We start from the raw sequence: 72,089 nt of genomic DNA, 5'->3' as shown, positions 1-72,089 counted from the left end.
AGAACACCCAGCTTTCTCCTGAAATCTGTCTGGGTTTGAACCCGTCAAGAGCTTCTAAGCATAGCAGCTGCCTGCAGAGCAGGAGTTCCCAAACCATGCTCGCCACAGGACAAGCCAAGCCATTTCCAAGAGGTTGGAGGCCAAGCAACAGCAAATTCTCACTACTGGCAGTGGAGCATAACCAAATCAACGAACCAACCCACCTCAAAGAATTTGATACAGTTCATGCACTGCTAAACTTACCCACAGCACCTCACAGATCTCTGGCTGAATAGGCAAGGAAGAGATGAAACCACAGAAAGAAACAGAGAAAGACTCAAAAGAAGAAATAGTAACATTTCCACATCTTCCCCTCAAAACCATCCTTTCCTCTGAAATGCACAGGTTGTGTTGACCTGGGGTTATCTAGGAGTCATAAAATTGATTAGGAAAGTCTATGCGTGAGCAAAGAAAAATGCTTCATGCTTTAAAAGAAGTATACATTAAAAAAATGGGGGAAAAAAGATCAAAAAATTAGAAAGTGCAAATGTGAAGCAAATTTACATAAGCAAAGCCTAGCCTAAAAATGCCCCCTCATCTTTTTTTTTAAAAAACTGTTTATGTTTCAAGGAGATGAAAGAGAACAAGAATGCAGAATTTGCTGCTAGCAGTCAGGGCCCAATCTCCATTAAATGGTCAGATCTGTCCTAGGGAGGATTTCTTGCTCATGTGAACAATGAGACTGATTGAACTGCTAACATAAAGTGAGGACTACTTGGATGAATAAGTTTGCATAATCAAATCCCAAGTTGTTCACCAGGTCTGTGACCCTGGAAGGGAAAAACATCACTTGATCTTATTATACATTCTGTCTGTTATCTCCAATTAAAAAATCTAAATTAAAACTTTTTAAAAAATGAAATCTAGTCTTATTACCCCGATCCCTGCAATTGCTTGTGTTACTGAAAGAAAACTCGGAAACACACCTCCCACTCCCAAAAAACCATACCACATTAAAACCCCTCCTTGCTCCCCAGCTCCTAGAAGTACCCAGCTGAAACTCTCAGGAGTTTTTGAGGGACAGACGTTTTCAAAGGCAGGAAACTCACAAACTACCCACATCTAAGGAGGACCACCATCCACTACTGTTACCCCAAGGGCAAGCAAGGATACAAGCAGAACACAAACCACCATGACATTACAGGACTCACCTATCTGCTTGTCAGCAAAAGTCACCCAGAACTGCAAGGTCAGCTGTGTCTTATCCACAGGTTTACAGTTGGAGATGTTCACCCAGAAGTTGTGATGCATATTTCGGGGCTGAGGCAGGAGCTCGTCCTCGCGGCGCACTGTCTCCTCTGCTCCCGGAGTCTCCTCCTTTATGTTGATGTAGGCACGGCCCGTCTCACAGGCAATGCCCATGCGGTCCTTGGAGAAGCCGAGGCGGGCAGTTTGCTTGCTGGGCACAATGATGAACCAGGATATGGAAATGTAAGGAGGTAAACCATAATGCCAGTTGGGAGTCTGCAAGTAAACTTTAGCTTTTGGATTTGGACTCACAGTGAATGTGCACTCATCTGCAGTGAAGGCAAAAAAGACAAGAAAACTTAGTTTTGATAATTATCGTCCTTTTCCACATCAGTGTTATCACAATAAACACAGACATACCTGCAGAATTTCCCACAATCAACAATCCACTACCTGGAATACAAAGCTCCTTCTCTCTTCCCGAAATAAACCACATCACTGGTTCAGATAAAGACTGATTCTAGAGTCTAGTCCTAGAGCCACTGCTATAGAATTGAACTCTTAATTTCTGTTTAACCATATGTGCTTTAATAAGCCTATTGAGAGATCTATCACTGTACAACAAAGTAGTATAAACCCCACTACCTTACCTTTAATATGTGGCACAAAAGACATTTTCAGATCCTGAGGGATAGACTCATTGATGAATCCTTTACCAAATGTTTTTAAGGATATGGTGATATTATTCCTCATCTGAATCTTTTCAATAGAGCCACCAGGACAGAATACACCAACATTGAGCTCAGTCTCTGGGGTGGCACTAACAATGCTGTAACTGTAGCTTGTGTTGCACTTCTGCTCTGGGACATGTTGCCGAAGTTTCAAGGTCGGAGATGTAATTTCTACATTAATCAGATCAGTAGCCAAGAGCTTCCAAATAAACTTATGCAGTTGAATTGGCAATCGGGTAATAGCCTTGGGCACTGAAAGGGAATAGACCTTCCTCTGACACCAACGAATATCCATACAGCCTGCAAAAACAAAAACAAAATCCCAAGGGTTGGGTATTTCTTGCAGAGGAAACACCTGGGCACACACAGAGTACTGTCAGGTTTGCATTACAGACCCAGATAAGCATCTACCTAAGAAAATATCCACTCTTAGTAACCTTTACCCAAACGTGTACTGTTTGTACTTAAAGAGCTTTATTTTACAGGTGCAGGACACCAAAGAAACAAACAGATTCCAAGTCCCTCACTCAAGATATACCTGCTGACTGGGACACTGTTGCAGACTAGTCAAGGTACGGATACTTTAAATCTCTTTTCTATCCTTAGTTGAAAGCATTTGGGAAAGTCCTACATCAAGGGGACACACAAGCAGCACAAGATGCACTCCTGATGGCAACCTTGTTCCTGCATTTTCATGGGCAGATTGATGGCTCTCTGGCTCTGTTTCCATAATCTGCAGTGAGAAGATTCTTAGGTGACTTCTACCTCTCCCCTTCTAGGAACAGCCACGCAGTTTCTGTTCTTAAAGGTAGAATGATGTACTGAACAAGGTCACCTCCAGATTCATTGTACCCATCTCCCAGCTGGCCAACACCTCATTTCCAACATCAATCCATTTAAAGCCAAAGTGAGGGAGAAGATGTGGCTGACCCCTGGGGAAAAACATGCAAAAGCACTCCCTAAGAACCAGCATTAAGGCACTTTTGTAATAATAACCTATGCCTTTTTCAGCCGTGATCCTCAGGCGGGACAGGTCCTTGCACAGAAACGAGATCCTGTAGACAGCACCAGAGACTAAAGTCAAGACACGGTCGCAGGTGCGAGGATCCTTGCAGATCAGGCATACGGGTTCAGACACGAGGGGGATCTGGCTAGGCCACCCTTCCAAGTGTATTGTCACAGTCATGTTCTTCTCCTTGCTCAGGTCGACCAAATGGGTGACATCTGCAATAAAAACACCCCAGAGCAATTACAGGCAAGAAGCACAGTGTGAACCAGAACCTCCTTTGCCTCTTCTCACCCCATTATATGAGCAGCTGTTACAGCAAATATTCGGAACATCTGGAAGGAGAAAATAGAAGGAAAGAGAAAAAAATGCAAGTGTAGTTCATAAAGATTGACTATCACGTGGAAAGATAGATTTTTGGATCCACACAACATCCTGGTGCTGTTAATAAGGCACCTCTCTCTGATGTCAAAGAAAGCAAGGTGGTCTAGTGGAAGGTGTCCCTGCCCATGGCAGGGCAGTTTAGAACTGGATGAACTTTAAGGTTCTTTCCAACCCAAACCATTCAATGATTCTACAAAGGAGAGGGGGGGAAAAAGCAGTGTACCTATATACACACATACACACACATACTCTATTACTACTCTTCATTTTCAGGTTTTAGCTTTAGCTACAGAGTCCTACACAAAGTCCTACACAAAAGGTGAATAAAATAGCTTTCTCCTGTGTGGGAAATCAGACACACAAAAAGGCAAGTGGTCAAATGCAATTATCCAAGCCATTGGCACAACCAAGCGCATAACCTAGGACCCCTACCACAAGGTTATCATTTTTCAGAATGTTTTTTCCTGCAGCAGCTAAACACAGGAAGAGTTAGATCAAGAAGTTATTGTGACTGGAAAGAGCTGTATTTTCTTCTTATTTAATGACAAGCACCACAGACAGCTGTGGAATACCCAAATGTTTGGGAAGCTTTGAGAATACGCAGATACCAATGCATTTTTAATAAGAGCAATGTTGCAGTTGGCAACCTGAGGGCTGAATTTGAATCTTTGATGGAACTTACATAACTACAAAATCAATCATGGAATTCTATAAAATCCCTAGAGAAACCACTGTTGTCCCTCAAATCCAAGTGGTTTATTACTTGCATTTCATTCACAGAATGACAACCTGTTTTTAATTTTTTAGGTGATTATCGTCTTGTCTACCGGCCATAAATATATTAAAATTCTCTCTGCTTTCCAAAGTAGAAGGGAGATAAAGCTGATTAACTGAATATAATGTTTTCATTCTGTCTAGCTTCCAAGATGCAACACACAGTAAATGTAAGCAAACACAACTTTGTTAACAACAATTCTGTGAGGATTTGCTGTTCATAAGTGGAGCCAGGCTAGACAGACAAAGAACAAAGAATTGTAACAGTGAGATGCTACAGATCCTTTTTGGATATGTGACTTCAGGGCACAAGCCATTCAAACCTTATTCTCTCTAAAATTACTTAGAAAGCCTCTAAGTAGCTCCTGACACAGTGGCAGTCAAGTGTGGACTTTCCTGCACCTGCTCTCCTGCAGTGAGTGAACCTTGATTATCAACCTCCACCTTGAACTGAGGTCAGAGCTGCGAAGTCAGAGGCTAAATCACTACCTCCATGGCTCATTACCTAGACAGGCCTTTTATTTCTGTTTTTAGAGAAATGCTCAGGTATTACAAGTCATTGTGCTACACCAATCTGAATTTTGGGCTAGAAAACAAACAAACAAACAAACAATTATTTTCTTAGTGTAGAGAAAGAAATCCAAAGAATGAAGAACATCCAAATATGTAGGGGATATTATTACTGGAATACCTTACTGACAACTTTTGTGTTAATGTGACTTCTTCACATTTGTTCAACCTTCTCTAGGAAGTAAAATAAAACTCCAAGGAAGGAAGAAAGGAAGGAAAGATGCATATTGATGCCATTAGTAATATGGAGACAATTTTACATCTCTCGTTTCACCAGTTAATGCCACAGATCTTGCTACCTACCATGACAGTGGGTTTCACCTTGTTAAGTGCAACTGCTCATGTAGGGAGCAGAAAACTGGGCTCACATTTTAAGAATGACCTTTAAAATGTTGAGTCTTATGTCTGAAAGCAAAACTGTTAAAGGCAGCTTTCAATTACATGATTCAGGTGCTGGAAAGGGAAAGGAGTCTCCATTTATAAGTTACAGTGTAAAAAATACAACAGCACTTAATACTCCATTGCAAATTGCAAATTTCAGCATCGCTGCTTGCCTTGCTGTACTGGTGGCCAGTGGTAGGGCAGTAAAACAGGCCTCAGTGTTGCTTGGCAACCTCCTTAAACTCAGAGAGATACCAAAGACAAAAGAGTATTTCTCTCCCTGGTGGTGCTCAGTCCAGATATCTGTAAGCAAAAGCAACAAAAGGAGCAGGCAGGTACTTACTCTCATCAACCTGTGGGAGCTGAACAACGACTTGGAAAAGCAGGCGAAGGATGCCCGGGTTCTGGGCATCCTGATCACAGCCCTGGAGGGACATGTTGAAACTGCCAGCAATATTGGCAGGCTGGCTGTCACTCAGCTTGAACACCTCCGGGTTGCTGGGGGAGCCCGGGATGTAGTACTCCACCCTCTCCTCCTTCCTTTCGCAGTTGGAGAGGCTGTAGTTGTGGAAGAACACGCTTGCTCTCATGTTGGAAGGAATCACAAACTGCCACGTCATGAGCTCATCTTCTGGAAAGCCCAGCGGGTAGTTAGGGGACATCAGAGTGATCGAAGACTCCCCCTTCAAAGTGGATTCAATAATGCACAACCCTAAAACAGGGAGGGAACCACAACATAACAAACAAATTCCAATTACTGAAGACACACTGGCATATCCAGCACTCCAGAAGCAGAGAATTTTCATTTTGACAGTGAGATCACCCACTCCAACTACAGGTTAGGTTATTACAAAACACTCAAGACTAAAACATATACTTGAGCTGATTCTTTTGTCTTCAATTACAGCAAAGGTAAGGAATATATTAATACTGCATTTTCAGTTTAGCAGGTTAGCCTTTCAAGCACATGGACAGACAAGCCTTTATTATCGGGAAAGGCGAGATCCTAATTCCTGTGCCTGGCTTTGCAAGAGCAAACACTCAACCTGATAACTGCTTCTGCTTCACTGGGTTTTGGGAAACAAAAGAGGCAAGCTTTTATAGCAGCATGTAGCTCTCTTTACAAAAACCTCCTAAGTCTAACAAAAGCACACCAGCAAAGAGCCACAAATAGGCACAATAAAACACAAATGTGAACTGTGCAGGCTGTGTAAGACACTTTATCTTGGGATAACTCTCGGCAGTGTAAAGTTGGGTACATAGAGATTATGGTCCCACTCTAGGGCTCCAGTGATGATGCGTAGCTGTGAGGAGTGCCAGGAATTACAAAACACTCATGTTCCAGTAGCTCAAGCCTGGACCAGGTTACTTTTATAACTGATAGCAACAACACTAGAATTCAAGTACAGAGCAAGATTTGTCATGAGATCACAAAGTAACCCACTGATTGCTGTATAATATTCCAGGTGTTTTAGGAAGATAATTACACAACAGTTTATGTTACTGTGCAGGTTGAAACAGATAAATGTATTTAAGCAGCCTCATGTGCCTCCCATGCACTGCTTCCCTTCTCCCACACTCCTCTCTTGAAGAGAGGCATTGGTTTGAGGCTCCAGAAGTTAAAGAAGCTTTTTTCAAAAATAAACAAGACTACACTACACACTGCAACCAGCAAAAAACTCTCTGGCTCATTCTAATTATATTACCTAGTCTCATCTAGCCAAAAACTCACAAAACCAAGAAAGCAGGTATGTTTAAGTTTTAGGAAGTTTAAAGAGATTTAAAATCATTAATGTGCACCAAAACCAGAGACAGAACCGTTTTCATAATTAACAATCAACCAAACTAAGATATTTTGACTACAGAAGAGCACCATCTAACCAAACTAAAAATCATACAACAGTAGTTCCCAGAAAAGATGAAGTGGAAGGGAGTTAGGGACAGCAGCACCAATTCTGGAAGGGTAACTGTGAAGAAAGGTTGAAGTAAATTTTGCTGCAATCTGCAGGAGGCAGTTTCAGTACTCCGTACTCACGTTTTATGGAAGCCCTGTTGGCTATGTTGAAGCCTGAGGTGGTGAGAAGTGAGTGCCACGGGAGGTGCAGGGACATGACAACTCCTCCCAGCAACTTGACACGAGACACGGAGCCATTCCTGCAGAAGGTGCCAATGTTGACTGTGGCCTTATCAATACAGCTGTTGATGTTGTACCTAATGGAGTCTGGGCATGTCTCTCCTGGTTCAATCTGTCTTAGCCATGGGGTAGAAAATTTTAGCTCAAGTCCAGCTTTTGTACTTGCCTTCACATCCCAGATGTAAGTCCTGTTAAGGCGAGGTAGCCCCAGTGGGTAAAGATGAACATCTCCAAAGGGACATGGACCTGACACACAGTCTAAAGGCAGAGAGAGAAGAGCTGTGATACACTCTGGAAAGCATTCCATTAAATGGGGAGTTTGATACTTCCCCTTCCTTGCTATTATCACAACTTTTATGTTGCACTTAAGTTTTCTTCTATGTGCACTGAAAGACACTCCTGTCACATGGTCACAGCTTGTCTCCAAACAGGACTCCCAGCCCATAGAATAGACAGGATAAACCTGCTTTAGTCAGGCTGACTAACAGAAGGGATTCATTGTCTCTAGTATTCCGCCTTGTTTGCTGAAGAATTTAGAAGGTATTTAGTGAATAGGGTAGAGTCTGAATGGGGAAAAAGGAGAAATGCAGTGCCAAGTGAGCTGGAAATCACAGGTCTAGAGAATCCATTTTATCCCATCTCCCCCAGAGAGTTTCTGGCAAATCATTCATCATTAAATTTCTTACTGCTTGCCATGAACTGTATTTTTGTTCCCTTGGTGCCCAGATGAACAACAAGAACTGCCACTGCAGGATTCTGGGGGGAACCCAAAAAACTTTTATCTGAAAAATCCAAACAATTGATTGACACTCAAAATAAATATACTTCAATCCATATCTAGGCTTCAACTCAAAAGCAGAAATATCACAAGTATGTCTTGCAAATATATGAGCTATATATGAGTGAGTGTTACTATCTGCATGAATCATATGAATAAAATTCCAAAACATTAAGAGAATTATCCTTGAACATCACCCCAAAAATAATGAAGATGTTACTAAAGACTGAATACTCAATGAAGTTTGAGATCTAGATGACAAGTAGCACGTGTTCATGCCGTTAAAGAGTACATACTCCAAGGATAACATTCAAAGCAGAAGCTTTAGTTACACTTCTGAGCTTACAGTTTCTTGACTTCAATAATATTCATTAAATATAAAGAAACATGTGCAGGTCTTCGATGTTTCTGTTGTCCTTATAGACACAATCAAGCTGTTCATCAAATACATAATATATTATCATAAGTGTTCAGAGGCTTTTGACAGGAGTAAAAAGATTCTTTGATGGGTTTATAAATTGTGGGAAAACGAAAGGCAGCATGGAACTGATGCAACAAACTGCCATCTAGCTGTTTCCAACACAGCCAAGTCAACACTAATTCTGCCACCTGCAATACAGACTTCTTTAGCTTGCATAGTAGTAGCAGTAATTCAAGGTTTTTTTATCAGTGCTCAGAGATTTCTTCTTACCTAAGATTATGGGAGATACCTTAGTACAGTAGCAGGAAAAAGAGCATGTGGTTTTACTGGAGGAAAATTACCTCTGGGGAAAAATTTAAAAATCTGTATCTTACCAATATTTTTCTGAATTTCCATGATGAAATACTTCTCTGGAGTACTACAGGTGAAGGTAAAAGTCACATTCTCCCCAGACTTTATCTTGAGGTCAGACCTGATGACATTTTTAATGCGAATTCGACAGCTTGGTGAAACACCGGGTCTCAGTTTAATCGTAACTGTGGTGTTGTCCACTTTATGAAGAGAGATCGTAAAGGAAGCTAAGAAAGAAAAAATACGTAGAATAGAGGTGTTTTGTTATTAGCACGTATGAATAACACCGGGCTCTCCACACAGCCCCACAGACGCCACAGTGTCCAAGGGAATATTAGCATCTACATTCTCAGGAGCCCCATGTGTTGTACCAATGGAAAACACCTTCTCTCTTCCAGCACAGACAACATAAAAACACGGTTGCTGCATGTGCCCAGGAGAGGTATACAGGGAATTTGTGCAGAATCAGTTCTGCTCCAGTTTACCCTCACCAGTGTCATTTATTTCACACTTAAAAAGTAGCTCAGCTATTCTTTCAAATTTTTGTTCTCGTGATTTTTCTTTTCAGTCTGTTTTCACACAGCCTGCTTCATTTCTGAAGGCGCCCATCAAGTCATGACTCAATCCAAGAAGTTTATTCAGCAGCCAAAACAAAAAACGAGCTTCAACTTTAAGCACAATGATAACAGGTGAATCTCTGGGTACCACTCAACAATTACTGCAGGGCAGATGAGGTATTCCAGCAATACCAAAAGCACATACCAACAGATATTTTTATGTGCAGTCATGGCCCTCTCTCACCCTCCCTGCCCTTCACAACTCATTCCCTGAAGGTACAGGATGCCTGTGCAGTGCCCCTCACCACCACAGAAGGCATCTGGTGGCCTGAAACAGACTGTGTGTGCTTGGACACCTCCTCTCCATCTCTGACACGACCATCACTGATTCACAGCTTTTGGGAAATACTTCACAGATTTCAACCTATCCTCAAGTACTGCCAGATGCAGGAGCAGCTCTCACAGGAAGTACTGCAGCCACTGAATAAACTGCTAGTTGAATACTCTTTTGTTTTATCAAAAAAAAAAAAAAAAAGAGCTTCATGAAAAAATAGTTTATCAAAAAAATTACTCAAACCTGACTGTCTTCTAAAAATATACACACAATATAAGACACCAGGGAGCACTGACTGGACATCCAACATGACTATTATTAACTTCAGTTGGATGCTTAGCAAATATTGAGCCCAGCCCTAGCCAAAATAAGTCAAGTTTGCAATGAAGTCAACCATACCCCAGCCCCAGGTGAAAATCTGAAGAAGGTCAGTCAGTAAGTTTTCCGCTGCTTGTTTTCACTGTTCTCCCTTCCTTATTTCAGTGTGTGGAAGATAGAATCACAGTGTCTACAGCACTTGTGCTATCAGTGTATACGAAAAAAAATCACACGTATAAAAATTCATAAGAGATCTAGAAATAAAGGTACCCCAAGTTCGGTTCAAAAACATTTCTTCCTTGAGTGGAACATCACACAGGGCTGCAAGACAAAGCTCTGCCCGTATGCCAGGCTGGGAATCCTCTTGCTCATTAACCTCAATGAAGGAAGATTTACACTGGCAAACCCAGCAGAGCAGCGCCCTGAGGGAGCCCGTGAAGCCATTCCAGTTACCAGGCAGCATGTCAGGAAGGTGTAGGAAAGCAGCTGGCTCACACACATCCACAGGATGCCCCAGGCTCTGTCCAACTGCTCAGCATCCCTCAAGCACCAGTCTGGTCCATGTCAGCTGCTGCTGATGCAGGGGTGATAAGGATGCTGGTCAGAGCCCAGACATGCAGGGACTCACCTGGTGGGGTTGTGGGGAGCGGGGCTGAACACACCATGGGAACCTTTGATCAGCAGAGCCCTCTAATGGCACACGAGCACACCAGAGACCCTCAACAAAAAAACCCACCCAGCTCAAAACCTCAGTCATCGCAGCTGCTGAAAGCAGCTTATTGCATTAGTGACTCAATTTCACACAAAAACCATCTGTTCTATCGAAGAGAGGTTCCAAAACCTAATTTTTACAGGAATTTCACGGTTTTGCAGGGCCAGACTTTCACTGCAATGCTTTGCAAAAGCCCTGGGGACTGAGCAGTCGGCATGGTCCGTCCCTGCCACTGGAAACGTTACTGTTCCAGGTTTGCCAACACCAGGCATCAAAAATTCAACTGCTAGGGGAAGTAGGGCAGAATAGAGTACTCAAAGACAGAGCCCATCATGTGTTTATCTGAGTTTTGTTGGACTTGAGCTTTTTTGCAGCCTTTCTAGCTTTTCTACACAATCTTGGGGTCAACAGACTTAGCAAGTCCTTGAAACTGCCTTACCTATTTGCCTCCAGGATCAAAGGTTTTAAATGAAAATCTCAAACACCACAAGGCTTGCCAAATTGCAGCACATATTTTTAAACACAACCCTCTAATACCATTAGTGAGTACCTGGTCACTGAGTAACTTTCCTACAGCTTTTCAGTGCTGGGACAGTTCTCTGACCTGAGAGCCTACACTGAATTCTCCTGCCTCTTCCAATGGCTGGCACACTTTACACCTGGGTTTCTGCCTTAGAAATGCTTTTGCAGTGGCTTTTCCCGAGGAAATAAAAAAGATGATGGTGTAGCCTGGGAGCTGCCTGTACAATGACCTTCAAAACACACAGGGGACAATTGCAGGGGCAATGTCCATGGGGTGGGGAAGAGAGTAAAGCCAAGCAAGCAGTCAGTGCTGCTCTTCCTCATTCTTCAGGAGGAAGCAGTCTCCGGAAGAGAAAGTGAAACAACTACTTCCAACCTAGTCCAGAGTTTTATTTCCCATACTACTGGATTCTTTTTGGGTTCTCTTGGGGTCTTTATTTATAACACTAAGTGCACAAAATACCTTTGACCATGATGGTCATCATTTTGCCGATGTTTAAGTCACCCAGCTATGAAGCGTTAACAGCATAAACCAAATAATTAATAACTATGGACAAAAGAGACTTCTTTCTTGCACATGGTAACTGTCATAGTCATCTTGTAAGTTTACAAATATTACTAAAAAGTCTGTTCCTAACTCTCTGGTCAAACACTTATCACTGTTCCTTTCCCCATCCCTGGGACAGCAGAGCCATATGGCAAACCTGGCAGGACAGGGTCCAGGACCACCAACAGCCAGCACTCCTGCACCACATGCTGGCACATGGCTCTAATTTTTAGTCATGAAGATTAAGTTTAAGCATAGTTTTAAGCACATGACTAGTTTTAAATCAAAACGAATACACACCCTGAGCTGAAACCAAGGAACAGAAATTTTCAACATTTTGAAATAAGCAAAGCATTCCTACAAGGGTCAAAACAAAGTATCATCTTCCCCAACCCTGGAAAGACCCAAATTCTGCTGCCTGGACTTTTTTTCCCTCCTTCCCCCTCCTCCTGCTGCCTTCATGACCATATAATCGTTCTTCACTTGATCCCTCTGCAAGAATATAAGATATTTGTCAGCTCAATATAGTTTTCCAGCATAGATTTGTCCCATTCCTCAGCTTTCCTAAATAGGACCTGCCCAAAATCACAGAAATGTTTTCAATGATCAATACATCATCACAGCAGTAGCCAACAATGATGCAGATCTATACCAAATTAGGCCAGCAAAGTTGCCTGCTAGAAGCCCTCAGGAGAACAGACACCTTTAGCACATAAACAAACAGCTTGCACAGATGAAAATCCACAGAAAATAATTTTGGCCAAGAAATAAGAGCACGGTGCTGTAATGCCAACAGCAGCCAGCTGCTAGGGGTGTGCTAAGCTGCATTAGACTATCAAATCTAATAGGAAAAGCAGAATAATAGAATCATGCAGAAAGTATATCCAGTGATCCCAAAGTTACTAAAAAATAAATGAACAAATGGCTAAAACCCTCCAAACTACAGCCACACATGAGCAGCACGATAGAGAGACTACTTAAAGAGCACCTTTATTGGAGAGCTTTTATGAAGACGAGTGAGTCTACTCATGATTCACACTACTCTGTCTTTGTCTATGACTCGCACTGCATGCCTTTTTATTGGGATTACCAGTAACCGGACACACGTCTTGAAAAGAAGCAATTCCTATGCCTTATTGCTGCCGCACAGGGATGACACACAGGATATCCAAACCAACAAGAGGAAGCATTGCCAAGCTGCATCTCATCTCATTGTCTATACAACAATGATATCGTTCAGTTGGAGGTAAAGCCTCCAGTCCCGAGCTGGTTCACAGCTGATGCAGACAGCTGATCTCACCCTATTCTTTCTTCCTCTAAGCAATTACAGTTTTGCAGCTTCCCTTGGATATTTCATCAATTGCCCTTATCTCAATCTGCACCCTCCCTTCCACAACTGGATTTTTCTACTGCTCATCCTCATTTCAGAACGTGCCTTCATGAGAGTCGTGTCATCACAGCATCCCTCTATCACTAGAGTAATGCCCCTCTCTGCACAAGCACAGCTTTTTCTCAACAGTACGATATTTCCAAACTTCTATGTTACTGCTCAGAGCTCTCCCACTGGGGTTAGAAGCAAACTGCATAGTGTAAAACAAGTTCGATGACTCCAGAGAGTTGAGCCTAAATTTATTCACAGTGTTTGCATCTGACAATCTCATAGTTATTGTAACATGTACATATAAATGCCAAAAGGACATTTTTCCTGTACAAGAGGGGGTGCAATGTAGAAGACAGCTGGCGAGCAGTCAGGGCAGTGGCACCCACAGAGAGTGTGTGTAAGTATGCACAAGCAAAGGACTTGGCAGAACAGCAATTTTTATGGCTAGGTAAAATGCCTTGCTACACAAAGCAGGAGCTAGAACAGAGTCCAACCAGTTTCGGCTTGACAGCTGCATTTTATTGCAGTAATTTACCCATAAAGATCTATGGATTGTTTCACATGACTTGACTGGATGGATTAAAACAATCAAAAAAGCCCCAGACAGACCAAGAAAACAAAACACACAGCAAAATCCCAGATGTTAATTTATCCCAGAATTATGTACACAAACTGTTGGTTTGTTCATTCCGGTTAAATCACGGGCTTGTTCCATGACAGCCACTTTTACCGAAACCCAGTTGGATGGAGCTGACTCAGACCCCATTCATGAGCTGGAGGAGCCGGGCTGCTGTGCAAGACGAGTAGCAGCAGCACTTCCTCCGATTAGGAAATACCTGTATCCAAACCCCTGTTCTGCCCCAGGGGGATCTGAACCCACATAACCAACACACCTCTTCAGAAAACAGGCTCGTTCCCTGCAGTGTATCGTGCCACCAGCTTGGAACAAGGATGGCACAGGGATGCTGTGTGCCTCTTCAGCTGGGCAGGCTCTCCTGCAGGCTCACTGCCTCCTGCAAGCCCTTGCAGGGATGCTGACCTGCAGGTACATTCAGAGCCTGCTGAGGTTATTCCACTACACATAATCTGCTGCAAGAGTCATGGCAAGGGGGTGGGAAGCAAGGGGTACAACACAGTAACTCAGTGTGGTGGTGCATCACCTCCAACACAATTCACTGCACAGTTCACTCAAATTGGCCAAAAACACGTCAAAAAATATTTGAGAGTAAACATCTCCCTGCTTTGCCAACTCAGTTGTTTTGCACCTGTGTTATTAACAACTTCTTTCACAATTTGAGTCCAACTCTCCAGTTCAGCTGCAGCACCCAATTGCCCAAGCATCATTCAATCCTCCAGTCTCACCTGCAATGTAATCCAGGTGACTGCCTTCACATTCTTCAAGCCCTTAGCAAAGTTAGTCAGGGACCCACACACCTGGACTCCTCTCACCTCCTGAACAGTGCAACGAGCAGCAAAAAGGGGATCACAAGCACCATCACAAACTGCAGCCAACCTTTCCTCTTCAGCTGCAAGCTGCTGAAATTCTGTTTGACTTTGTACACCAACCAGGTTTTCTGTTTACATTTAAAAGGTAAACTATTATCTACATTACATGATTATCTCCTCATATTTGGACCTGTCTTCCACCACCACATTTGCCTGGGATATGAGGTCCATATTTTGTGAAAGGATTGCTTTAAGGCAATCACCCAGAAAATTACAGTGATAAAATCTGCAAAGCTTGTAAACTCTTACAAATAGATGCTGCCAATTGCTATTATGCCAGTGGTAAACACACCTTGAGAGGGCACCTGGAGGAGAATACCCATTCCTCAGCCATCACAGTACTGCCCCCTAATCTTCACTGATTGTTTAAACTGATAGCCAGGATGGGGATGCAAAGCAGGCGGGATGTCACACATTTCTCTCCTCATCAGGAAGGGCAGACACTACTGGCATAGTGATGTTACAAGCTATTCCAGCACAATTCACCAGAGAAGATCTGTCAGCACCCCAGGCCAACAAGGCTGCTCACTCAAAAGTTGTTAATTCATTAATTTGTAACAGGAATAAAGTCCCTTCAGATTTAAAACAACTGGGGGAAAAGCCCCGAACAACTATACATTTCTGTACTTCTACCCCTTTCTCTAGAACCTTTTTGAAAGATAATTAAGACACTCATATAACTCGTGTAATAGATTTTTTTTAAAAGAAGCTTTTTTCACCACAAGTGGGAAAAAGTGTTGACTCTGAGCTGCCTTTTCTTAACTATTATTTTACAGATATGAAGTGCTGCTGCTTCTGTAGAGGTGAGATGGAGAGCTCATCAAACACCGTGTATGAGCTGATCACCAGCTTACATACAACATACAGAATGTTCAACACATGGGTCTGCACGGCTTGATGAGAAAATGTCACACTGGCTCGAGGAACACTGACACCACACAGGTCCCAGCAAGAGCCTCCCTTGATCAAAGGGGTGTTTGCTTGCACAGTTTTTATCCCTACCTTGATTTAAGCCAGCAAGAGGACAACATCTCGGAGCATGTCTGAGCAGCTCTTCGGTCTTGGCTCTGGTTAACAAAGGTGTAAAAACACATTTCGCAATCAGGGATCCCTCCCACGCTAAACATCCTGCCGTCTCTCACTTCTGAGAAACTCCAGATCATCCCTTTCCACTCCTCAAAGCTGGCTCTCTCCTTATGCTAATGTCTCACAGCCAGAGACTCAGAAAAGCCAAAGCCAACTCCAAAATGCCAGCATTATTGTACCTCCCAAAATAAGAGTTTGATCCAACATCAAGTAACCACACTCACTTTGTTCCCCAAGAAATCAAAAGGCACAGCTCAAAGCAGGCTGCCTCCTTGCACCCTTGTGGATGGTTGTTAAAAGTTGTCCAATAGAACAGGCAAAGTAGAGACCTTGTCCCCTGTACAGGAGATAGATTAAAAAATCTACACTCACAGGCAGACTAGATATTACTAACATACCTGAAATGCATATCTACTAGACACTATGGCACAATTCTTCAGCTGAAGGTCTTCCAGGAGGCCACATCAATATCATCCACACCAGGCAGGCCCTGCTGCAGGCAGCAAATCCTCACCTCTGTCACCAGCCAATACAGAAACTCAAGATGTTGCTCTAACATAAAAACCAGCAGCCAACAATTTACTAAGCACAGCCCAGCCCACGTCCTTTCCTTCACGCCCTGGTGGCACAAGCAGATGTGAAGCAAGAAGAAACTGTACAGTAACATCTGCAAGAGATTCGAATTTTATGAATCAAGGGATGGTGACCCGGCTCTGTTGGCTGAATCCTACTAAGAGAGCACCAAAAGTCAGCAGCTGCTCTTCAGGAACTGGTTAATGGTTTGGTTCCAACAAGCCAACCCGTGCTGCAGTGGGTGTGTTGTCCTCTCCAGAGCTGAGGCTTGATAGAGACACCTGAGCAGCATCAGTGAGTTGGATGCTGTCCCAGAAACTGGTGGAAGTGCTTTGTGTTAAAGTGACGTCTTTACTCTTTCCCCCAATTGTGCAAAGGTTTATAAATTACAGAAATTACTAAAGGTGCAGATTTAAAAAAATATTTTAACAGAAGCTTACAAGAGTAGCCCAAAAAAGAGCTCATTTAGATCAAAACTGGCATCCAAGGCCATTTTCCCCATATCCTCTAGCCTGACACGCTTTGCTGCAGCTGAGTCTTTCTAGGAGCCCTTCCAAGGACACCAAAACCAGAAAACATCCAAAGGAAGACCTCCAGGGAGCACCCAGAAGAGAGCAGGAGGGCTTGGCTGCTGTAAGAGAACTACTGCTCAGCTCAGCGGCACAGCCCACTGATGGCAGTGGTGAGCAGCCCCTGCTTCCCTCACAGCCCCAGGAACAACCCAGCACCACCACTGATCCCGCCCTGGCCACAACACAAAGGGGTACCACTCCACACACATTCACTGCTCTTCTCTACCATTCATCTCTCACTGCCCAGGACCTGAAAAAGGTCATGTTTTGCCATCAGCAACTACAAAAAGCAAATGAGAATGTGATCAATACAGAGAAACTGGTGAAGAACAAAAAGGAGCTACTCAGCCATGATCTACACTAATCTGCAAACACACCATGCTCCTGTCACCCATAGCTTTAGTTAACACAGGTAAAGCCAAAAGTATCTTGACTTTGCTCTCAGCACAGGATGGCTCCTCATGCTATTTCATATTTGAAATATTTCTGGAATGCACTAAGTGCAGAGCTGTTCAGCCTCTGCCTAAGACTGAGGGGTTGGCAGCTGTGGATCACAAAGCTTTTAATTTAACATATGCCTGTATAAATATCAATTAAGCTGGGTGATAAGGGCTATGTTAATAAACCAAACCCCAGAAACATTTACTTATGTAAATACCGCAGCTGCTATTACGTATTTCAAGAGGTCAGATTATTTTTCAGTAATTTTTCTCCTACTTTTTCTTCTATTCCAACATTATTTATAGATATTTCCTATAAACAATTAACAAGCCTGAGCACAAGTGACCCAAATGATATCTGACATCAGGCAGGGGAAAGGTTTTTCCCTTATTTCATAGAGCAAGCCCTGATTTGTATCTAGAAACTCATTGCAGTATAGCAGGACAACACACAGAATTGTAATAAAAATGAGAGGAGGACAACTTTCTAGCTAACAAAATTTCGTCCATGTCACAGGTCCATGGTGCTACTCTGGACATGAGATTCAGCAGACTCCAATTCTCTCACCTTGTCTCTCCCTTGACTAGTCTTTTGCCTTGAGCCAGTGCCAAAAAGTAATCCTTTTCAGCACGTTTTCCCCTAATTATTGTTTGGCTGATGAGCCACCGCACCAAATGACAACCCCAGGCACAAAAAAGACGCCAGCTACCTAAGGAGCCAGGCTCAGGAGCTGGCTCACCACATCCCATTTCTTCTCTCCTGGGCCACTTTGTAGCCAAAGGGCTGCTATTTGTTCGTGTTTCCAGTTCAGCGTATGAGTAAGCCCAGGACCAAAAGTACAGCTCTTGGAGAAACTTCATTCACACAGCTCCAGAGATCGCAACCTTGCTGAGGATCTCTAGTTGAGGGGGCACTCAAATTGGTGGTCATTTGTGCTGCTGTGGACAATAACGTCAGCTCAGTGTATTAATCCTCAAATATTTTCATGTTCCCACCTCCTCACGCACCCACTCAGGCCTTCACATTACCTCTACATCCCTTCAGACTTATAGATGAACAAAAAATATACACAGACAAGGCTCACCTCTTAAAACCAAGCATCTCAAACACACAAAGTTCTGGAACTGTGGGGGGAAAAAAAATTAAGGGTATTTTCTGGTGGAGAATTTAAGGCAGTAGTACCAGAACTGGGACACACTATAAATAATTTACTATAAACACATTAGTTTCTAGAGAGTAAGAAGTTAGCACTCCAGACTGATAATGGCATGAGGCAAGCAAAAAAAAAAAAGTTTCAACACATATACGTTGTTGTAGTCTTAAAAGGAGAGGTCTCAATCGAATGATTCAGAATGGAAATAATCCAGTTTCCACTGACTTTCAGAGGAGAACAAACAGGGCAGTTATTTATATTCTGTCAGAGCAGCAGAAAGACCCTGCTAACAGCTTAGGGTTTTTTATTTTATTAAATGAAGCAGCTTTACATGTTAAGACTGACGTGTGACTCAAATCAGTCAGTTGCCAAGAAAAAGGTAACTGGAGGGTAGAGCAAGAATCAACATGGCACTATCTCTAAACTCACTTATTATAACAATGACATTTTAAAGACAAAGCCCAGAATGTATATGCAGATTTTATCACATTTATAAGGATACTTTAAACCTGAAACATTTGTTTATGTTTCAAAGACAGCATAAAAGTCTGATTAACTTCATTATTAGTGCCTCAAAGAAACATTTTCAGTTGGAAAACACATTTTCAAAGGTCAGATAAGCAATACTCTGTTCACACTCCCACGTCTGTGCACAGCTATCACACCAAATACTTCTTTCTGTAGTTTTCCAGCTATAAGTTAGAACCAATCTTTCATTTGATAATTTACTTTACGCATTAAGTTGCATCTCAAGAAAACCCACAAGCTCCTCTGAGGACAATGTGACCAGCCACGCTTGACCTACACCTTCCTACAGGAACATCACTGTAATACTGTTCCTGCTGGGAAAGGGTGGAGGGAGAGGGTGGAGGGAGAGAGGAGAAGGAACTTCATCAAGGATGACAAGAGACAGCTTTAGAGACAGGCACACCAAAATTTGTAGCCATCCCACCAGGGCATCACGACTCCCCAAGACGAGGCACATGTACCTCATACAAACCCCATGTGCACACCCAGGCTAAACCCAGCCCTGCTGAAAGGGAGGAAGCTGCAACCAAGGAAAGGGAGGCAGCCAAAACACAGCAACAGCAGAGCCAGTACCAACATCAGCACCAGGGCAACAAGAACTCCTTAAAAATTACAAACTACATAGGAGTGCAGAGGAAAATCTTAACCTGAGCTTTCTTGGGCTTTCGGGACAAACCTTTGCTCAGGGAAATGTTCCAACAGTTTTGGTTGTGCAATAACAACAGCAACTCCCGCTGGAAGGAAGGACACACCAGATCTCACGTGCCAACGAACCCGGGAAGGCACCATTTCCCTCTCCTGTCCCACTCACATCATCACAACCTTCAGCCTGCCAACCCATGCTGCCAGTATGGCTGAGACTGAGCCACCTTTTTTGGGGAACTGGGGGTTCACAAAGAGGAGGAGGCACCACGTTAGAGAGTTTGAGAGGATGACACAGGACCTGGCACGCAGGAGTGGTGGTGCTTGTGCAGGAGACAGACCAGAAGGCAGAAGCATGCAGCTGGAAAGGAAGGGACTGAAGGACGTAGGAAGAGGGGCCACCATCAGTGGCAGCAAACCACTGTGTCTATCAGTGGTGTTTTGTGCAACTTCACTCTTACTAACTTTGCTTTAAAGATCTACTTCAGGATTTACCAAAGGGAAAGGCCAGTGGTTGGTGAGCTCTCTCTCTCCCAAGTTCCTCCAGATTAAGCTAAGATCCTTGGACAGTCTACCTTCTCTGCTTCTAGTGCTGACCCATCTAAGGTTTTAAACTTTTGTTTACTCTGAAAACAAAACACAATTAACCACAGCATAATATCCTTTCTTTTTCCTTTGAAGAGACTTAAAGAGGCAAATTGCTTTTATTCACTCAACTCAGAGGCAATACATTAAATGCAAATATTTTATTTAAAATACTACACAGCTTGAAACTCAAACCTCAGGGCTGCCCAATTTCACAGGAAACATTTAGAGTGCATTGTTTATAATAGTAACGGCCTGAGCCCCACTTCAGTAGAAGTGTAGTTAAAGGTAATAGAAATATTAAAAAGGCACAAATTTCACATCAGACTCTTTAAGTAATTCATAGTCACTGCAAATAACTCACCAGTTATTTTGTACATAAGGACTCATACTTCAAGAGCCTTTAACAGGACTACTGATAGCAGTGAAACAGACTGTTTAGTCTTGAGGATGGGCATTTTTTGCAATCAAGCAGCTTTGGAAATTGAGAAAACACCACACACTGTCCCTGTGTCCATAGCTGGAATTCTTTTGGGGTCGAACTTAGGGTTAGATACAGGGGGATTGCAACAAACATCCAGGGATTTCAAGAGATGCAGAGCTGGTAGTGAGCATTAAACCATCTGACTCAGATGGGTATATAAACCTTTCCATTTCCCTGCATCTACAGTTCACCCATTGCTCTACATAAATAATATTCTCTTTGCTGAAAAGCTCAGGCAACTGCACAATCTCACACAGTACACAGTCCTAGGAGCTTCTGCCCTTTACAGAGAATTCAGCTGCCCCTCTGGCTTCCAGCGAAAAGGACTTTGTAAAGTTACTTGCATATCCAATACCCCACCAAGAGAGCATGTAAAGATCAAATTTATCTTGTTAGCATTTTTAAAGAGAAAGAAAAGAGAGCGTTCGGAGGAGAAGCGCTGAAACTGAAATGTCCCACCGCACAAACATTACGGATGCGATTCTATCCCATCCGCACCACCACCCCTGCCTCTTTTCAATAACTAATAGTCATTAAATCAGCAGCAGGACACGGGGATAAAGGCAGAGTCACCAGTCTCCCGCCTACGGTGCCGCCAACTAAGGCGAGTCCGGGCTCAGCCGCACGCCGGGCGGGTCCCCCCGGCCCGGGCAGCCCCTCGGGCGCGGTGGGGAGGGGATGGGCAACTGAGCCCGGGCTGGGGGTGATGGGGAACCGGGCTGGGGGTGATGGGGAACCGAGCCGGGGGTAGGGGGAACCGAGCCGGGGTAGGGGGGATCCGGCCCATCCCTGTCCCTGTCCCCTACCTTCCCGCGGGACCAGCTGCGCGGAGGCGGCCAGGAGCGCGGCCAGGAGCGCGGCCAGCGCCCGGCCCGCCGCCATCTCCCCGCATGGACCCGGCGCCGAGGCGGGCGCGGGTCCCCTCCGGCGCCGCCGCCGCCGCTTCCTGCTCCACCTCGCACCTGGAGGGACGGGCAGCGCAGGTGAAATCCCTCCTCTTCCTCCTGGCGGCGGGGCTGGCTTGTCCCCGCCCGGGCGCTGCCTCCTGCCCCGGCGCAGCGGGGTGGAGCCGGCTTGGCGGGGCGCCGGAGGTGCGGGTCCTTGTCAGAGAAGTGTGATTCCTGCCCAGGTCCTTGTCAGAGACGTGTTACTCCTGCCCTAAACGCTTTTCCCTGCCCATTCCCGACATCATTAACACTTACCGAAAGGGGTTTGCGTTGTTGGTCACCAAGCTCCCCTCTCCCCCTTGGAGGGTGGCCGGCGTGTTACCGGGTAAAGGGCCCCTTGCCTGCCAAAGCATCTCTGAGCTTCGATGCTTAGAGGGAACTTAAAGCTGGGGACAGACTTTTTGTAGGGCTTGTAGCAATAAGACAAGGGGTAGTGGTTTTAAACCACTAGGGCAGGTTCAGACTAGATATGAGGAAGAAATGTTTTGTGATGAGAGTGGTGAAACGGTGGCGGAGGTTGCCCAGAGAAGTGGTGGGAACATTCACAGACAGGCTGGACAAGGCTCAGAGCAAGCTGATCTATTTGAAGATGTCACTGCTCATGGCAAGGGGTTTGGACTAGATGGCCTTCAAAGGTCCCTTCCAACCCAAACCATTCTGTGTTTGGAAGTGCCACGTTTCAGACAGAAGTAGGTGCCTCCCAACGAACAGCAGTTTGTATCTTGCTTGTTAAATATTTGGGGACTTTTCAAGGGAAAACTCTGAGCAGAAACGATCATGACATAGTCTGGAGTAGATGTTTACCCAGTGACTAAATACCTTACTAATGTCAGACAGCTCATCTTCTAGTAATCCATGCAGTTGCTTTGGAGCATTTGTTTCTTTGGCGCTATCATTACAAAACCCCAATACATTTATACTAGCCCACAGCAGCACCTGGCTGTTATAGGAATGTATGGGAATGTACACAGGAATATTCACGTTCAAAGGAGAAAAGTCCTAATAAGATCATAAATTCGCAGCCTGTTACAGAATTGAGACTGAGCTTTGGAGATGACTCTTTGCCCTTGCTGATTTCAGCTGGCAGTGAGCATACTCAGCTCTCCTGGGAGATCCCTACACCTCTTTTATAAATAAATCTATTTTTCAGTGATCTTTTGCATAGTATGGCTTTTTACTCACCTTAACAAAGAATATGCAATTAAAAGAAAATATATTTAGGGGAAAAAATCAGTCTTTAGAATAGGGTAGTGTTAACAAGAAAGTAATTAAGTGGTTATATGACTGCAGAGAAATGAATGGATAGGAGTTCTATGGTCACATGAGGAGGAATAGAAAGATTCTGAGGGGCTCAAATCAGATCTGATACCACTTCCATAATTTAAGGAAATAGGGGAGGTCTAGAGTTTTTATTTTCTTCTACTGGAGAAATAGGAAGCATTTAGTTTATGTTAATTGTCTTACCAAATTTCACATCTTCATAAAGTTCAGTACTTTTCCACTAAAAGTAATTCTTATCTCCGCTTTGTATTACCTTACAGTTCCTCTTTTTTTTTTTTCCCCCTAAAAATATCTAAACATGGAAAAAGCTTAGACTTCCTAAGAAGTTAGACTTCCTAAAATGGACCTGTGTTTATGTCCATTACAAATCTTAACATTACTCTGTCATTTGTAATTCTGGTGCACAAAACCGGAAATTGCCCACTGTCTGGCTGCTCTTGTGTTGTCCTCAGTCTTCCCAGCAGCTTGCCAGAATTTCCAAACAAGAACATCACCATCTAATCCCTTTGTAAGCTCTATAAACATTTGCTGGCCAGGCTAACATCACATCTGTGAGACAACTAAGTTCAGTTCGCTCTGATTTGGAGCTGATGTGCCGAGAGACAGTCTGTATGACTTTCCTGCTGTGATAAGAGAGTAAGTGCTCCTCCTCCATAGGGTCCAGAGGGCTGCATGTGATGGACTGGCCATATTTGAGAGTCACTTTCTAGTAGATTTGGACATCTACTGTTGCATAAACAGTGTAGATAGTTGGATTAAGATATTTTAAATATACCCATATTAAATATAAATATAAAAATATTGAGATATTTTAAATATAGCCATATACTTGGTATGGGAAAGCATGCAGAAACAACCGCTTCAAATCGAAAAACATTGACTGTCTATACATATAATTTTATGGGGGGAAAATCATCAACACAAAGTGAAGGCATTTTCCATTGGCTTCATTGGGGAAGCACACAGCTTATGTGCTTCCTTACAGTGGCAGCAGTCCTAGTGGCTGTCGCTGATCAGCAACAGTGGAGTCAGCCTCCATCACACATTTTGTCTAGGCATACCAGGATGCTATAGCAGTGTCTCAGGGGCTGGCAGAGTTGGTTAAAGAGTTGTTCCATGCATGTGACAGGTTGACCCTGGCTGAATGCTAGGTACCCAAAGCCACTCCATCAGCTGGGCAGGGGAGAGAAAATAGAGTGAAAGAAAAATCAGACTTGACTTGGGGAAATTAATTTTGTTTATTGCCAATCAAATGAGAGTAGGATTATGAGAAATAGACCCGAATCTTAAAAACACCTTCCCCCATCTCTCCCTCCTTCCCAGGCTCAACTTCATTCCCAGTTTTCTCTACCTTCGTCCCCCCTGAGTGGTACAGGAGGATAGGAAACAGGGGTTCCAGTTCAGCTCATCACGTGTTGTCTCTGCTGCTCCTTCCTCATCATGCTCTTCTCCTGCTCCACCGTGGGGTTCTTCCCAGGCAAGACATTTCCACAAACTTCTCTAACATGAGTCCTGCCCATCGGGTGCAGTTCTTCATGAAGTGCTCCATCATGGGTCCCTTCCAGCTTCTCAGGAACAGACTGTTCCAGTGTGGGTCCCTGCAGAGGCGCAAGTCCTGCCAGCAAACCTACTCCAGCATGGGCTCCTCTCTCCATGAATCCACAGGTCCTGCCAGGAGCCTGTCCCAGCATGGGCTTCCTATGGGGGTTTCCTTCAGCCACATCCCCCTGCTCCAGCATGGGTCCCTCTATGGGCTGCAGGTGGATCTCTGCTCCGCCATGGACCTCCATGGGCTGCAACGGCACAGCTGCCTCACCATAGTCTGCACCAGGGGCTGCAGAGGAAGCTCTGCTCTGGTGCCTGGAGCACCTGCTGCCCCTCCTTCTGCACTGACCTTGGTGTCTGCAGGGCTGTTTCTGTCACATGTTCTCGCTGTTCTCTCTGATGCTGTTCTGCAGGTTATCTTCCTTTTCCCCTTCTTTGCATATGTTGTCCCAGAGGTGCTACTGCTGTCATTGAAGGACTCAGCCTTGGTCAGTGGTGGATCTGTGTTGGGACTGGCTGGCATTGCCTTCTAGCAACTTCTCAGAGAAGCCACTCCTGCTACCAAACCCTTGCCACACAAATCCAACACCTCTACCCCAAAACACCCTGACCCTCCGAGTACAGTTCAAATGGAGGTGCATCATCCTATGTGATGATATCTGAGCATCTAGGAGGTAAGGAAGCATCTTCTGACAGTGAATGCTGTTAAATAGGCACCCTGCTAAAATCAGACTTTTCCCCTCTGCAAAAAGTGAGTACCACAGGTGAAGAACTGTCACTCTAGTGACAAGAGTTTATCTGCTAAACATAAAAGTAATTTAATCTGCTTTGCTATGACCTTAACTGCCTCACCCTTGTTTTGAAGATGAAGAAAGAAGAAAAATTTGAAGAGTAAGAGACTCTTCCTTTCACGTATCTTTTAACCAAACTTTCGTTTGAAGTAGTTACCAGCTTTCACCTCGGTGTACTTTTTTGAGAAGGTGAACACTCTTGTGATCCTGTCAATTTGTCCACATGTCTATTTTGGCTGTTGCAGCTGATGAACAATTCCCTAAGTCTGTCTTTTTATTGAAGACAAATAATTTCTTTTTAATTGTTCCATCCTGGGGTTTTTTCATTGCTTAAAACATTTCTGGGTTTCATCTTTTTGGTTATGCCTATATATTGGCAGTGACAGGAAGGACTTTTAGTCCGAATGTAGGCTAAATGTGAAAGGGTTTGTAAGCAAACCTACCCTCTCAGGCTGGAGGCAAGCAAGAGCAGCGCGTGTCATTTTACACTCTTCTTCCTCCCTGCTCTACGGTCATTTCCTGGAAAAGAACAAGAGTCAGCTGGGTCGGATTTGGGGGCCAGACTTACTGGATCAGCTTGACGTGGTGTGCAAGCCTATGGATTGAAGCTCCCACGGGTTGAAAAATAATTGCTTCTGCAGTCAGTGTGCACCTACACACAATGAAAGCTCCATCAAGAATGTCTAATTTGGCTTTCACCTCTCATTAGCTTAATGCAAAGTGCCCTGGTCCAGCTGGAAACAGTGTTGAAAATCATACAGCTTAATCCTCATTAACATTATTTGCCGCTTTTATGGTATTCTTCTGCAAGGCTTGAAGTGTGTTGTAGCAGCCATTTCACATGGGCCATGTACTGCATTTCACTGGTGAGCTTTGCTGACTGGGTGACCACAGTAATGTCGACACATTTCTGAGGAAAGGTGGGGATTAATCATCATGGACATGTGAATTTAACAAAAGAATACAGGGAAGAGGAAAAAACGGGATACAGTAAGAAAAACCAGGTATGTGCTGGTTAGTCAAAAACATTCCTATCATTTGTTTATGGGAAATACACCTTTCCTTTGAGTATGGAAATCATATCCTTTGCCTCGAAATGCCCTATAAATTATGCATAGCAAGTTGCCAGAAAACACTGAAATGCTATAAAGGGAAGCACATGAATTCTGAACTATACTGATTTTGAGGAGCAAACCTCCCACTTCAGCTTCCTTATCCCCCCATCCAGTGTGTGTAACAGCTAAATAAACACCTCAAAGACTGAGACAGTGTTGTCCCTACCAATTGTTGTCACTAAGAGATTCCACTCCCTACTTTTTTTCACCTAGAAAGAAATCATTAAAGTAATAATCATAAAGGCATGAGGGCATAGACCCTTATGGTCAGCCCAGGGAAAATTCTGATGAGAAAATATCCAATCACTTCACACTGAAAGAGAAACACAGGTGCTCTTTGTCCTAAGGAGACAAGGTTCACTTGAGTAATTTTTAGGATGGTGCTTTCTACTGTGCTCTGACTCTCAGCACCAGAACAAGCTTGGTGAATCCTGAACTGAGGGCTGTGTATTCAGTGCAGATGTCCATGAGGCAGGTGGTAGAAGAGCTAGTGCAGACTCAAAGAGTGCAATCAAGATGCAGTTCATCGTGCTTGAAACACAGCTGCTGTATGAGACAGTATTTGCTTTCACTGGGTAAACCAAAGCAGCTTTCAGCTGGCTGTGCAACACTCATCCAGCTGCCCAAAGAGCATCAGACAAGTACCCATGCTGGTGAGAATTAGGGTGTTCCAGATGAATTTCCAAGTATTTCATCTCCTCTGTTAAGATCAGATCAGGCAGCTGATTTATGACCTTATACCAGGGTTATGCCTAAAGACGTTACTTCACATGGAGAGCTTGAGCCTTGTCACTGTGCCAGCTCTGAGGATGAGCCTTGCTCCACAGAGCTTGGAAATGCATGAGCCAAAGGTGGGAGAAGCACATAGTGTAGAAGAGGATGTGTTAGAGGGAGCACAACCCAGGCTGCTGGTGCCTGTACACACCGGACAGGGGTGAGTGCAGCTACACATCACTGGGGGCTGATTTACTGGGGAAATTGCTGTGTGCTGGCTTCCCACTTCTGCTGCAGTTGAGAACAGCAATGATGCACAGCATCTGCTTTCCTGGGCTGGAAGATCAGCTCAGTATGGCAGGGAAGTGGTAAAAAGTACAGCATCTCCTGCAAGAGCACAGGAAATAATGCATTTTTCAACCCTAGGAAATTTTTGGTGTATTTTTATCGCTATCTGAAGCTTACTGGAATATAATGAATGTGCTACCTCCTGAGGTAGGCATGGAAATGTGTAACAGCCTATTTATTTTTTGAGTTAGTTTTACTTACCATGCTTAATGGAAGTTATCGATTCCCCTTATACTGTAGCTGCATCACCCTAGCAGACTAATTAAGACAGAGCAGGTTAATATTAAGGAAAGATGTGAGAGCTTTTTATGTTTTCTCATCTCTGTTCAAGAGAACCAAAGACATTGTTTCCTCTGCTTCAATCCTAGCAGGAACATCCAGCCGTAGTAATACAGCACATCTGTCACAGCTTTTGTGGGATGCAGCTCCTCTCTGCTGTGCGTGGCAGCTGTGTGGAGAAGAAGGAGTTGAAGTCTCATGACTATCTCAACAAATATGGAAGGAAGGAGGTGGGGTTTTTATTGCCTGCCAGGTGTACAGCTCCACATGGTCTTTTATGTATTTGTGAAAATGTGAGCCATACGAGCATATTTCATTCCCTTGATAACTTCTTACAGCAATTCTTCTGCCAAAGCTATTCTTCTACTGAAGTGGTTCCACAGGCTAAGTCTGCCCCTGCACCCCTGACCAGGTCTGGTGAGTCACTTCTTGGGGGAAGCAAGTGACTCAGGAGGAGCAAGGGAGAGCAGCAAACATAAAGGCCAAGGTGCATTAGAGTCAGGACCCTTCTGATAAATGTAGGTATGTACTTAGATAATTATGTTATCAACATGATCAATGTTGTACTGACACTGGATCTAGTCCACTCCACCTTCTGGAGACAGGATTAAGTCCATGTCTGCAGGATAAAACAGAATTTTTGACAATAAAATATAATTATTTGCATTGCTATCCATATAGGATCAGAGGAAGTTTCCTGAGTTGAAGTGTATTTGGGAGCTACTCTATTACAGTGTTTATCAAGGATATACGCGATGCTAAATAAGCAAGACAACTCTGCATGATCTGTCATAACATATAAATTATTGATCATTCATTTAAAAAAAATGTGTCCAGCTATAATAATGATCCATGGAATATTTTGGATTCAACAAATCAAGTCTATAGACTGAAATTATGCAGCACATAATTTTGGTCAAAAGCTTAATTATTTCCAAGTTATTCATGGTGGTTAGATGAATTGTAGGAAACATAGTGCTTACAGCACTTGAATGCTGATTCTGATTAGTTTTTGAATATGAATGATATTCAGTGATGCTTGAATGCAGGGCTTTGAGCCAAGGCTTGTTACCTGAAAATACACCCACAAAGCACCTCAATAGCTTATAGAATTTTTTCTCTTGCCAAAACATTTAAAATGTTCTTGTTGATATCTCTGAATTGACTTGGCAGGTCTGCACAGGGAGTGCAGAAACATTTGTTACTGCTTATTCAATGTTTTCACGCCACAAAACGAACAGCCCTGGAGCTGACTAGTCGCTCTCCCATCGATTAGTTACCGTGGGGCTTTTTCCTCGTCATAGCCTTGATGTGAAAATGATGAGACAATCAGACTTCTGCAAAGATTGCAACTTGTATGCGCAAGGTCTTATCTTGTCATCTTTTGCCCTTTGCCTGAGACGTCACAAGCGGGGCTGGATGGAGCAGCAGAGTGGAGAGGGATGCAAAAAGCTGCTCCCTGAGCCAGGGGGAGGTGGGGCACAGACTGCGAGCCAGCTCTGCCCCTGGCCAAACTTCTCATGCAGTAAGGCTCACTCATTCACCTAAGAAGACGAGTGGGATTTATCCCCGGGCATGCTTCAATAAACAGATAGCTTGTAATTTTCCCGTGAAACTGGGTGTGAAGAATGTGGTGCTGTTACAGTAGAATGGGAGAAAAAGTGCTCCCCCCCACTAGGTTTTCATATATCCTGGATATAAAGTTACCATTTTCTTCTTGATCACAGTTTAAAGGGGATTTACTCAGGAGGGGAGACAAGCAGGACTTCATGAGGGGCTGCTTTCCCCACTTCTGCTTTGCGCTATGCCAAATGCAGGGGAAGAAAAAAAAACATACCAGCAGGCCAGAGTGGCTGTTTGGCTGGTTTGTATCCATCTGCTCCCAAATGGTGGTCAGGGGTGGTTCAGCAAAAAAAATTTATTGCCTTCCCCCATGAGACACTGTGGCCAGAAAGGAGTAACTTGCTCGCATAGGAAGGGAGTGCTCATCACATATCACACAGACAGGCAAAGGAGACAGCAGAGAGAGCCTCAAGGCTCAGGCATTTCTGAGCTGCTGGGAAGAAACCCAATTTTTTGTCAGGGGGAATTCATATTTCATCATCTTTATCAGTCGCTAAGTGAAACCCTAACAGGCCAGCTTAACAGCAGGAACATTCCTCGTCATGTAAGCTCCGGTTATTTATTGCATACTGTATGGATCTCTGTCACTTGGTATAGACATCTCTGGTACAGATGTTCAAGCTCTGATAACCAAAGTTATAAATATTATGTGTGGTAAATAACTTGTAGAATAGAATACCACTACCAAAGGGCACATACGCCTGTATGTGTACTCAGCAGAGACAGCCTGAGACATGTAAGGGACTCCAAGGGGAAACCAGCCCTTCCCCATGGCTCCCACACTGGCACCTATGAAATAGGTCTCTTCTATATGGGAACTATTAGTGATGTGCCTGAACTATCAGCTATTTTGGTAAAGACATGGTAAAGCTGAAAAGAGCTTGAGACATTGAAGTTTCCTCCTTGAGCTGTGCACAGGGGTTAGCATTCCCATGCCTTCATAAAGGTCTATGGCTTTTGTTATGAAAGTGAACCAGGTGCCTACTGCATGATATTCTGCCTTTAAAGGGGTTGTGTTACTGAAATGATCCAATACACAAAGACACTGATTGTGCCTGGCACTCACCATCTTCCCATCATGGATTTATAAAGCTCCCAAGCAGGGAGCTTGCATCCCAAGATTTTCTGTTGTCACTCATACCTAGTCCTATTCTGGAAAAATATTTGCCATCTCAGATGGGCATGGAAGAAAAAGGACTAGGTCAGGGATTAAAGACAGTTGTGGACTTGAATGAGATTTAGTGGTGCTCTTATAGGTTCAATTGCAGCATGTTGTCCAGGAAACCAAAGCTAAACTTCTTATTCCACATGTAAAACTGCTAAGACTTTCCTGGAAGTGTTTAATGAGAAAGAAGTGAGAATATGCTGAAGTTATTTTAAGTTATACAGAATGTATCAAAAAAAAAAAGTGAGATTCTGCCCAACAGGATAATGTGAAGTGTTAAAGTTTTGTTTTAACCAAAGTCTACAGTTAGATCCAGTTAGATCCAGTTAGATGCAGTTAGGTCCAGTCACCAAAGCCAGCAGAAACTTTTTGTAGAACCTGGTAACATACAGGCCTGGGGTGAGGTTTAGCTCTATTTTTGTGCCTACAGCTTATCTACTGCTCTTTTGCATACTGACTTCTAAATGCAAGCTGTTGTACTTCTGCCACAGAGATGATACATTCACAGATCCCAAAGCTCATATATTAAAGACCAAAACTCAAGTGAAAGGCACGTACTAGAGGATCAGCATTTCTCAGAAGATAGTTGCCGGACGTTGCCTGTGGACATCATAAAAATACCACAGGATCTGCAAATCAGAATGTATTTACCTGGCACATATGCTGACTTTTCCAACACCAAATAGCGCTTCCAGCAAGAAGAACTTCTCCCTAGGATTTCAGAGGTGAACTTCAAAACACATCTACTTTACACTAAAACAACTTATCATCCTTAGGAGAAGCACAGACTTGGTGAAAAATTGCTTTACAAATGTCCAGTTTATCGGACAAGGAGAACATGCTGGCAACAGCAAGCAATGTAAGGTCCTTCTGCCTTAAAAGGCTCAACATCTTTTTCAACTTTTTTTTCTTTCCTGATCCCTGCCTGTGCATTCAAGCTCAGCAGACAGCACCAAGCCTTCTCAAATGAGCCCCTACAGACTGAGCCTGCTATCTCTTTCTCTAGCAAAGCTGTATATGAAACAGGAGGAGAGAGGGAGCATATTCTTTAGGACACTGCATCTGTATCGTGAATTAATTGTGAAAGTCAGTTGGCTCTCACTCCACATTTAGCAAAACACAAATTCATATTTTCCATTTCAGAGAAATACTTTGAGAAAAGTAGGTGCAGAACATCTCCATTTAATTTCTTAACAGGACATAGCATCAGCCTTTAGTGTATGCTTTAAACGCTGTTATTTTCCTTGCTTGATTTCATTTGACTCTTCCTTTGTGCTGTCAAATATTCCTGCTGTCCTACACAGGTGAAGTCAGCTGGACGCAAATGTCACTGCTGCAGAGATCTGCACAAATCTATTCCCTGCTGGAACATCAAGCCCTCTGTCAGCTTTTTACGTCAGGGGAATTCACATTCATGGAAGAGAGCAGGGACAGATCCTGGCACGATATTTTTACCTATCCCCTGCTCAGGTGCTTAAACTTTCTTGACTTCAAATTCCGCACATTTGACTCTGTAACACATTCAAAACAGAGGCCTATGGTGCAGGTTTGTAGGGACAAACAGGGAACTGACTCACCTTTGCTGTCCCCTCCTTCCCAGCATTATGCAGCAAATGTAGAAGAACTCCCTGGATTTAGAGCTGGGATGCAAACTCAGCTGAAAATCCTAAGGAGTCTCCCTAAACCTTAGCCGCTCTGGAGCATTTGGTACATGGATGCTAATTGCCTCCTGAAATATTCTTGAATATCTTCGTGCTGTCAGATGACTTTTTTTGGAGCTACGCAAGATGGTGCAGCTTACAGCATCCTTCATGCTGCCAGCGGCACCTCCCGATCCCGCCGTGATTCCTTACACGCTGTCCCCAGGATATCGGTGAGGCCAGCAGGCTCCTTGGAAGCGAACAAGACTGTAGGGGAGATTCAAACTGATTCCTTTGGTGAATGCCACATTCACTGTGTGGAGGCTGAATGGCCCTTGGGTTATTTCAGCAGAGCAATAACTTAGACAAAGTGATGGTTAGTTCATTTTGGAGAGAAACTATGTGAAATGGTAAGCCAGTTTCTCATTTCTCAATAGACATATGTTCCTTTGCAGACATCTTCTACAGGTAGCACGAACTAATGCCGGACCTGCCAAGGCTCAACACAGTTCCTTGCACAGAGGAATTGTGCTTCTTTAATAAAAGACCCCAGTGAATATATGAAAATATAACTGCACAGAAAGAAAATCATCATCATCATCATTCAAGGAAACAGGTCTGGACTGTGGGAGGTACATATAGTATCATACATGTCATTTAATGGAATATATAATTTTCACCCATTATAGATTGGGAATGGCACTTTCTGGTTAAGATTGTCTAATGCTTCCCTCTCTAAAATGGTTTTTGATTGTTTGTAAGCCTATCATACCCCTGGTGCTGAAATTTTTCATGATATTTAATTCATCCTGAATTCCTTGAGTACATTCTAGCTAAATTGATTTAACTGATTCGATAAACTCATAATTTTATTGCTGGTAAAAAAATATGGAAAGCCTTTTTTTTTTCAAAAAACTCTGCTGCTCATATGCTTTGGAGCATGAACTAGAATAGAATGGGAGTGGTTTGTCTGTGTAGGGTTTTCCAAAATTTCTGGCAGTCTGAAAGCTCTTTGCCTTCTATTGCTGATGTCATGTAGTTTTCAGGTGTCCCAGTTTGCTGAGCCAATAAGCTTAAGGCAACAAGCTCTCAAGGAGATGTGAGAAAGGGAACAAGAAGGCAACATGCTCTAGAGGTGATGTGAGACAGGGAACAAGGCAGGAGACAGGGCAGTGCTGTTGTAAGTCAAGGTAAGTCAAGGTAATGCGCTCTCAGGCTAAAGCAGCAGAACCGACATTTTTGATAAAAGTTTGTCTTATCTGAAGATTTCACCGAACCAGATCATAAAGCAAATACCAGAGACAACCGCAGGAGGAGATCCGCAGCTTTGTCTGTAGAATAGTCCTGGCATGGAAGTCATGGAGCTTTGCCTGTCCTGTTGGGAAAACACCTGGAGGATGACGTGCTGGGACTTCCAAGATACCCATCCCTTCTTCCCTCTGCATTCAACATCTGCTCCAGGAAAAAGGTCTCAGGAGCTCGGAGACCACCACTGTGTATTTGCACCTATCAAAAGCTGCAGGTTACATGCTGAGAAGTAGAAGAATTTTAATTTATTTTTGCCGCACGCTCGTGAATCCCCAAAGCACACAATGTTTCTGCTATCACACTGCTGAGAATCAAACCGGCTCACCAGGCTGCTGCAAGCTTCACTTGCAGCCACATGTACATGCACCTTCTCTAGAGAGTGTATTTGCCATTCATCATCTAACCTTTACATGGATTGAAGCTCGCTTTATTTTGTGTAATTCTTCTTCCAACCAACATTTTAATCAGTCAAGTTTTCAAAAACCATGTCTGTTAAAAAGGGTCACTAGTGCTGTGCACAAGGGCAGACAGAAGAAAAACAGTGAACAACAAGATGTCCCCGATGCACTTAAAAATGCCCCCAGATTTTTCAGTTTGTTCTCCAGTTTTGTTTACTTTACTATTGTTAAGAAGAATAAGCAAAGTTTCTTTGTCATCATTCTTTTGTCCCTGAGACACACAGTTATTATCAATATTTTCCACAGTTGAACAAATAATTAAAAATTAATAATTTATACAATTAAGGCAGTCTTTGCTCCCATTTATTTAATAACTGCCAGAGGATCATAAATTTCTTTTGCATTTATTCCTTAGTTAAGTTTATTTGCTACAGCTTAATGATCCTACTGCTCTGTAGATTGAATGTTAATTTTAAGTAATTATTCACATTCATTAATATGCACATTGTTTTCTTGTGGCTGGTCAAATAAATCAAATTATGTCATTTTTATCTGCTGGTTGAATACATCTGCAGTCACTTCCAGTACAAACATTCATAAACATGAATGCAATGCTTGTTTGTTGGGCACACGAACTTTGAGAATTCTCTTCTGAGTTTATTTGAACTTGGAAACCATGATTTCCTCCATATTTGCAAGCAAATGAGCACAAAAGGTGTGGCAGCACATCTACACCAAATGTATTTGAAATTCAAATGGCTATTAACTTGTGACTTGATTATTTGTACATCTTTCTCCAGTCCTTCAAGTGCAACTGGTGCATTCAGGCCTCTGCATTAGACTGCTATAGAAAAGACACTATTCCTTCCAGGTTCTGACATCTTCCTTTCTCTAATGCATTCCCAGCAGATAAACAGCACTCTTTTATACTTCTGACAGGCATTTAAGAGTTTCTTTATCCAGTTCACAGCGGTAATGAGAAATAAAAATTACTTTCCTGGTACTGCGTCACAATGACCTGCTTTAATGTGAGCTTTTCTTTTGATTTCAGTGGCAGATGGATCCTGGCTTCTTTCAGTAGATGGTTACTTTGCTCAGAAAAATTGTAATTTCTTTAGCAGCATCATGCAGCTTTTATCAGAGGAGAATCATACTGACCTTCCAGGGTCTCTGCTGTCTTCAAGAGAAAGTTGCTTTTTCATGTTCTATCAGTTCTCAATAAAACCCCTTCTCATCATGGCCCAAAGCTCCTGGTAATGTCATTGCAGTAACTGTGCCTTGAAACCTAAGGGTTAGGATTTCCTAAAAGCTGCAGCATAATTATTGCCATCAGACCTTGTTTGTTGTGAGAATTTGAAGTGTGATTTTAAATCAGTGAGGTGATTGATATTACTGAAAAAAATATTATAAACCCAAATATAATACAACAATCCAATAATAATACAACTAATATGGTATCGCATAATAAAACTACACCACCAAAAAACTATTTTGGTGTGAAATCTACAAGTACTGTGCTTGGGAAAAGTCTTCCCTCTGCACACTGAAAACCTCTGTTCCAGAGGAGTATCTCTGCACAATCCTTCCACAGAAATGCCATATACCTGCCTTTGTGAACCTTGGGGATTACTGATGTGGTGGGAGGCTTTGTTACTGTCAGAGAGCCAGGCCAGCTACAGAATTGTTTTAATTTCATTGACTTGCATTAGTAGGCTTGAGGACAGGCTGGAATAGGTTCTACCAGAGGAGCAGTACACCAGGAGGTGCAGGCAGACATGTAGAGAGTGATGCTTACAGCTCCAGTTGGTGGGTTGCCATGGTTAGTGCAATGCACTGCCCAAATCCACCCCAGCTCAGTGGCACAAGCACTTCATGTTCAAGCCAGGATTTGAAGCAAGGGCTGCAGGGTGCTGAGCTCTCACACGGATTCCAGTTTCTCCTTCCCCGCTGGCACAGAGCTCTCTCCTGGCTTCCTTCCTATCTTTCATTCTCTGCAGATTTTTGCTTTTCCACAGATATTACTCACCTGCCCTGCCTTTGTTTTCCCTTCAATTGCTAACACACTCAAATATCCGCTTGATAAAGCATTTCCCCTCCTCCCCTCCTCCTTCCCCTCCTTTCCCCTCCAACTGCTATTTACCATGCACTGCCTTTCCAAGGGTATCCAATTTAACTGAGGTCCCTCCTGGGATTAATCATTGGAGATCAGCAGGACAGCCTTGCAAGGCATCATCTCTGTTGCAGGTCTGAGTGTCCTGCTGCTATTTGTCCATTTTTTTCATATTTTGGCTCATCATTATGTTTGCATTTGTAGTTGTGAGTGCCAAAGCTCTGTTCAGAGAGGCTTAATGATGCTATAAGTAGATAAACTAAAGGAGGTTTCTGTGATAGCAATTCAAAGGTCCACTTGGAGCCAAGACAGTCCAGGAGTGACCTCCATGGTAACCTAGAGGGGCTGATCCCACAGCAGTGTCTCCAACCAGCTGGAGACAAAGCCAGGGCTCAGTCCCTCCCCTCCTCCTTCCAAGCCCTGTCCCCTCCTAAGCTGAATGGGTCTGCTTTACCATGCATATGACAACAGCCATAGCAACAAGTTAGTGAAGAAGCTTGAGGATAAAGTGTGTTGACAGGAATTATTTTATAAATATCAAGATTAGTCTGATGAATAAAAAATGTTATCAACATTATAAAAGTCATTATAGGGGAATCATTTGTTGAGCTCAGGAAAAAGTCACACAAAATACCAGAGATATTTCTTGTCCATGTATCAAATGAGTAAATAACCTTGAGAAGAAAGCAAGCAACTTTTTAAAAACAATTTTTATAAAAATATGACGGTAAATATCCTACTTTGTACAAATGGATACCATTGATTGATACATATACATCAGGCCCTCACTCTTTGGAAATGGAAACATACATTTGATTTGTATATAAAACTCCCCTGTTTAGTTAAAAAGAAATGAAGGAGACTATCAGACACAGAGGCACTCTTTCCCTCAATGTCTTTAAACGAGAAGGATTCGCACTAGCAGGGAAACCTCCGTTCAAAGCACTCAGTCTACATTTTCTCATCATCTGGGGAGGAAAGCATTGCATCCGCATGGGGAGCTGCATCCATCTGAGCACCAGCAAGCTGGGCTGTTCATGCTCAGAAGCAGGCAGCTATGGTCTTTATGTTGTTTTTGAAGAAGGTGCTGGGGCTGCGGGGACAGTTGCAGGGTTAGCAGGTCTCTAGATAATGATCCTGAAGGAAGCTTTTAGCAGAATACATTTCCCGTTATTGTAACACACCTACTCCAGGGTCATAATTGTTCCAGATAGATCTAATGCTTTCCATTATGCATCACTCAGATTGCTTTGATAAACAAAGCATTTGCTCATGTTGATTGTAAAATGAGAAGGAAACTCACACCCTAATCCAATTTAAAATACAGCCGGGAGTTGGATGTTGATTACAGTGTGAATATAGACACTGTCACATCAGTGTAAACCCAGTTGCTGGATTACAAAAGAGCAGTTTGGTACTTGCAAAACTGGGGAAAAGGAGTGGCACCAGCTCCCAGTACCCCTTTGAGTCTCAGGGCTATGGATTTTTCTTAATCTCATTGCCTTACGCAATAGACATGTGCTCCTCGGTGTGTTCAGGCATTCTGCTTATTTCAGCCACTGAGGTGAGATGGGAAATGGGAAATTTGGGTTAAAATATAAGCACAGATCAGGAGTCACAGTTTGTGAAAGAAAGCTGTGATTTAACTGTTAGCCTGGCTTTGAAAAAAATCTGAGAACTGACGGATGGAAGAAAATAAAAGCAGGAACAGTGAAATAGAAATAGGGAATTGAGGGGGAAGGGAAAGAAAGGAGATGAGCAAAAGCCAAGGGAAGGTATTATTGGGGAGCAGCATGAACACTAATGGGAAATGATAACCCCCCAGAGAAACAGGATTCCTATCCACAGATCCAAACTGTTGGAAATAAAAAGACTTTACTCTTTGTTCAGCTGCTTTCATTAAGACAAAGAAGGCAGTGGTCTTGGTTTGTTCCAGGTGTCGATGAAGTTTCCACATCATAAAGCCACCTACACCAGTGGCCTTTTTGGTACCAGCAGAGATGTCAGGAGCTGCAAGATCAGAAAGCCTTCATCTTCCTAGAGGCTCTTGCCTGGCCCCCATCCCTGTAGTGCCTGAGCAGAGCAACAATCCCATCTGACAAATGGGAAGAGAAGTAAAGAGATGCTCAAGTTCAACCAGGCAGCCTGCATGAGAGCAGGGTTTGGATCTGCTCAAGCTCAAGCCCAGCCTTCCTTTCAGCCATCCCTTCTTGGTGAGGTATACATACACTGGAGCTCTCTGTGCTCTCTCCTGAAGAAAACAGGGCTGGTCCTTCTTGCAGAGCAGCAAGGCACTGGGAAAAGAATTCTTGTTTGCTGCCTAACGGAGTTTTACTTGGGGGGCATTTGGTTTTGTATAGCTGGATTACTGCAAACATGAACTTCAAATTAAAGGAACTGCCTTTGTTTTCCTTAAAAAATAGGTTTTCAAAACAGTGTACATAAGATCCCGTGAGACTTACTGGCTCGACTGCAGGCCAGATTCAACTCTCAGATTACATAAATGGAGACTAATTCAACTGCTGCCCATAATGTTGCCGCAAACACCCTCTCAGTCAGAAGAGAACAAAGTCCACTCCTCAGTTTTGCCTCAGAATAAAGCCCAAAGGAGCATACTTTCAGGAAAATATAATGTCCCCTGAAATCTCATGGCCAGCTACTCCAGATGTTACCCAGATGTGTCTGAAAACCGTGTTTCTACAAGAGGTTTAGACTAAAGAAACAGTGATAAGACAACACGGGGTTTTTTGTCCTGGTAGTGCTCTGAGACAGACTGGAATATTACACCCAGTGTTGGACTTGCAGAAGCTATAGCCCCTTGCAGGATGGGGCTTCTGCACTGGACTCAGTTCTGTGCTGATTTCAGCTCTCCATCTTCCATCCTGGAGCTGACTCTTGGAGCATACCCTGAGCTCAGTCACGTAAGGATACAAATGCCCATAGAGATACACTCTTGGACAAAAGCATAGGAAAGAAAAGCATAAGGTGGGAAACTTTTCCTGTACTCTGGAGAGTAAGATGTGCACAGCTGTCTCTGCCTTCTCCCTTTGTTACCAACACCAAAGCACAGCTCCATCAGAGGACATTGACCAAACGAGTGCAGACACCAGATATGATGTGGTCCGAAGGTGATACTTAAGCACTTGGGGGGGAACTCTCTGGTTTTATTTCTCTTTGTCCAAACAATCCACTTTTACCCAATTTAGCCCATCCCAAGAGATCATTTCAACCCTTGTGGCTGTAGATCTGCCTGCCCTTCTCTCTCTCAGCAGCAGCTAGCATGGCTTGACTGTATTCGCCTCTCATGTGGCATCCCCATGTGTGGTTGCAGATGCTATGCACAGGAGAAGGAGGAAAAGAGCGAAGGACCAGGAGTACAACAGTGACTATCAGGTTTTTCTCTTGTCTCTAGTTATGGTGTTAGGTATCATGGCTGGTATGAGGATTTATGCCAAGAAAAGCAATGGATCTGGGGGCAGAAAGTGTGGAAAGGGGATTAGACTGCAAAGTCCATCAGAATGGTGTATGAGCTATATACCCATATAAACACAAGCACACATATATATATAGATATATAATATAAAATTCTCTAGCAGTCAAAAAACGGGTAATAAAAGACTGCTGAATATTAGCAGAAGGGCCCTTCTGAAAGCAGTGAGACAAATGTAGGAAATGCTTCATTATTAGTACACAAAGATTTTTTTTCATCACAAACCTTTGCATATCCCCCTCAAAAAACTGTGCTGGAATGAGGATAATGGAAATATTGATTGTTCTCTTAAATTCTCTTTGTCAGACTCATTTCCCAAAGTGTCCTACATGTAAAAGATAAAAGACTTGAACACCAACATGTGCTTAGTAGGAGGAAAACCCTGTCTGTTTGCTGGCTTTGGAAATTCTCTCTTTTCCTAGGACCTGAAGATGCAGAAAAAAGGTTTTGTCAAAATAATTTGGTTAAACTTGAGTGCTAACTCCTTTTTTCTGTGTTTTTTCCTTTGGTTGGTCAGTCACTTAAGACGCTTTATTGCATAAAATGAACTCTGGCCAGGTAACAGTTGCTTATTTACCGAAAAGGTACAGTTCTGGTTACCACCTGAAATTTCAAGTTTCCACATAATTCTCTGCAAGCCATTTGCATCGAGTAGCCAGCCTGACCTCCAATCTGTATGTGCAAAGCTGAAAGCCACCACACCTGACCTACATGGCTCAGAGAGCCTGGGAGCCCCAGCAGGGGCTCACGGGTGAAGGAGGACTGCTTTGTGCTTGTGTGAACCCTTGCAGCTTGCAGGACAGAGCAGGGTTTGGCATGCCTGAAGATCCAGGTGCAACCTCCTGATGCTCGGCTCAGAACCTATGAGCCAGCCTCCCTGGTCTAAGGTTGTTCTAAGGGAGTCATCCTGGCTCACTTTTGGGCTGCTCAGAAACCATCACAGCTGTGCAACAGCATTCCCTGGTGTTTAAATCCCAGCAGTTATTAAAGCTTTCCTACCTGGCGGTTGTTGCTAGGCAAGAGGCATCCTCCAAGTGCTCCATCACTGAGGTCAATTAAATGCTATCCTCAAGCAAGTTCCTTTGAACTGAAGTCTGTGTGAAAACAAAGAGACAAGATTTTGGTTCTCTTCATTAAAGAATGATTTGAGTTGTTTAGATAGAGACAAGCCTTAGTCACAGCTTTTAATTTCCTCAAAGTAGAAAGGAGGTTTAGACAAAACTTTTTTAGGTCTGAGAAAGGACACTGAGTTTTTGAAAAGAAAGAAAAGGCATCTGATGCGATGTACATCATTTGAAACAGCAATGCCCACCCCCTCCTCCTTTGCATCACTTTTTCATCTGAAATGAGTGCCAGTGTCAGATGACACCATAGTTCATGCCCATGTAAATGATAAGGTCCCAGGTTGCACCAACAGAATGAGGCATATTTTTGCTCAGATTTGGGCTTTGCTGCAAGAGGAGGAAAAAGATAGGAGGGTTGCTAAGGTTTAAAAGAGAGAGTGAAGCAGAGAAAGTGAAAAAAGGGAAGGAAAATATCATGGGTAGGCTCAAAGGTAAAGGCTGTTTTTCTCACTGATAATAAATGTGCCAAGAAGGCTGAATTCATTTTAAAAGGTCATTGGAAAAAAAGTCAGATGAAAAACGTTTTGATAATTGAAATCCAAAGTTTTGTGCAAGTTATTTCATCCTGGGTTTCTGTCAGTTCAGCCAACCGCTTTCTGAGCAAGCAGCATTGCAGCTTGTAAAGGAGTTTGTTTTAAATCTGGGACTCCCAAGATCCCTGCTGGAAGCAGCTCTGCTCAGCTCCATAAGGCAGACACAGCCAGGGAAGGAGTCCTGGACTGACCAAAACAGTTCAGTAACCTGGGGAACTGCTTGCCCTGGAACTGGAAAAATACTCAGGGCTTAGCTGAAAAAGCTGGAAGTGGGGTTGTGGTTGAGGTTTCCCTCATTTCAAAGTCTCTGGATTTCCTTTCATTCCAGCAGGAAGAATGTTATTTTTAAAAATTAAGTTGCAATGCTAAATTATTTTTAGGGTTTTTTTCCTGAAAAATTACAAATCAGAATACTAATGTAAGGAACTTTTCATGCCTCATCAATCCTAGTGGGTACCTAAATTGATTTTTGTAGCAAATAATTTTTTTTGTCAGTGAGAGACAGTTTAGGAGCCTCTATGCTTATTGAAGTTTCATGTTCAATGTTTTGAATAATTCAGGCAGAAAAAAAATGCTTTGAAAATGTCAGATCATTTTGTTTTGAGATGTTGGTGTTTCATTCTGCTGCAGCATTGTAAAGCTAAAGGAAACAGAGGAAAACACTTGGTAATGTCAAATCCTTCACTAGATTTGGCGGTGCTGTGGGAAAATCCACATCTTACTGCTCCATGAGTTGGAACCCACTCGCCCTTCACCCACCGAGGCTGTCACCACCAGGTTAGGGAGTTGCTGACTTAGTGTAATGTCAAGTATTTTCGTGTATATTTAAGGAAGTGAATTTTGGAGACACAGCATTCCACTCAGAGATGAGGGAGTCCAACTTCCTCCTCCCACCACTAGGGTGTATGCCCCAAAACGCTAGGCTCCTCTGGGAAGGGAGAAGAATTATCATGACTCTGTCAGTCTTCAGTATCCAGAAGAAAAAGCATGGTACTGTACCTGAATATGAATAATTTTGGAACTTTTTAAAGAAATGGGAATGTCACCTTTCTTCTTGCTTCCTCGCAGCTGTGTTCCACCTCCTGCTGCTCAGGCTGCAGCAGAAGCTGCAGAAGGCCTCTGTGAAATGCTTTATAATTTTTTTCATTTAACCTGAAACACAGTTTCCCAGCCTTTTATTTTGGTGTGGAAAACAATGCTTGATTTTAGGGTCCATCCAAAAGGGATATTTCTTTATTGCATTATAATCCTGTAGTAACACAGTGCATTACTTCCTCCTCCCCCAAACAGCTTTCCACCAGGGAAAAATGAAACACTTATCCTTCCTTTGATTTCTGTTCAGGCATCCTGCTGGTGATAGCAGCCAATTAGCTATTTGCCATAGGATGGCAGCATCCTGAACACATATCTCAGCTGGTGAACCATTTGTCTTCTGAAGTCTACACTCTGCACCTTCTGGATATAGTTCACACCCCAATCTAACACACTGGAGCAACATGGGTTGCCAGCATCATATCTACAAATATCAAACCTGCAAATATAAAAATGCGAAATATTTGAATCTGTGGGAGTGGTTCTGACACAAAAAATGTACAGACTTTTTTTCCCCAGTTGTCCTCCCACTTTGAAAGACCCTTCTCAGCTTGCTATGGCTGTCAGGTAGAGAAGGCATTCACAAATCCTTCTTACTGACTGCTTTCCTCAGCACTAGTTTTTAAGGTTGTTTTCCCCATGCTGTGCAAGTCCCTACAGGTGATGTGCCACAGGAGACCTTCAGGCTGCTGGAACAGCCTCATGTAGAAGCCAGTGTGATTTTAGAGCCAGAGCCAAAACATAGTTTGTTCCTATTGCTGGGGCTGCAATCTTGCCCTAGCAGAAGGAGTGACAAATGCTGCCCATGAGAGAAGAGTGTAGTACACAAAAAGTTGTTGGGTAAGAAAACAAATGTTAATCATGTAAGCTAAAAAACCCCACCCAGTGCACGGAGAAAATTACAGACAACTGCTGAATTTTCTTACTAGTGCGTCTCACTCCATTTTATTGCTAGAGCTTCTTGTAAGAAGAGTTAAGCTGCTCACATGTGTTGAGATTTGCCAGGGTTTTCATTTTTAAAGTTGTGCCAGAGGGGCAGGTGGCAAAGGAGCCTGACAGTGCTTATCCAGCTTTAACATGAAGTGGAACCATCATGTTCTGGCAAGGAGGCTAAACGGGGGAGGCAAGTCATCACAGCATGTAGTTTCTTGCTCAGCCTCCTCATGCTTTGCCTTTACTCCCCTCTGGACAAGCCACTTAACTGCAGTCATCTTTAGTTGCTTTATTTTTGTGTTAGAGACAGAAATATCTGTGCCACGTTTCCATGCCTACTCATATTTACAGAGTTTTTTCTGAAATCCCAAGCTGAAATATCAAAGGAAAGGCTTGATAATAATGTGACAGCAAAGAAACTACACCTCCAGCATCCGTTGTTTTGCCCTGAGTCTTTTCTTCCAGGAGAACAGATATTCAGAAACGGACGTCGATAGAACTCTAAACACAAGCAAACTGAATAGTTCATATTTCTTATTGTCTTTAATGATGTTCAGTGACATGAAATTGTTACCATGGAAACTAGTTTAACAAAGGTGTTATATGTGCTGTTTCCGACGTTCAAGCAAGGCTCCTGTCTCTACCAGTGAAGTTTTAGAGGAAGGAATGACTTCTCAGTGTCTTCATGGATCAAACAATAGGTCTCTGAAAACCCACAGTCCAGTAATTAGATGTTTGTGGGACTTCACACAAATAGGACATCCATTGTTCCCAGCTCCTTCCCTTTTAAGTATTCAGTATAAATTTAAGATATTATTAGTTGAAGACCCTTCAGGAAATGCTGGAATTGAGTATGGCATGAAAATGGACCTGCCAAATCAATTATTTTCTTCTAGTGCTTTGCTGTAGGCTATTTTAGAACAGAACAGATATGATCTGGACTTTCAAGATGGGGTTCATCTAACAAAAGTTAGATGATGAGAAAACAGAATATTCTGCATCTTTACGTGTTTGGTGATGAATCTCCTCTCACTTCCAAAAGACGTATCTCCACAGAGCATGCTTCTGAATTCCATCCAGAGCTTACAGGAGGCAATTTATTCTTCATAGGATATAATTCCTGTTATACTCTATTCTTTTTCCATTCTTCATAAAATTATATTAAATAGCATGTAGAGAGAGAGGGGGCAAGCCTGAGGCACCAAAGGTTAAGGGGTTTGCTCGGGTTCCAAGCAGTGCCTGTGAGGTAGATACAGTGGCAGGACCATCTGCTGTACCAAGGTAGTGCAGCTCTGCAGGAAGCCTACAGAGCTTGTAACACCCCAGGACGGACTGGCTCAGGAAGGACAACCTGCACAAGAGATCCCTGATGATGCAAATTTGAAAGTCTGGAAAACAAAACCTGCAAGGAGAAATGGAAAGATGTGGGATTTTAGCCAAAGAGAGCACTGAACAGTGACAGAGAAAGATTGAATACTTCGAGTGTAGCTATAAGCAGGAAGGGACTGTTTGTTTGGGGAAAGGATGTGGTAAAAAGGACAAGGAATAATGGGTTTAAATTACACTTGGTGGCATTAAAATTTGCCTTTAAGGGTGGGATTCATCTAGGCATGTATAGACATCTACCATGTAAATACTCCATCTCAGTTTCATCCATAACAGTGAAAAGAAAGAGTCAGTCACTTACAGAGCACTGATCATCTCATCCTAAAATAGACATCTAAAATAGTGCTTTCACAACACCTCGTGCTTTTCATCCACAGCAAAGCAACCTGTTTCTTGCATCCAGCACTTCCAAACTGGCTCCTGCTCTCACAGCCATAAACACTAAAGTTTGCAAATGAACGACGTATGTGGGATGGGGTGCCAGAGGCTGCTAACCCCCCTTATCCTCATTTGCTGAGGCAAAGAGCAAACCCTGGAGCAGGCTGAACTGCTGCATCCAATTAGTGCTATGACCAGGATCATACTTAGCAGTTGTGGCACTTCCCTATGAGTGCCAATGACCATGTTAGAAAGACCATATGTTTATGAAGAATATAAATGTCCCTGTTTCCTCTTGTCATGTGCTGGGAATTGGCCCTGGAACCAGCTTCCTATGAATCCTTTCAGAAGGACAAGGGGAAGAGAGAAAGAGGGAACGTTACCTTGGTGAAGGGCAGGTTTTCTCTTACACTCTAAGCTGATGGCACAGCACAGATGTCTGTGCAGCATCGTGGGTTTTGAGATGTGGAGAACAAGTTTCTGATGGCCAGGTTATATATAATCAAAGAAAAATTACAGCTTAAGTTGTCAGAAGGTAATAAATTAAATGACTCTCAAAATAATACCTTCTCTTCAACATATTGAGTTCTGTTCCAGATATGCACCTCTTTCTTTTTACATAATTCTTTATTCCAGTATTACCCACAGGAAAGGCCAGCACCACAACTGTCCTCCTTGCAGTGAACTCACACACACACACGCACGCACGCACGCGCGCTCCTTTTTCCTTTTCATTTGATAATGCCTGTAATAAAGATGCAGGGATACTCATAAGGGCTAATGATAAGCAGTAATAAAGGGTGTACATTAGTACATTATTATTGTCATTAAAGACATAAAGGCAAATTGCAACAGCTGTATCACGTGGAAAGGAAAAAATCTCTCCAGCCAGAGCAAATGGAGATAACTGTGCTTTGCCCATCTCTGTTCTAAACCACTGAACTCAAAAGGGCTAAAGGTTGGGTTTAGTGATCTCTTTATGAAGTATAATAAAGGATACTTTTACTGGCCAGAAAGTCTAATCCCACTACACATTTTGCTTACAGAAACACTCTGAACGTTGAGCTATGGATAAGCCACCCTGCCTTTGAGACTCTGGTAAGCTTCCCTATATTGTATCAGAAACAATAAATAAATACCACCCAAAGGAGCAAAGAAACAGCCATAATCAGTACACAGAAATCAGGTCAGCACAGTGGTACTTGTAAAACACGGAAAATATACATTACACCTCCAGCACAGGCATCAAATCAATACATGAGAAGATGAGGTGTTATCAGGAGGCAAGAAACTATAGATTTCTTCTAGTTTAATTGTATTTCTGCACCTCTGTAAGCTATTAGAGGTGAGTAAATATGCCAGTGTAGAGGCTTAATGATAACTTACTCCAGCACTTCTGTAACACTTTTCGTCTTCAGAATGCCACCTGTCTGAGACGTGTAGGTAAATATTAACCCTGCTCTGTAGCTGACTTATTTATAAGCTATCAGCAGGCAGGTTATGCTGGCGGGCTGCAGAGACTAATTTATAGCTCAGCCATGGGGAATCACTTGGTTTGCCTGTACCCAGGAGTAATTTCATACTGCCGCCGATCCTTCTCCAGCCTGTAGATGGAGATTTCCTGGTCAGCCAGCTGCTGCGGTGGGAGGATAAGGGATAGCTGGCTGCAGGAGCCCCACCAGCCTCCTCCTCTCTAGATTTCACGGGCATCCCCAGGATGCCAGGACAGTTTGTCCCCTGACATTTTACCAACTGCTAGGGACAGCCAGGGGCACTTTTTTTTACATTTGGAAGAGCTTGCTCTTACTTGCTAGAGAACAAAAAGGTTCTGACCTCAACTTCTCTAGTGCAAATCAGGAGAAACAAACCACTGGGGTTGCAGCATTAGAAGCAGAGTGGTTACAAGGGAATAATTCCTTGTTATTTATTGATCACACAGAGGATTCAATTCTTGCTGTGTTACAAAGAGTCAACCAGAGAAGAAAGGACATTTCATTAAAGAAATAAATGTTTGGTGGCGATTGTTCTAGAGGCTGAGGGACTACACAACGAAAGACTTATGGCAATTTTTAACATCTTTCCTACTAGGCTAATAGCACTGTAATACACAACATCCATCCTTTCCTAATTCACTATAAACAGTTAAAAAGCAGGTCTTTAAAGACAAACAGGTGATAATTTCTGGACACAGTTATTGTCATAGCTGTTGTTGCTGTCTTGGAAACAGGATGATCATGGATAAGTACGCAGGGGCTGTGGGGAGGATGGCACCCAGCCAGCCACATGTGGGTGCTGCCGTGGGCAGCTGGACTGTGTGGAGAGGGAAACAGCCAGCAGAGCATGACAGGACATAGCTCTGCTCCCGGGAGGAAAGCTGGCACAGGGATTTGGTATGCAGGCTAAAGCACACACGTACTGAGGTAATAAAACTGATTTGGGTAAGTCTGTTGGGCCTGCATATACTGAGGTGTTCATGGTGCTTTATGCCACTGTGCATTAATGGGACAACTGGTGAATGCACATTTTCATTCCTTTTCTGCTATTTAACTTGCCAATGAGTCACTTGCTCATTGCACAGGCCAGTCTTTGATGGCATCATTAGACTGTGATTACATCATAAATCACACTGGTGTTAAAGCAAATACCCATCTCTGTAGAGCAAACAAAGATGTGCCTTGTGAATATCTTTATTTTTGTGAGTCTCTGTCTTCCTTGAGAAAACAAGATATATACAGTCCCATTCTTCTCTGATGTACTTGAGTGAAAAATCACTCATTTTAGTTGCAGTGGCTACCTAAATGTCTTGTTTGCTCCTTTTAACTTTGTGAATTATTTACATTCAAAATTAATCATGACTCATGATGAGGTAGAGAAGAGAGCAGCTATCTGCTCTAAAGGAGCAAGTCCTTCCATTTTCCAAGCCTCCCATCTGAAAAACTCATATCCCAAGAGTCAGGTCAGAGGAATGGGATGGCCAGAGGAGATAGTGGAGGATGCAGTCAGGGATCAAGCAAGATCAGGTGAAGTGGCTGAGAACAGAGAAGCAGGTCAAAGCTGGGGTGTTCAGAGGCAGAAGCAGCACGCAGAGTTTAAAAGCAGGAGACTAAAACAATGACCAGCAGCAAGAATCTGGAGCATAACAGCAGCCAAGAGCTGGGCTAAGCCGAGTCAAGGCATCCCAGCAGCCCCCCAAGGACAATCTAGGGGCTGGTGACCAACTGCAGCTCGAATGCCTGGGATCCATAGGTTGGCTCAGAATAGCCCTGACATTTTGGAGCAAGAGGAGAAGTGGGGTAGTCAGACACCTCCTTCAGAACAGTGCAGCAATGGCAGTGCACCTCTTAAGCTGCACTGTGGTAAGCTGGAAGCGTGCAGCTGAAAATTCTGTGGGGTTCCTGTGGGGTTCCATCATGATGCCACAGGCTGGGTTTTCTGCTGGGACACAGCTTTGGTATTGACTTGTATGTGCAGCACATCAGAATGGGCTTGCTGAAGTTTACAGAGAGGTGTAGTCATGCTAGCACTTGGAAAGCCTGTGGTAAAGTCATACACTGCCTACATCCTCTCACAGGTCAACTGTGTGTGAATCATGTTACCATTCATATACTGGGTATTTCCTCACAGAGGCCCAGCTTTCATTAATGCTGTCTCCAATTATTATTCAAACACATGCTTTTTCTATCCATCTCATACATTAATTTTTTTCCATTTCTCAATATGCAGAAGGTAATCTGATTACAACTGTGACCTTTAAGACAAGGCATAGGTTGCTTTTAAAATGCCATTCTCAGTATAATGTACACATAAACGTAACCTTATTAGACACTATTACTGGTTATTAATGACATGAGGCATAAATATCTGTGCACAGAGAGTATAACCAGATGTACTCCTGAATTAAAATACCAGTCATGTTACCTCTAATCACTCAGACCTTTGGGCACAAGCAATGCTCGCCTAACAAACTTAGAGACAGGAATGGATTCTTCTGTAAGAACAACTGTAGTAGTTGGTTGCCATCATCTTCAAAAAGGCCCTCAGAGAAAAGAAAATTCAGGATGTCCAATGAAATACATTACAAGAATATACTTTTACCCAAAAATATTATGCATGGAATATTCTGATACGTACGTCAAGGAAAACAGGAAACCATCAAAGTCACACTGGGATGTAGCAGACAAACCACCAATGGGGAAAAACAACTTAGGGAAAGAAGTGTGAAACCTTGAGAATGCAAGAAACCTGGAGTCTGGAACAGGCAATGTAAACACAAATGTCTTTCAGCCATGGCATTTGGATTCCACTTGCACAGCACCTTAAGGTGCAAACAACCACAGAAAATCTTGCTCAATTGAAACGCTTTTTAAAAATTCTGGCTCCCACGAGTAACTAACAAAGTGAAAACATAACAGCATGACTGATCATGGCAGGACTAAGACAGTGATCACCTCCCTGTTCTCAGCACTGGTGAGGCCACGCCTTGAATCCTGTGTCTAGTTTTGGTCCCCTCCCTACAAGAAAGACATTGAGCTGCTGGACTGAGTCCAGGGAAGAGCAAAGAAGCTGGGAAAGTGTCTGGAGCATAAGTGTTATGGGAGGCAGCTGCAGGAACTGGGGTGGTTTAGCCTGGAGAAAAGGAGGCTCAGGGGAAAACTTGTGACTCTCTACAACTGCCTGAAAGGAGGTTGTAGACAGGTAGGAGCCTGCATCTTCTCCCAAGTAACAAGCAACAGGACAAGAGGAAATGGCCTCAACCAGGGAAGGTTTAGATTGAATGTTAGTTAAAATTTCTTCCCAGAAAGGACTGTTAGGCATTGGAATGGGCTGCCCAGGGAAGTGCTTGAGTCACTGCTCCTGGAGGTATTTAAAAGACTTGTAGATGTGGCACTTACTGCTATGGTTTAGCAATGAACATGGAGGGTGCAAGGTTAATGGTTGGACTTGAGGATCTAAGGGTCTTTTCGAACCTAAACAATTCTGTGATTCCATGGAAACTAGAGTCAGTCAGAGCAGCTCTAAGTGCCTCTTTAGACCAGCCTAAACACATGGTGATTGTGCTGCTTGCTCTGAAGCAGTGCTCACACCAACAGCCATGGTAGCGTGACGTGGCAGCTGTCACCAGGCAGCCACACCAGGAAACCACCTCCTCAGACCTGTCCCAGCTATCTGCTCTGCATGCCCACAGCTCATGGACACATGCAGGATTGTGCCTCTGAGGTGGCACTGGGATGACCCTGCAGCGGCGATGGTGTCTGCTGCCCTCAGCCCTCGGCCTGCCCTCTCTCAGAAGTTTCACCCTGCTGCTCACCCAGGAGAAGGCTCAGATGTGTCATTTCGGTGTGGTTAACTGGCACATACTGCAACACATGGGGTGAGTCAGTACGAGGCATGGGCTGCTGTGTGGTACTTTCCATCGGTAATGTTCTCATGGGATCTATTTTTTCAGCATATATATATATATATATATACACACATATATATATATTCTATACTTTCTCTGAAGTAACTCAAACCCCTACATTTCCGTTGTCTGAAATAACACAAAAACCTATGGTAATGTGGAAAGTTAAACCCCTCAAATTCCAAACAGAGGAGCTGATACATCCTCCTTTCCTTATGCTTTACCCAGACTGACTGCTCAGTGCTTTGAACTGACAAATAAAGATGAATTTCTGAAAAGCATTGCAGCAAACATTGATTTCTTTTTTCTCTGAAGTCACACTCCACTCTTTACAACAGGCAGCGTAAAGAAACATCCAGCTCACTGTTTCTGTGCTAACTCCAAGCCTAGTATTGCTTGTAGCAAGTTTTTGCTGAATTGCTCACATATTCCACTGCTTCCTGAATAACCACAACTATAAACATACTGAGTAAAACTAGTCAGTACAGCAGCTGTAGGAAATAAAGGCAAGAAAATTAAGACGATCAAAGTGAAAGAACATTTTGTACCTTTTAAATCCTAATATTCAAGACAGTCTTATAGGGTAGATGAAATATGCTTTTATCATTGAAGAACTCAGAGTAGTAGTTTGAAAATATTTTATGTGCATTGTCATGAGTAACTGGTTTTACTGTGAGTGTGGGATTGGAAGATATTAGGAAGCAGCTAAGCACAATGATTATTTGCCAGGCAATAGCAGATAACACATGCTTGGGAACTTGCTGTGAATGCTTTCTGTTGCTCCAGTCTATCTGTAGTCCTCAACACTGAGGATTCTGGTATTTTAAACATATTACAGAAATGTATTAACTTTGGTGTTTTCCATCTTATGAGCTCTCTGAATATCATTGTTAGAAGGATTTAACTGTGATTTTAAGCAGGTTTTTTTGTCAGAAATGTCATTAACACTATTAATCCTCATAGATTTCGCATTATCTTTTTATATTTAACAAAAGAAACATAGCAATAGAGACCACTTGATTGACACAAAGATATTAAAGATAGTGCAGTTATCAGATGAATCACAGTCAATTTGATGAAATTAATTGGGAAATGTTCAAAAAGTGATCCTATCCCTGTCACTATGCTAAAAGACTTTCTAATCATGCAGTTAAGGGGGGGCTGTTCTCATGGCAATTGGCAGGAGTTACATGCACAGGAAAAGGCTCCTGTCTTGTTTTTGAAGAACTGGATCATTCAGCATCTGTCCTTCAGGGGGGTTGTTTTTCTTACACAGGTAAAGTCTCTGATTTCTGCTTCACTGTGCTCTGCACATGTAGGAAAACAGATTAGCTACTGTTGTTTTCTTTCTGCACTTCGTGTGTGGGAGGAGAGTAAATCTCTCTGACCCATTCCACCCACGGCACTTCAGTTAGCATTGGGCATCACCATTATCAATCTCACTGGATGAATTCAGGGAACTCAGAATTGTCACAGGCATGAAAAATTCCAGCTGTAGGAAAAAAATAAGAGTTGTATTCTTCTGTCTTAAACCAGCATGGGTTGATGCCTTTAACAATGGGGATCTCATGGGGAGAGGATATGAGTCTCTGTTTCAGAAATGGAGATAAGTAAGTGACATTTTGGAGGATGGGTTTTGTCATAGGCAATCCACTCTAACATAAGGATAGCTAGAGCAAAGCCTAGGAAATTACATTTTATATGCAGGGCAAAGAAGTATTCCCAGGTAGCATCCATAAATTCTAAAAAAAATAACCAGTCAATTCTGAAAAAAATAAAAAAAGTCAAACTCTGAAAAAAAAAATAAAGCAAGCCAAAAAAGCCTGGAAAACTCTGAGTATGGGATAAAGACTTCAGTACATGGCTCATATAATGCACAGACACTCCTGGAAAGCTCAGCTAAAGATCTTTTCTGCTCAAAATGACTTTTAGACCAAGCCTCATTTCATTTCCAAAATGGAGGATATGGTTTTCCTTAGCTGCCCCACATGGACCTATAAGGAGGGTCCACAGCCATGGAGCTGAGGAGCACTCCACAGGCATGGAATGCAACCAAATGAGCAAGAGGAATGAGAGGTCTGCTGACAGTGGTCTTCTCCATGAACAGCTACATTACATACATGTACAGCTATAGCAGTTTTTGTGAGAAACTGCTGCTTGCATGGGCTTGCAGTAAATTTATTCACAGTAATAGCCACCATAACTGTGTGTCCAGGAAAGAAGGAAAGCACATGTGTGGCTGGGGTAGAGTACAGAGGGATAAGACATCAGTCTTCACATTCTCAGCCCCTAAGTGATCCTACAAATAGATAGTGGGAATTGAGGTGCCATGGGAAATGCTCGTCTTAGGGACTAGATGAGGTGTTGCATATAAACATCATGCCCCAAAAGTGGGTTTCTCTGTGTTAAGAAAATGATGTGACCCTGCATCATTAAATGCTTTACATGTCCTGGAGGAAATGAAAAAAATCTCAAGAATTCATACTAAGTATTGCCTGAAGAAAGTACTTTCCAGTTTCCATTTAGGAGCAACTACATTTCTGGCATAATTAGGCACATCTCATATTCTCCAGAGAAAATGTGATGAAACACAAAGTGCAAGAAAAGAAATGAAATAGCCCCATGATTAAATCTCCACCAGCTACCTCCATACCAAATCTTTCATATCTTCACCTCCTAAAAAATATTTCTTACACTTTGGGGAATTCTTTCAAATTCTTTTGGATTAATTACAAACTCTTCCAGTAATATTCATCACTTAGTAATGATTTGTTTTAATATGTCTGCTCTCAGCAACACCTATCAATGGGAAAAACATTTCCAAAGTACAGCTATTGCCTGGATAAATTGTGCAGAATACCTTAATTGAGCAACACAAGGCTCTATACATGCCCTTCAGTGCAAAAACAAACACAGAAGGAATAAAATCATGTTCATGCTTTGCATTTTTATTGTGCTTCACACATTCAAAATGCCGTATGGGATTTACCTCATTAATCCTTTCACTACCAGTATGAAAAGTATAAATATTATTTTGTCCCCATCTAGAGGGACACAGACAAGTTTTCATAAGGCCTGAACTTCACAAGCCCCAGTCTGAGCTGTACGCATTTATCATCTTACAAAAGGAAGGCTGTGGTGAGTTAGCCTGGTCACTCAGCTGTTAACTAGTAAAGCCAGAAGGCTACTAGACCAACACTTGAAAAATCTGCCAGATCCACTGCTCATACAACTTTCCCATGTGCCATCATCCAGGGCAACCATGTTGACTCTCTGTGGAATCTGAGATTTAATTGAAAAGTAATGGGTTTTGGCCCTGTGGTTGCATACCTGAGCCAAGTGTAACTTTAGATGCTGATCCACTCCTAAGTGAGATCATTTCTGCTCTGGCTGTGAGACACCTACCTTTGGTTAGAGCACAAGGCAGGATGAGATACATTCTAACATTTCAGTTGAGGATATGTGGGAAAAATTACATGTGAGGGTTCCCATAATACACGAGAGAGGGTTTTGGGCAGGTGCATGAGTAGAGGGTGATTCAGAGACAGGACTTTTAGAAATTAAGGAGGAAGGAACTCTTCAAATTGCTCTGCTTTTCATTTACCAGAAGACAAAATAACTGAGGGCCCTTGCTCAGTGTCTGGGGCAGATGTGGGGAAGAAGTCCTGTGACAATAGAACTGGTGGGAGAGACAACTTTTCACTTGGGTTTCACCCTCAACACAAGGTTTCCTGTTCATCTTTGTCCTAGAAGTGTCACAGACCAAAGGCATGAGAGGTACAGTCTGAATGGGTGGGATGCAGAGTGGAAAAGCAGAAGAAACTGACAGCACAGTTTCCTGAAGTACTTTTTTTAGGGCTTGATAATAAAAGACACTTGTGGGAAATCTGAAGGCAGAAAATGTCAAGATAAATACATGCTATGGGAAGAGAGAAGGGAAGACGGACATACCAAGTGAGAAAGAACAAATCTTGAGAATGATTAATTTTCAATGACAAAGACAAATGGAGTGAAACTTCGGAAACAATGAAGATAGGCACAAAAAAAGGGAAGATTATGTAGGTAGTCATTAAAGTGTTTGAGTGAGGAAGCATTGGCAATGTAGAGCAGAATGCCATCCACAGCATTCCAGCACGTAGTCTTGTCTACAGCAGTGACCTGACCCAGCCTGGGACATGCAGTCACACCAGCATTGCTTCAGGTGGAAAGCTTTAATACAGTTACGATGAACATTCTTGCGTTGGACAACGAGAAACGTATTTTTGGTATGGATCAATGCAAGATGTGATGGAAGAACCATACCCATTCCAAAAAAGTGATATTTTAGCATGTTTTCCTTACAACCTCAGAGAACATATGAAGCAAAATTAGAGTAGAATCAGAACCACAGAGTCACAGAACATCCTGAGGCAGAAGGGACCCGTGAGGACCACTGAGTCCAGCTCCTGGCCCTGCACAGGACAACCCCAAAAAACACACCATGTGTCTGAGAGCATTGCCCAAACACTTCTTGAACTCTGTCAGGCTTGCTGCCATGACCTGGGGTAGAGTAGATAACATATGCGTGAAAGTGCCCTGCCATTTCGTTGTTTAGCTGCCAGCAACACATAGAGTTTTATTAATGGTATGGTGGTGTCATTTCCTAATTTTTCTTAAGCATCACATTTATTTCCAGGCCGTTATTCTCTTGCCACTAGTTGTCCCACTTGGGGCCAAAACTGCTATCAGTTGTTCAAGCAAAGAACTGAAAAGTTTGAATATGGAAAGATTGAATATGAAGTACGTAATCAAGTTTCTAATTCACTTAGTGTCATTTTCTTTCTCCATGATCTTATACTCTGTCTTTTTCCCAGCTGATACTTCGCAGCTTCTTTGCAGGATGTACTGGCACATTTACTCCCTTTCATGCTTTTTCTAGGTCTCGTTTTTTTATTCCTCCACGATCTTCTGTATCTCCATTCAAAGCACTTCATGTTGCTTAGCAACACCCAGAATGACACCAACAAGGTACAGTCCCACAGCTTCTAACAAGACTCACCTTACAAGGAACAAACATATAATTTAACTTCACACTCCCAGTGAATTCACTTCCTCAGAATGGCACTGATCTCTTACTTATGTCTCATTAATCTGATGTTTTCTAGGACAGCTAAGAGCTAGAGTCAAACATGCAGAAACAAACGGCATTTCATAGGATATTTGCATCTTGCAGTTTTGCTCTGTTTTGTTCTGACATTGTTAAACTGCCGAGATAACAAGAAAGCGAAAATAAAAGATAATGTTTTAGATCCTGGTTTTCCCAACATGCAGATCCAGGGACTCTGATTGACATATAAATGCTCAAACTGCTACACTCAGTTATGAACCCAAACTTTATAAAAAGTTGGAGATGTGAGACTGAAGCTTGTCCACAAATCTAATTAAACACCATCCAGATATTTCCAATAAACATCTTTAATATCCCAAATTTTGTACCAGACTGCTTTCTTCCTCAGCACAGTAGAACAGAAACACAACAAATGGGTTAAGCTAATTTTTTTATTATTATTATTATGATGATGATTTACAATTGTTTTGGACAACTTATTTAACCAGAACTATTATGAAGATGGGACAAGAAATACAGTAACTTATCTGTCACAAGCTGTTATTAATTCCAAATCACAGAAGAGAATTTTTTTTCCACAAAAAATCACATACAAAATCACAACATGAAACACTCAAATGCACTTCTGATCTTCACTGAAATCTTCGGCTTCTGAGGGGAAAAATGGAAACTGATTTTCTTGTTTAAAAATATGCTTTTAAAAATCAGTTACTGGTTAAAAAGATTTTTTACTCTTTGAAATCTGAATACATTTGGGATTTGATATTTACACTTTTCCCAGAATCATTACAAATGTTTTTTTGCAAAGTCAAGGCCTCTCCCTGAAATATATTGGAAAAAAATTACATTTATTCAGTAAAATTCCTTGAAAAATATGTGAAAATTTCATACTGGCTTCAGAAGGAAGCTAACTTCCAAGCTGGCAAGGCCCTACACTGGACTGAGAAATCCTGGCTTTGGATTTATAAACTACATGTATAAAAAACCAAAGAGGAACAAGAACATCATACCTACCCCTACATCTAGATATATATATCTCTTCAAAATAAATCCTTTGATCTCCAGTCCTACAAAACCTCAATTAACTACCCGATTTCACTAGGCTTTTGTTCGGCCCCTGGGATCACGTAACATCAGCCCTGGAGATACTTCTATTCAGCAAGCAGATGTCATTATGAATAACATGTATTCAGCCAACTACAGCTTTTAATTAGGTCTTTTTAGGGTCTGGTTCAGTAGCCCTTACTCATATTGAGTAATATTCACTGCACAAATAGTCCTGCTGTTGCAGTTGCATTAATCATCGAAAGCACTGGTGAACTAAGCCCTGGATAAGTAACAACTCTTACATTTAACCTAGTACGGCAGTTTTGCTCCAAATATCCAAATACCTCCTGACCTACAGAAATGCTTGATTACTGACAACCTATTGAGCAGCAGTATGCTTACATAACATATAGCTATTATTATACTCTACTACGTTTTTGTATTTTTATTATTGGAATCAATGTGGCACTAAGAACAGCAAAACTGTGTCCATGCTAAAACTACATATTCCTCTGTATACTTCTGCTTCTAACACATCTATGAAACATAACTAAGAAAATAGGTGAGAGATTAAATTCTGAGGGCTGAATATACAGAAAAAAATTGTACCAGTCTAACACTAGCAGACAAGCCTACTACCTTCTAATGCTGAATCTTGAGAGTGTTGCTGGCTCCTGGAATGAAAACAAAAATCTGTAATAGAGTTGAATTACATTTAAAAAGTAGATCAAGAAACTCCCTCTGTTTCTACGTATCCCTTGCTTTCCAACAAACATTTGTACGTATATAAAACCAGGATAACTTACCAGGAAACATGATCCAACAAATAGTGAAGGAAAACCAGTACTGCTTCCTCAGTATTATTTGTTTCTCATCATCCCTTTTCTCACTTCTGATTTAACTTTCTCTTCTACACAGTGAGTCCTCATATGTAGATAGATATATACAAATATATGCCCTCCCTGAGTACATAAAGGATTATATATGGTGACTAATCTGCTCTCGTGCTGACCCTGCTACCAGCTGGTCTTAAAAATAAATCCAAATGAATAAAAATGGCTTAGAATAAACTCCAGCTAAGAGACAATAAAGCTCCACTGCCAGCGAAGAAGAAAAGAAATAGACATTTCAGTGTCTAAACTTGGAATCTTAAACTAGCTGGTGTGCAGATGTATCATTTCACATTGTCCTGGGCTTGCCTCTTCTCGGTTGCATTCAGATGCAATTCCCATGCATGAAGGCAAAAGTTACTCAAAATCATAGTTTACTTAGAGTCGTAGTAGCAGCCACAGCTACAGGAGCAGAGCTATTGATGTTAGATGTAACAGTGACTGAAGAAAGCTCTCAGTTTGCATAGTGCATTTCCACTCTCTGTTCTTTACAGGAGAAGTCCTGCTGCCACCTCACTGAAACCCGAGGGTTCAGGGAGTTAGATCCAGGCTAAAGCCTGTACAGCAGGTAATCCCTGTGCCCCTGCTGTGCCTTAAATTCCTCTTCAAGGCACAGAAACACGGACTGGTCTCTCTCTGCGAAGGGAACATCCTTATGCCCACGATTACTGCGATCTAAGGAAACACCTTCCCTAACCCACAAGGGCTCTTTGCACATTGTGTCTGAGATCAGTACTCCCTGAAAACAATACAGTTTTTTGTATTCTGGACAAGATTTGCTTTCGGAGTTTGTTTGCTTGTTTAGTGCCATCCCTCTGTTCTAAACATTCGGGTCTTAGCAGATTTTTAATAGCTCCAGTTACAAGTGTATTTATACAATAACTATGAGAAAATCCCTCTCTTGTATCATGTTTTTTAAGTGAAGCAGCAAAATATTCTGAGTGTGGCACTGTCTATTCACAAAGTTTGTATTCAAGCTGATATTGATAGAAGTTAGAAAAACCAGTTTTGGTGTACCACTTGCTAAGTGTCTGCAAGAACTGCAAATAATAAGCCTTTAGTAACTGAAGCTGTTTCAGTCAGTAACACCATTCCCTTGTTTACGTTGATGCAATTCAGAAAAAATACCCCAATATCACATCACTGGTGAAACAAGGATAAGCAAAAAAGAGATTCCACCCTTGAGTTTAAGCACGGGCTGCCTGGATCAGTGAGGACTATATATCATGAATTAATAAAGCCAGAAAAACTTCCAGTCAAAATTGTTAACTCTCTGCCTAAATGCATCTCATTCAAAAGATGAAATTATTCTGTACCATGGCAACTTTTCTGAGATCTATTCCATACGTAGAACATTTCTCTTTTGAGAGGGTGTTAGCAGTACCTTCATGTTTTCCTGCTAGCCCTGCCTTTCAGCATGAAGAGGCGTCTCTGTCACACAGGACATGATAGGCAAAGAATTGCCCTCTAGCAAGTCAAATGTCTGTGCACAAGAGTTTGCACAAGGTGGAAATGACACTGTTTTACATGTCAAGGAAAGAAAATAGGGACTCTCTAAACCAGGCATACAGGGGCAGGTGCCCTTTGGATCAACAGGTCAAGAGAACGCTTCTCACTGTGACCGGATCCTCTACTTTCTGAAAACAACACAATGGCAATGTTTACTCAAGTGGAAACCCCAACAACAGGATTAACAGGAGAAACAGTGGGTGTAGAGGCAGCCCAGTAACATGGAGTATTTTTAAATCTTGATTTATTTCTGCTGTTTGTCAATGTTTTACTCTCTGTCCTTTTTTCCCAGACAGCATACACATAGAGCATGCATTTATTTTATTTTGTTCTCAATTAAAAAATATGGGAATCCTAAGAATTTAATCCTTCCAGACTTTTCATCCAGTCATTTCCACCATACATTACGAATACACCAAATTACCCCCAAGCAAATTCATGCATTCCTAGCAAATTAAATACATTGATGTTGACAAAAGAATGAGAATTCCTATTGCAAATATTTGTCACTTAGCTCGTATTTTGGTTTTAGAAACTTCAGCTGGACTAATCATGTCTAAGGCAAATGAAACAACTTTTTATAAGGCTAAACAGTTGGAAGTATACAACAAATGATATTTCAGGCTACACAACTGTCTGCTCAAACAAGAGAGAAGAAATCTTTCTTCTTTACATGCTTGCACAGCAGCAGCTGGAATCTAGTTCTGGACTGGCAGCTCCTGCCTTCTCACCCCACAGACTTGCTGTGAGCAGCCCTGCAGACTGGTAGATGAAAAAGAGGTACAGTATTACTGTGTCTCCAACAAATACACTGCATCTAAGCTGGTTTTGAGGAATGAACTTTGGGGAAGTCAGAGACTTGTCCCATGCTGTTTAGCATAACTCAGAGTGGGCCTCATCTTCCCAGGACTGAAGCCACCCAACTTCAAACCGAGGAGAAAGCCGTAGTCTGTGGAATTGTGCAGATGAAATTGTGGATCTCTGCCACAGCCATGCTCCCCACCCCTCTCCACCCAACCCTGGTGCAGGCATACAGACCCACATCTGTTGTACAGATAGGGCAGTCAGAAAGGGTTTGGGATTCTTTTTTTGCCACCAACAGCCCTGGTAACACCATTTCACGGGGAAAGGAGCTTCGTGGCAGGTTTGCAGACAGGAAGGCCAGCCAAACCCTCTGTTCCACCCTGGAGGAAACAGACCAACAAAAGGCTACAGTGGCTCCAGAAAGAAAACCTCTGTATTAAAAGCCAAATAATGTGGAGCTACAATAATAAATACACACTATCTCAACCAGGAAATACAGTGTGAAAGGTTCATTAAAGTTCAGCTTCAGCAATAACAATATATATACCGGTTCTCCATTCTGTCAGAGACATCCCTTTCTGTCCATAAAGGAAAAACCCGTTCAGACTACATCCTATACAAAAACGCTACTCCGACAACAAATGCAGCCGAATAGGAGGGTCTTTGATTTCCTCCACTGATTTTTTAGGGGGGCTTTTTCTTGCCTGTTTTTTGGGGCGGTTTTTTGTTTGTTTTTTTTTTGTTTTGTTTTTTTAACTAAAAGGTTCGTTTAAAACGGGTATTAAAGATACAAAACGCGCACATATGATTTGGTGCCCTCGGGGCCGGGCCGGGCGCTGAGGCGGCCCCACGTTCCGCCGCGCACCTGTGGCACGCTGCAAACAAGACAAACACGACAGAGTCCGTCCCGCGTCCCTCCACAGCACAAGACGAAGAGAAGGGGGTCACCGGGAGAGGCTACTTGGCGGCGGCGGCGGTGGCGGTGCCGGCGGCGGTGCCGCGGCGCTGCTCCATGCCGTTGGGCAGGAATCCGGCGATGATGGGCACGGGCCAGATGAGGGCGGCCACGCTCCATACGATGATGACCAGAGTCATGAAACAAGCCACCAAGGTGGACTCGATGGGCTTGCGGTTCATCCGCCAGCCCGGCTCGCCCTTCAGCTCCTCCAAGCTGAAATCCAGGCAGCAGAAATTCAGCGGCTCCCCTTGCAGCCAGTACTGGCCGGGCTCGGCCGCCGGCGTGTAGGAAAGCGAGGAGGAGGCGGCGGCGGCCGCGGCAGCAGCAGCGGCGGGGGCTGAGGGGCGGCGGGGGGCTGGGGCGCGGCGCTCCGCAGGCGCCCGACCCGCCTGCCCCGCACCCAGCTGCAGCCCACGCAGAGGCGCAAGTCCTGCTGGGCGCCGCCGGCCGCCAGCCCCAGGTGCTCGATAAGCAGCGGCGGCCCCACGCGGTGGAAGGCGGCGGAGAAGAAGGCCCGCCCGTGGCTGTTGGTGGAGAAGAGCAAGAGGTCGCACTGGATGCCCAGCGGGCGGCTCCAGCGGACCAGCAGCGAGCTCAGCATCTGCCGCTGCACGCTGATGTTGCAGTGCGGGTCCTCGGCGGGCTGCGGCTGCCCCTGCGGCTGGGGACGCTGCTGCTGCTCCTGCTGCTGCTGCCCCTGCTGGTCCTGCCCGGAGGTGGTGGGAGCGGAAGGGAAAGGCCCTTGGCTAGGGTAGCCGGTGTGCCCGGGCTGTCGGTGCTGCCTTCCTCCTTGCTTGCTGCCCCGTCGAGGTCCATCTCGAGGCTGGCCAAGGAGCGGGAGGAGGAGTTGGCAGGGGGCAAGAAGAGCTCCTGCTCCTGCTCCTCCTGCCCGCTGGCAGCCGCCGGGGCTCCAGCCCTGGCAGGGCGGCAGGCAGGCGGCCAGCAGTGCCGGGAAGAGCAGCGGCAGCATGGCATTAACTTAGAGCCGGAGAGGAGGGAGAGGAGGAGGAGGAACGGGAGGCTGCATGGCGCTGCCGGCTGCCATCTGGGAAAGGAGGCACAGTGCTCTCGCCGAGCGAGCGAGAGAAAGGGAAGGAGGGTGGAGGCAGGCGAGGGGGTGGGAGCGGGGCTGGGGCTGCCGCGGCGACGAGCCGAGCGAGCCGGGAGCCTCGGTGACGGCAGCGGCTCCCCCGCCTCCCCCGCCCCCGGCCCGGCCTGGCCCGGCCCGGCAGCGCCCCGGCGGGAGGAGCCCTGCGGGCCCTCCGCGCCCGGCGGAGCTGGCCCGGGGCAGCCGCGCTCCGGGCAGGCAGCGCTCCCTCCCCCGGCCGTGGGCCGGCAGCGGCCGCCGCTGTCCCCTCAGCCGGGGGCCCTCTCCCCACAGGGACCCCTCTCCCGCGCCGCCGCCGCGCCGGTACCCCGTGCCCGTGTCCGAGGGGAGAACTGGAGCCTCCCAGCTCTACCGCCACCGCCGCACCCGCGGGGTCGCCGTGGTGGCCGCTGCTCTCCCTCCTCGTGGGCAAGGGCGAGGAAAAGGGGCTGGCGGCGATCAGCGCGCTCCCGCCGCCGCCTCGGGCCGGGGCGGGGGCGCGGATGCGGGAATAGCATCCAGGAACCGACTGCACACGCTTTAACTGCGACTTTATAGCAAGGGAACGGCACGGGACGGGGGAGACGCGCAGAAAAGGAGTTTAAACTCGGTGGCTGCGCCCTCTCCAGCGGTGCCCTCTAAGTCCGGACTCAGCCCCAGGATCTGCTCCCTCAGCTGGGTGTCCAAACCTGGCCTTGGACCACAGGCATCCCACCCGTCCGACGGGCGCTGTCGCTCCTTGTAGCAATGATTTAAACGAAGAAGCTGCTTACAAGCAGCACAAAGCTCCTAAGTGTGGTAGCCGTGAGATTTGGCAGCGTTTTTGAAACGCTGCTTTATAAGCATGATCGTTTATAATCAGACTAGATAGTCAGGCTTGTTTTGTGACCCTGTGCTAGTTACAGTATTACTCTTGACACGGTTTGGGGCTTGCTGTGTTGCAGTTTGACACTCGGAGCCGAGGGGAGGGTCAGAACTAATGACACAAACGTCTCTCAGTTTTTACTTGGAGCAGAGGATGGGATAGAGTTACATTATCCTGGCAGGCATCCAGAACTGAGACTCTCTTCTTTGTCTTTGCAGCCGTTTTTGGACAAATAGAGATGCAAAAGGGATACCCTAGTCTTTCCCAAATAATAGAACTGAAGTCACTAAGGCTCTCCTTTGTGATTGGCATTGGTCCCACATCAGACGTTCCCACGTCAAAGTGACACATGGACACATTCTCACTTGAAGAATAAATGCCTATAATATCAGCCTCAAGTCCTTCAGGTGAGTGAGGGAAGTGAATGAGGGTAGAGAGTGAATTTTAAATTTGATATTATTCAATGTGAAAGAAGGTAGTGAATCGGTTTTCTTTTAAAACCTGTGCCTAAATATATCATGACAGAATCCAGAGTTGTTTGCCTTGTATTCAAAAGATATCTGAGTAGCAAAATGTGTTTATGTTTGGTCCCAAATTAGTCCAAAGGGTACCTGGCTACCTATAGTTTGGCTAGGTTTTTGGTTTTGCTTACTACAGAGAAAGACGCCTGATGAAATGTTCAAAGCAAGCTGTCTGCGTCCAATTCTGGGCTCGTGCTCAAATGTTGCAATACAGTTAATACATTCCTCAGTGTGTCTTATTTAACAGTTCTCTGATATTTTTTATTGCCTGTTGAATGTGTCTCTACATGCTTCTCCTGATGTCATTTGTCATATCCACACTCGCACACATTTGTGGGGCTATTGTACGTCTATAGACCCCAGATCAGATTAAGAAAGGGCTAGTGTGTAGCAAGTAATGCCAAAACTGTGTGGCCTCTGTGTGCACAAATTACATTGCATTGGGATTTTTGGCAAAAAGGACTGGAAATGAAACTAAGCCTCATAAATAAGATTTAGCTCCTGAACGCTGTTGCAGTATGTGGGTGGCAAATGTTCTCAGGGAGAGCTTCAGTTCTTTTGGTTTCCACTCCCAGCATCCAATTGAATGCAGTCAGGGGTTTTGCGAAGAAATTGGAGGGGGGAAGACTTGAGCTAAGTTTCTTTTTCTGCAAGGAAAGATAACCTGCCACAGGAAATTTAAATGCATTCAGCATCACTTAGACCTCCATAGCAAAGAGCTAAAAGACAGCAATTTATTTCAGGTTGGAGATACATGGGTGCCTCATACCTATTCCTCTTCATCAAGGAATAATTGACCAAGTGGGTGGAAGAAGCAGAAAGTGTGTTAGATCATTGATTGGAAGGCGCTGTCCAGCAGGGCCCTTTACAGATACTTTACTTCTAGATCTACCAGATATAATTAATCTCTGCATGGATTCAGTTATTCAAAGAGGTTACAGCACACTTGAAAACTTTGTAAGCACAATTATTATCTAGCTCTATTCTGTTGTTTTCAACCATAAATCTCAAAGAAAAAAGTAGTTTTGTGGCTGGAGAAGCTGAAGCATAACGATATTGGGGGCCAGCCAAAGGTGACCTACATGTCACAGGCAGATCAGAGTGTAGGTTTTGCAGGTTTGATTCTATAGCTATGACTAGTACTATAATATGTACCGTAGGTCACAATAGCATTTGACAGTATGGTAGAGGAGGTGTGAAGTGGGCTATAATGATAAAATTTTAGAAGGGAATAATGAGGTAACAAGACAGTAGGAGTTTCATAAGACAGACTGCAGAGCAGCTGGAAGGGTGAAGATTAATAGTAAAGGATGATCAGAATCTTTGGAATTGTTTTAGTGACATTTTAACTAAGCATTTTTAATAAAGTACTGCTTGTGAAATACTTCAAGTAAGATGAAATCAAGAATAAGTATTTCTACCCAAGTGCCATTAAAATTGCTTCTCCTGAGGGTGCTGCTTCAGAGCCTCAAGTCTCATTGCAGCTTGTGAAAATTGATCCTAAGCAGATAATAATTCCAGAAAGAAATCTGTAGTTGCATTCAAGTCAGAAGCTTGTGATGCTCAGGCAGTGTTTCTCAATTCAGCCAACTCATGTGGATCTGCGCTGAGGAACAGGAGTAACTGTGGAACTTTTCTTGACAGAGGATATTCTTTTGAGGTTGTCATTTCTGAAAGGAGTTGAATGTGGGAGAGAAGACAGGAAAGTAGTGGAGTACAGGGTTGGCTATGCAGCTGTAACCTTACAGAGATATTTTTCTGTGGAAAGACTTCTACTGTCAATTACAGGAAAAAAGATGTAGGGAGCAAGTAAGTATAGTGATGCATTACCAATCTGTGTAAACGTGCCAGGTAAATAAGGAGAATTTCACAGTCAACAGCTGAAGAGGGAGGCTGGGCCAGGAGAAAGAAGGTGGTACTTGAGTCCTCTCAGGAAAAAAAGCAGTTTCAGTTCTGTAAAAGGAGTAAGATCAAATCATCCTGGGAATTGTTCTGAGACATCTACTTGTTCCTAACTGAGGAAAAATGTTTCTGTGATACAATTTAGAAGGGTGGGTTGACTAATGGTTTCTCAGCTGATGTGGGGGGAGAGTCTCAGAGTAATGCAAGGAAGTGAACTGATCATGTAATGTCTGTGGAATCAGTTCTTTGAAGAGTCATAGATAATCAGTGGTTTGCTGATTGAGGAAGGAACTAAGTGATGTTTCATACTGCCCACGAAGGTGTTTCTTTGACTGTAAGTACAGTAATCAGGACTTTCACTCTCCTCCTTTTTGCTTGGTATTCTTGTGGATTTGCCAGAAATTATTTGGGATGAAATACTTAAAGGCCACAGAAGCTTCTGAAATAGATAACAGAAGCTGTTCGGACTAAGCAGCTTGCTACTGCTACATCATGTAAGAACAATTTATCTGCAGAGAACAGAGACCATGTGCTGCACACAACAAACCAGGGTTTTGTACCACTCTTTACCTGAATATCAAAAGCCCAGACAAAGGGAACATCCAATTGGCAAGCAGGCCAACAATAAGGGCATAATCTCTCCAGAGAAGTCAAAGCATCTCTCTTAGTAAAGACACTAAGATCATAGTTTCCCAGGCATTTCTATCAGCAGCAGATTCTGCCTCTGCACCACCCTCTCAGTTATACAGACAGATGTCCCTGAAGCCATAGAATGACCCACGTGCAAGAGCCGGGGCAGATGACTGCAATTTTAAAATAACTTTGATGATCATGGCCTATTTAATTAAAAAACTGTAAACATTTTCAGCCCAACCTTAACGACAGTCTTTAACCCCTTATCCAGATCACCACACACTCCTGCAAAAAGTTGTACCTGTGTAGCTGGGGGAGTGAGGCAAGGGAAGGGGTTTGAGCAGTGATGACCAGAGCTGTTTACTGGATGTCAGATGGGTTCTGGTGGGGCTCCCTTGGTCTGCAAGCCACACCGATGATGGAAGTGTGAACCAAGGGAAAGCAACCACCAATCAGGACTCCTAGAAGGAGTACTGAAGAGGAGTTACCCATGGCAATTAGTACCAAGTGGAATCCATCTGTAAATACAATTGCTAGAAATCAGGAGAACATTTTTCAGAGCACCAGGTGGTATAGTAAGATATAGGGCCTGCTGGATGAAGGCTCTGGGATCTCTGAGGAGTATTTAGGAACTCATCTTTGGTATTCCACTAGACTGTGTGTTGTACAAGCACAAACTAAAAAGACTGTTTCAATTCTAAAGATCAGTGTGAAATATATGCAGAGAATGCTAACGGGAATGTATTAATAGACTTTCAGAACTTTTTTTGTTGCATGCTTTATATAGGTTGAGGCTTTTAGACAAACGTCAAAAGGGAAAAAAACAGGAAAAAAAGATTCTGTGGGAATGGGTATATTCCAAGGAGCAAACTTTGCACCTCCACAGCTGAAGGTGACCTTGAGGTAATCACAAAATATGAAACCCTGCTATGATACAGGTTGAAGAGGTCTAGCTGGCCAACAAAAGTGTTAAATGCAGTACTTTCACGTATTCCATTTATACGATGAAGTTTTTAAGATCGGATTTGACATGAAGCAGTGTTCCAGAAGACTGGATTCATGTTCTTGCCTAGGTTCCTACTTGCAGGTTGATCAAAATCCTCACTCATGTGAGACTTCCTCCCAACTGAATTTCTAAATTCTAAATAGGCAAGATTGAGCCCTGGACTATATTTATTTTGTCTTGTAACTACCACGCTTGCTTATTTTATATTTTATTGGCCAGGAGCCTGACTATATTTATAACCTATTTGCCTCACCAGCCAACCTATCCAGTGTTGGAGCTTGGCTGAAACTGGCAAATTTAGGATCTGATATATTGAAAAAAAATAATGAATCCAAATTAAATGGTGCAGGTAGAGAGAGCAGCAATCTGGGTCATTTTAAAGAAACCTCAGACAGGGCTAAAGGGCAATGTAAGAACTTTGTTCCCACCAGAGTATACACATTGCAGGACTCAGGCTTAGTTATTACCAGTTGCTAAGGGCCACTGTAGGGTGGGTTTGACCAGGTGTCGAAGTTCATGTGTTCTTGAAGCACATATGTTCTGAACATCTAAATGATCCCTGGGCTTCTGGGTAAGCCCTGAGGTGTCACAGGCATTCTTGAAGGAAAAGAGATCCAGTAAAGCAGTAGTTGTTTAATGCCAATGCTGTGGGGGTAGCAGGAATGGAAAAACATTTGGTGTGATTACATATTAAATTGTTCTGCAAAATATTTGTACATAAAATAACATTGCTTAATAATTATTTTATGAGTTTGTCTTTGGAAAATCTAAGCATTTACTACAATAATACATTGAAAAATAGCTCCCTGGAAAGCATTTAATTCTGCAAATACTTTGTTTCCCAGCCTGTTCTGAACATGGCTCTAGGGCTTGTCTTTAATGTTATTTATCTCTGTGAGAAAAAGAGACAGGTGAAAAAGTCTGGTATTAGTCTGCACTAAGCAGATGTGGGTTTGGCACTTACATCCAGTATCACCTCAGTCTCTCAGTGGCTTTAAAGTGCAGCTATGAAATACAGAACCCTGTTTCCCTAGGAAGTTGCAAGGCACTTGGGCTGTGAAGCAGTCCTGTTCCACAGGAGAAGAAGACAAGCTAGTTCACAGGTCATTTGAAACTTGTTTTGTCGTACAGAAGACACACAAACATGACATTGTCGATGGCAGTCTATATCCTAAGGAACTTTTTCAAAAAATAAGTGAGAGTAAGAGAGTCTGAGTTCAGGGGATCCTGTGTGCAGCTCCTTAGCCAACCTGCAGCCCTGACCATCCTCCTTCTGTTACTAGCTGGTTCTTCAGTGCTCTATGATACATGACAGAGACATTGTAAGGGAGTCTACAGCATGGGCTTAGTTGGTTTCACTGCAGGTTTTTGTCCCCAGCCATAAAAGAAAGTGTAGAATAAAGAAGGAAAAGTGGAGGCTGCAATCAACAAAGTGAGGGTGGGTGGAAGGTTAACAAATACCAGAACTGGTATGAGGCATGATTAAATTGTGAAAGGCTTTGAAAGTGAGAACAAGGAGTTTGCATTTGGAGCAGCAAAAGAGGAGAAATGACAAGAGAACTGTGGAAAAACAGTGATGTGCCCGAATGAACGAACAGTTCCAGATGGTGTACCCAGAGAGGAGATTACAAAAGGGGAGATGTACAGGCCTTGGCTAGGACTTTCAGCAGAATAAGCTGAGATGAACTGTGATACCTTGGAGATGCTGCATGAAACAAATCAGTGACATTTGAAGTACAGCAGCATCAACATCATCAGTGAAATTAGCAGTAAAAACTAAACTCCTCCCTGCCTCCAGACTGTGCATCAACACCTTTGACTGGGGCTCTCAGAGCTGCTGTAAGCTGTTGGTGTGCAGAAACAAACTTGAAATCTGAAGCAGCACACAGGTACCACTTGTGGTGGTCAGCAGAGTAGTTATATGTGCACCCCTGCTATGAGTCTTGCCCGCTGTCCCTTCTCCAGTGAGACACTTTTGCTGTACATCAAACGGGAGAAGAGATTCATCTGCCTCCGTGAGTCAGCAGAACAGCATTAACTCTTTGGGGAAGTGTCAGTGCCAGTGAATGGGGCTGAGTCATCCAGGCAGACACAGCTAGCCTGATACCCACCCATTCCTTCAGCTGGGAAGCCGTCCTGAGCTGCCAAAGAGAAGGTGCTAATATTTCCCATTCTGCTCATCAGTCCAGCATCATTATTTGCAAAACAGCAGAGAGTTACTAATGTCATACTCAAAAAAAAAAAAAACCTGTCAGCTGTTTCTGAGTTAGATAAAAACCAGATTTAAAAAGAAACAAAATGTTCTTAATTTCCAGAAAATTTGCTTGTTCACAGTACTTATTTTCCCAGCAATGGCCACGATCAGTATGAGCCATAATTAGTCACTCAGACCTCAAGACTTATACCTTTGCTAAGCTGAACTATCTCCATGGAAGTCAAGGGAGTCAGAGCTTTAATTCCTAACTTCTAAAGAACTCTTGTCCTAGTCCAACAAAGTCAGCTCATGAACAAGGCGGCTGATTGTTTTCAGCAGGATCCTACACTCACAAACGCTGTTCTGTGTGGTATTATGGACTCAGTGCAGGGGTACACAAGTAAGAACAAATGCCTGTAAGCCTGAGGAGTTGAACAAGCAGCAGAGGAACACCAGCTCTTCAAAGAAAAAGATTTTCTATTTTCATGCAAATGTTCCTGATGTTCTGAAGCAGAAGGAGATGCTTAGAAAATACATGCAGTACAAACTGCTTGCTCTCTAAGAGTTTCATATTCACTCAGCATTACCTGTTCTTTCCATGAACTAATAATCACAAAACAAGTAGGAAATATAGCCTCTGATGTTATGTGCCTGGTTCTTTGCTGAACTGATCAGGCTTAGAAGGTGTGCCTGGATATTTATGATATCTTGGCTTGATTCTGCAAATTAAAGAGGCATACATCTCATCATGTGTATCTTAAATTAGTTTGTGGGATTTCTTGCTTAAACCATCATGTCAAATGCTACTGTTTCTAATAGATACAAGTCCGTCACCCACATCATTGCAATTGCCCTTGGCTCTTTTTACTATGTTGCTGTAAAGCACTAGAGCTGACAATTGGGTTTCTATCTTCTCGTGAAGACTGGTAGGAGGTAATCTGTCATAACTGTATTCAGGCTCCTCTTCTCAAGTTCTAGCTATGAATGAAGGCTTTGTGTCTCTTCTCACCTATACACTATGCCCTAATCCTGCTGCAGTCAACAAACAGTACTGATGGAACTGCTATGGCCCCCTGGTTTCCAGGCTCTGTTACACAAATCCCAAACTCTCAATTATGAGAAGATGGTGTAGGCATATTTGTGCTTTTGGTTACATCCATTGTAGCTGGATAAAATCATAGACATAAAAATAGGATTTAAAAATAATTCCCTGTATTCTTATTGCAAGATAGGAAAATTTAATTAGTCTCTATGGGATTTCCATGTGCCGTGATGGTCAGGGATGCTGACACCACTGGCCCACTAGAAAAAAGTGGATAATCTGAGAGAGAGTTTATAATACTTTAATTAGCCTAATGCCTTATGAGAACATTATTTCTATTGTATTGTCTGCATATTTAAATATTGAATTAGCTCTCATCCCTGACATAAAATACTCATTGGCTACATTTTCTGTTTCATGCCAGATGAATAGCATCTGCAAGCAGCCAGTTAGATCAAAATGTGTTTTCCCAGCTTTACTGCATATGTACAAGTACAATGCCAGAAGAGACTATTATATTCCACAGGGAAGCAGTTTGCTCAGAGATTTGGTTCAGGATTACCTGAATATCCTGGTTTAGAAGTTCCACAATTTTTAATTTCTGTTAACTTGTGTTCATGCTTTTGCATTTGATTTTGATGTGTATCTCTTGACACTGATGTCTGCCAATACACATATTCCTGCCTACAGTAAAACAGATGGCTTCTCTGTGCTACAAAGTGATAGATGTTAATCCACTGATCATGGCTTCTGAAGTATCTCTGAACGGATGTCAGAGCCTTTATGTGCAGAGCCATATATAATATATACAATGTAACAATATAACTTTTTAGAAAAACCCCATTGTAATTCTTGGACTTTCTGTTTTCAACATCACTGTGTTATCATCCCTGTAGAGTTTTTGTTTTCTAATATGCTGATGTCAAATACTTGCTCAGAAGGCCGGACCCTGACTCACATGCTCAGAGGCTGCAGAAGTTTCCCCAGGCAGCACAGGTTTTCTGCCAACCAACACTCCCAGCCCTTCTCTTCTATTATTTGTACCTACAGTTCTGAGACTGTGTAACTGAGACTCCAATTTAGACATCTCTCACTAGGTAAAGTGACCTGCTATGATTTATTTTCTCTTTCTGCCAGCAACTCTGCTTAAATGGACCTACTGAATGGCTGGACCTAGGAGACAAGGAGCACAGTCTCAGTTTAGGGGCGTTTTTATCTCCCATCTATTCCCCCTGCTTCTAGCCTACAAATTGGAAGACAGATTTGATATGTCGGCGGTGATAAGAAGGAAGCCGCGGGAATGTTAAGTAAAGGTAGTTGCTTGTTAAACTGGTAATTGCATAAGGGGGAAACACAGAGCTTAGTGCCATATTTTAACCAAAAAAAAACCAAAAAAACTTGTGTCTTACAGAGAAAATCATGTTGTAGGGACAAAATTAGGAAAAAATATGGAGCATTAGTCTTAGTTTGGCAGGATTTTTGGGTTTTATGTGGTTGGAGGAGGTGGGTATTAGATTCTCCAGCTGTTCTCCCTGTTGTCAAGTACACCGGTACCTGGTTTTCTCTAGAGATTTTACAAATGCTGATGCTTTTTTGTCCCATAATTTTATACCTTTGAACACACAAATAAGGAACAAAGATGAGTTTAATAAACAAGACTTACTGAGGCTCTGCTGATAAGTGAAAATTAATACAGTTAATTTTGTAGCATTACTTCCTTATTCAAAATAGTGTCTTTAAGCATCAAACATTGACATGATATGGTATAAGAATTTCCCCAGTGGTAAAAGAAAATTATATAATTTAAGCAAAATTGTCCATAAAACTTGAATCTGAGGCTTAACTGACATAGGTGGTCTTGTGACAGTCCTTGGAAGAAAATTTGACACAAGAACTGTATTTTTTTTGTGTCACTCTTGAGAAGAGGAGCTTGAGACATGCTTGAAAAAGGCATCTTCAAAGGCAAGTCCAAAAACAGTTTCAAGGCAGTAGAGCTTCTTTTGTGAAAATTCTTGTTTACTATAATTGGAACTGGTTTAGGCTGAGGTCTCTTCCACAAGCAATCTGACCTTAAATAAATGAATATAAAATCATTCTGAAGTAGAACTGAAAAATGAAATTCCTCAGGAAATTAAAATTCAAAAGAAATTTGTTTCCAAGCTATTATATGGATTTTAAAGAGCTGGCTTACTACTGTCATGTCAATAACAAAAACTGCTTTGTGC

At 43.1% G+C, this 72,089-nt stretch overlaps 2 protein-coding genes across 2 annotated transcripts in view; both read right to left on the bottom strand.

The window, feature by feature from the left end:
- Nucleotides 1-21,640, bottom strand: part of CDCP1 (CUB domain containing protein 1) — a 26,224-nt gene extending 4,584 nt beyond the window's left edge. Inside the window, exons 1-7 of the mRNA XM_039549507.1 lie at nucleotides 21,505-21,640; nucleotides 8,781-8,984; nucleotides 7,109-7,465; nucleotides 5,417-5,785; nucleotides 2,955-3,182; nucleotides 1,878-2,258; nucleotides 1,191-1,556 (exon numbers count right to left, since the gene is read on the bottom strand). Of these exons, the coding sequence (XP_039405441.1) occupies nucleotides 1,191-1,556; nucleotides 1,878-2,258; nucleotides 2,955-3,182; nucleotides 5,417-5,785; nucleotides 7,109-7,465; nucleotides 8,781-8,984; nucleotides 21,505-21,580 (1,981 nt within the window). The 5' untranslated portion in view covers nucleotides 21,581-21,640. The remainder of the gene's footprint in view (nucleotides 1-1,190; nucleotides 1,557-1,877; nucleotides 2,259-2,954; nucleotides 3,183-5,416; nucleotides 5,786-7,108; nucleotides 7,466-8,780; nucleotides 8,985-21,504) is intronic.
- A 34,183-nt stretch (nucleotides 21,641-55,823) lies between these two features.
- On the bottom strand, nucleotides 55,824-61,767 carry TMEM158 (transmembrane protein 158). The gene is given in 4 exon segments (XM_039549412.1): nucleotides 55,824-60,942; nucleotides 60,945-61,367; nucleotides 61,370-61,518; nucleotides 61,520-61,767. Coding segments are annotated over 4 exon segments (966 nt in total). The 5' UTR covers nucleotides 61,585-61,767; the 3' UTR covers nucleotides 55,824-60,613.
- Nucleotides 61,768-72,089: the final 10,322 nt, after the last annotated feature.

Source organism: Corvus cornix, chromosome 2 (assembly GCF_000738735.6).
Source record: "Corvus cornix cornix isolate S_Up_H32 chromosome 2, ASM73873v5, whole genome shotgun sequence".
Taxonomy (NCBI): domain Eukaryota; kingdom Metazoa; phylum Chordata; class Aves; order Passeriformes; family Corvidae; genus Corvus; species Corvus cornix.
The sequence above is the reverse complement of the archived record's forward strand: the minus strand, read 5'-3'. Positions and strand labels throughout refer to the sequence as shown.